The sequence below is a fragment of the Sus scrofa genome, chromosome 12, assembly GCF_054392235.1.
Source record: "Sus scrofa isolate SSC_HxYL_T2T_F1_AM1 chromosome 12, Sscrofa_HxYL_maternal_Yorkshire_Landrace_v2.0, whole genome shotgun sequence".
Lineage (NCBI taxonomy): Eukaryota > Metazoa > Chordata > Mammalia > Artiodactyla > Suidae > Sus > Sus scrofa.
Window position 1 is genome coordinate 26,547,031 of NC_139394.1, and position 67,487 is coordinate 26,614,517.

The 67,487-nt window shown below is 57.6% G+C and overlaps 3 protein-coding genes and 1 long non-coding RNA gene across 8 annotated transcripts; 1 reads left to right on the forward strand and 3 right to left on the reverse strand.

Annotated features, from left to right (window-relative positions):
* Positions 1–636: 636 nt before the first annotated feature.
* LOC146398156 (uncharacterized) lies at positions 637–2,861 on the reverse strand. Its single transcript, XR_014821231.1, has 3 exons — positions 2,786–2,861; positions 2,038–2,177; positions 637–880 (listed from the first exon to the last, which is right to left on the reverse strand). It is a non-coding gene; the product is annotated as an uncharacterized LOC146398156 (long non-coding RNA).
* A 278-nt stretch (positions 2,862–3,139) lies between these two features.
* PDK2 (pyruvate dehydrogenase kinase 2) lies at positions 3,140–24,359 on the forward strand. Of its 4 annotated transcripts, XM_021067151.2 has the most exons (12): positions 3,587–3,630; positions 4,631–4,721; positions 5,209–5,350; positions 15,502–15,573; positions 15,985–16,169; positions 17,751–17,840; positions 18,044–18,121; positions 21,218–21,294; positions 21,385–21,483; positions 21,891–21,998; positions 22,652–22,765; positions 23,324–24,359. In XM_021067151.2, exons 2-12 carry the CDS (start codon positions 4,634–4,636, stop codon positions 23,462–23,464), a joined length of 1,194 nt encoding a protein of 397 aa, XP_020922810.2. In that variant the 5' UTR covers positions 3,587–3,630; positions 4,631–4,633; the 3' UTR covers positions 23,465–24,359. The 4 variants fall into 4 exon arrangements, with proteins under 4 accessions (XP_020922807.2, XP_020922810.2, XP_020922808.2 ...); XM_021067148.2 differs by lacking the exons at positions 3,587–3,630; positions 4,631–4,721 and adding an exon at positions 3,140–3,374; XM_021067149.2 differs by having other exon boundaries at positions 3,587–4,721.
* A 228-nt stretch (positions 24,360–24,587) lies between these two features.
* SAMD14 (sterile alpha motif domain containing 14) lies at positions 24,588–44,128 on the reverse strand. Of its 2 annotated transcripts, XM_021067146.2 has the most exons (10): positions 43,559–44,128; positions 38,988–39,042; positions 31,753–31,919; positions 30,715–31,003; positions 29,614–29,701; positions 29,450–29,524; positions 29,183–29,342; positions 27,487–27,606; positions 27,243–27,398; positions 24,588–26,205 (listed from the first exon to the last, which is right to left on the reverse strand). In XM_021067146.2, the coding sequence occupies exons 2-10, from the start codon at positions 39,028–39,030 to the stop codon at positions 26,050–26,052; spliced, it is 1,254 nt and encodes a 417-aa protein (XP_020922805.1). In that variant the 5' UTR covers positions 39,031–39,042; positions 43,559–44,128; the 3' UTR covers positions 24,588–26,049. The 2 variants fall into 2 exon arrangements, with proteins under 2 accessions (XP_020922805.1, XP_020922806.1); XM_021067147.2 differs by lacking the exon at positions 38,988–39,042.
* Positions 44,129–47,686: 3,558 nt separating this feature from the next.
* Positions 47,687–65,994, reverse strand: PPP1R9B (protein phosphatase 1 regulatory subunit 9B). The gene is made up of 10 exons (XM_003131593.6): positions 64,035–65,994; positions 60,098–60,230; positions 58,808–58,928; positions 56,393–56,497; positions 54,958–55,093; positions 54,107–54,259; positions 53,942–53,995; positions 49,952–50,181; positions 49,539–49,635; positions 47,687–49,324 (listed from the first exon to the last, which is right to left on the reverse strand). The coding sequence occupies exons 1-10, from the start codon at positions 65,406–65,408 to the stop codon at positions 49,271–49,273; spliced, it is 2,457 nt and encodes an 818-aa protein (XP_003131641.4). The 5' UTR covers positions 65,409–65,994; the 3' UTR covers positions 47,687–49,270.
* Positions 65,995–67,487: the final 1,493 nt, after the last annotated feature.

Genomic DNA, 67,487 nt, shown 5'->3' on the forward strand with positions numbered 1-67,487 from the left:
GCCTAGCTCTAAGGGGAGGACCGTGGGAAATCTCATATCTGTCTCTTACACCCAGCCTCAGGGTTTCCTTTTACTTGAAGGTTGACAGTTAATTGTCTTTTTGTTTTCTGGGTTTTTTTTTTTTTCTTTTTGGAGCCACACCCAAGGCATGTGGATGTTCCCAGGCTAAGGGTCGAATTAGAGCTGTAGCTGCCGGCCTACACCACAGCCACAGCAACACGGGATCTGAGCCACATCTGTGACCTACACCCTGGCCACGCTGGACCCATCACCCACTGAGCGGGGCCAGGGATCGAACCCACATCCTCATGGATACTAGTTGGATTCGTTTCCACTGCACCACAACAGGAACTCCAATAATAGTTTTTGATGTGGTGGTGGTTTTTGTTTTTCGGGGTTTTTTTAATGGTCGCACCTGTAGCACATGGAAGTTCCCAGGCTGGGGGTCGACTCCAAGCAGCAGCTGCTGCTGGCCTGTCACAGCCACAGCAACGGCAGGATCGGAGCCGTATCTGCGACCTATGCCATAGCTCAGGGCAAAGCCAGATCCTTAACCCACTGAGCAAGGCCAGGGATTGAACTTGCATCCTCTATATCAGGTTCTTAACCCACTGAGCCACAACAGGAACTCCCAAATTTCACAGTAATAGCCATAGCTGCCGTTTATTGATATTTACAGTGCACCAGGCACAGGGATCCACTTTTTTTACATATAATATTTCATATACTCTTCCAGGCACCTTGAAGACCGCATTCACCAACATCATCCATGGTCTAACTGCTGGTTTGGCGGTCCTCTCTGATACCGCTGTGGCATGTCTTCCCCGGGGACCCCAACTTCTTTTTTCACCTTTTCTCTTCAGTGTGCTGGATGCAGCGCCTGGTGTTGGAGACAGAGCCGTGAATCAGACCGAGATAGCCCTGCCCTCCAGAAGCTTAAAGTCTCTTGGGGAGACAGAGGAACAGATGATGACACTTCGTGTAAAGGAGTTAAAATGGGTGTTAGATCGGGAGATCTAAGGAAACTTTGGAGGGAGCCCATAACCCAGCCGGGCAGGTCAGGGACCTGAAGACTGAGTAAGTGAAAGTGAGAAGAAAGAATGATCCAGGAGTTCCCATCGTGGCTCAGGAGTTAACGAATCCGACTAGGAACCATGAGGTTGTGGGTTTGGTCCGTGCCCTTGCTCAGTGGGTTAAGGATCCGGCGTTGCCATGAGCTGTGGTGTAGGTTGCAGACGCGGCTCGGATCCTGGATTGCTGTGGCTCTGGCATAGGCTGGTGTCTACAGCTCCGATTCGACCCCTAGCCTGGGAACCTCCATATGCCACCAGAGCGGCCCAAGAAATGGCAAAAAAAAAAAAAAAAAAAAAAAAAAAAAAAAAAAAAAAGAAGAAGAAGAAGAAGAAGAAGAAGAAAGAATGATCCATACATAAGAGACAGCATTTGCAACAGCACGGAGATTGGAGACTGGTTCAAGGCAGTGGATCAGTGTGGCTGGGAGTTGAGCAGGGGAAATGTGGAGAGATGAGGCTGGAGAGTTAAGCCAAAGCAGACCATGTGAGAACTGGAAAGGCTGCAGGAAGAAGTGGCGAGCCAGCAACAGGCTATGAGCAAGAGAAGTAACACGGTCAGAGCTGCAGTTGAGAATGACCTCTGAACCTGTTTCCTCATCTACAAAATAGAGATAATAATAGCACAATAGAGCTGTCCTGAGAAGTAAATGAGATAATGAATGCAAACAGTGCTTGGCACATAGGTTATTATTCATTCAGCTAAGAGAGTCCCCTTCATTGTGAGGCCTTGCTCATAGCTCTGCATAGGCTATAATCATATTCTGTTATAACTATTTATTTATTTATGCAGCTCTCTCCCAGACTGAGAAATGAAACGATCGAAGGAAAAGGCAGTGTCCCAATCTTGTCTCTTTCCCTGTCCCAGCACAAAGCCTAAAATTTATTATGCCATTGGTGAATGTGAGCCCACGACTGAACAGCGAAAAACACCTCAAGGGGGTGGGGGGAGAAGCGAGGGACTTACCGCTCTCGACCACAAGAGGGCGCGCGCTGGGTTCCCACGAGAGAGCCGGTTGGCTGAGGAAGGGCGGGCTCTCCGCCTCCAGCACCAATCATCTCCCAGGACCTTTCTCTAAGAACGCTCAGAGCGAAAAAGGTTGCTTTCTTAGGTCCAAAGAGAAGAGAATAAAAAAATAAAAGTGTTTTGGGAGTTTCCCTCGTGGCTCAGCGGAAACGAATCTTACTAGCATCCATGAGGATGCAGGTTCGATCCCTGGCCTCGTTCAGTGGGTTAAGGGTCCGGCGTTGCCATGAGCTGTGGTGTAGGTCGCAGACGCGGCTCGGATCCCGAGTTGCTGTGGCTCTGGCGTAGGCCGGCAGCTACAGCTCCGATTTGACCCCTAGCCTGGGAATCTCCATGTGCCGCTAGTGCGGCCCTAAAAAGACAAAAAAAAAAAAAAAAAGTTTTTTGAAAACTTCATTGTAGCACTGATGGTAAGGGTTGCCTCTGCCGCCTCCAGGTGTTAATTAGGAGGTTGACTGACTTTTTTAACTGGAAAAGCAACATGCCGCCTTTTCATGAGCTGCTTGGATCTTTGTGATACGAGGGACTGACGTGGGCTCGCATCCAGATCCCGAAGTTAGCAAACATTCAATCTGAGTCACTGTCATCTGAATTGGGAACCCACTAGACCCCCTAAGGGAGAGCAGATGGGAATCAAGATAGGTGAATCGGGACACTTTGGGAGGAAATGGGGTGCGCTGACAGCTACCGGAACAATCTCAGAGACGAGACGTGAAGGAGTCTGAGGAGGGAGCGGGGAAAGGAAGGAGTAGAATAGGTATGGGAATAACGAGCCTCTGGGAAGGGAGGGGTTAACCCCTATGGGCGGGGAGGAGGAAGGGCGGGGTGACACCCGGGAGGCGGGCTCTCCGCCCGGCCTCCCGAAAACAACAGGCCGCTCCGGGCAAACACGGAGTTAAGGGGGCGGGCCCAGGGGGCAGCCACGTGCCGGGGCGAGAGGCAATTGGCTCTCCGGAAGTTGTTTGTGAGCGGCCATTGGCGACGTCGGGGCGCCGCGACGAGCCGATTGGCCGGACTCGGAGCCCCGCCAGGGCGGTGGTGGGGAGGAGGCGGCCTGGGCGGCGCGGGACCCGAGTGGGCCAAGCCGAGCGCCAACGCTGCCCGCGCGGGGTGCGGAGCCCGAGCCCGAGCCCGAGCCCGAGGCGCGGCCGCCGCTGCCATGCGCTGGGTCCGCGCGCTACTGAAGAATGCGTCCCTGGCAGGGGCGCCCAAGTACATCGAGCACTTCAGCAAGTTCTCCCCGTCCCCGTTGTCCATGAAGCAGTTTCTGGACTTCGGTACGAGGGGGCGGGAGGCGGCTGGCCACCGGGACCTGCGGGGGAGGGGGGGGCTGGGGGGGAGGAAGGCGTCCTGGCCGTGAAGGGTTAACACGGAGGTTGAGAGAGACCGAGTGACGGGAAGGGTTGGCTTGCAGGGGTCCAGGCAGGAGAGGGTTAACGGAGAGGCCGGAGGCAGCCGGCCTTAAAAGGGTTAGGGCACCCCGGCTGGAGAGACTAGGCAGTGGGAAGTGGGGGCGCTGAGGAGGGATCGGAGGTATCTTCTCGGGCTTTGTGAGGGGTCTTGGTGAGGAAGGGGCAGTGAGGCGGTGATGTTAGGGCTGGAAGGCACGAAAGGGTTCCTGGGGTTGTTCTGGCGATTCTAAGAGTGAGGGTCAGAGAAGAAATGGGCCGGGATGCTGGTGGCTGTAAGGAGGCAGGGCTGGGAGGCACAGCCATCTGGAAGGAGACCTGTGCAGGGCAGACGTGGAGGGGTCAGTTGGGGGCAGGGGCTCTCTCAGATGAGTCAACAGGAGGGACACCCTGACCAGTACACCTCCGCCCACTGAAGGAGCTGCCCTCCAGCTGTCCCAGTGGGCAAGGACACTTGAAGATCAAATCTGCTGTGGCCTGGCCATCTGTCTCCAGCTGGGCAGGGGTCTGGGGCGCTGTGAGGTGCAGTCGGGTGCCTTGTACCCACCCTTGGCTGCCCCTGGGTTCTTGTGCCAGGGTGGCCTAACACCCCCCACCACCACCACCATTCTGGGGGTGGCTCTGGAGCCAGAGCAAGGCTGTGCCAACGTGGTGACTGAAACAGGCATTGTGTGGTCCCTGTCTGTTCCCACCGTGTTTCCATGGTGCCAGCTGGGGATTAGAAGGGGGGGTGCCCCTTCTCTCAAGAGTTGAGGAGAGACAGTGCCTGGCTCAGGTTACAGCTGCGTCACTGATGGCAGGCGGGGGAAGGTGGCAGTCAGGACACGGGGCACCTGTTCCCCAAGACCTGTCTGCCTGAGCTCCTCCCGTGTAGGAAAGCCTCCAGAGCCCCCTCTCAACCCCCTGCAGCTGCCCAGCCCGGCCTGGACCCCAGTTACAGAACTGTCACAGCTGGGAAGGGCTCAGGGTAGAGTCTGGTTCCCTCGGGGTACAGCGGGGGAAGCAGACCTTCAGAAGGATGGGGTACAGCAGGGGAAGCAGACCTTCAGAAGCATGGTGACGTGCCTTGGGTGACAGAGTTGGAAGCAGAAGCTGGACTTAGAACCCAGGTCTCCTGACTCTAGGCCATGGCCCCATCCAGTCCTCCACCACCTCTTCATCTTGAAGCCAGACCAAAGTATTGGGCCCTGGTTCTCAACCTTGTCCACCTCACAGGTGGGTGGGCATTAATGTAGGGGCAGCCCTACAATGGGCATAAAGAGGTGACACCAGGACCCTGCAGCTGCTGTGGTCCCAGCATAGCTCCCCTTAGCCAGGGGCGGGAGGGTGCTCATCTCAAGGTAGGGATAGATTTTCCAGGCTCCTCTGCCCACTTGGATCCACCCCCCTCAAAGTGGGTTGTGTGTCTGCTGGGAGGGAAAGAAAGAGAAGAAGCTGGGATGGAGGTCACAGTGAGCCCAGATGGCCCTGTCCCCCGGGGTTGGGTTCAGCTGCAGGTGGAGAGAGCATGCAGCCTCCCTAAGGATGAGGCTGGGTGGTGTGGCGGTCACTGCAGAGGTCAGGAGGGGCTCCTTGTCCTGTGCCTTGGCTTCTTCTGAACCCTCAGGAAATGAAGGCTTTAGAGATCTGACCCCCAAGAAACCCCCTGGCTCCTGTGCATGGTTCATGACTCTATGGGGCTCACCCTTCCCTCTCCCACCAGGATCCAGCAATGCCTGTGAGAAAACCTCGTTCACCTTCCTCAGGCAGGAGCTGCCAGTGCGCCTGGCCAACATCATGAAAGAGATCAACCTGCTTCCCGACCGGGTGCTGAGCACACCCTCGGTGCAGCTGGTGCAGAGCTGGTGAGACCCCTGGCTAGGTCCCTGCACCTCCCGCTCCATTGCCAGATGCCCTCTGCCCACCGCAGCCTTGAGAGAGATGGGGACCGAGGGGAGGCACCAGGGCTCCAAGAGGGCAGGAGTTCCCTAGGCCAGAGCAGGGACTAGGACCAAGCTCCTAGCCTCCATGTCTAGGGAACAGCCCTCCACCTTCCGCCCTACAGTCTCTGGAAGCATGGGATCCACGTAGGAAATGATCCTTTTCACAGCCCCAAACCCCAAAGCAGGCTAATGTCAGCATTTGGCCCCCAACCCGGTTCTGAAAACATAGCACCTGTTGGGTAATACCCATCTGGGGCACCTTGGTGGGAAACAGAAATAGGGAGAAGCAGATCTTCAAATTATGTAATCCGCACAAGTCAGCCTATTTGGGAGGATGGAAAACATGCAAATAGACACAGGGATGGCACCATACCAACCCCAGAGAGCTTCGGACGGGCAAAGACCAAAGTTTATTGCAGAGCAGCCATAGCAGAGAGAAATCCTCAGTAAAGTTCAGGCGAAACCTCTGTCCAGGAGTTCCCGTTGTGGCTCAGCGGGTTAAGAATCCGACTAGTATCTATAAGGATGCGGGGTCGATCCCTGGCCTCCATCAGCGGGTTAAAGAGCCAGCATTGCCACCAGCTGTGGTGTAGGTCACAGAAGCAGCTCGGACCTGGCGCTGCTGTGGCTGTGGCCTAGGTCGGCACCTGCAGCTCCGATTGGATCCCTAGCCTGGGAACCTCCATGTACTGAGGGTGCAGCCCTAAAAAATAAAAAAAGATCAAACCAAAAAACTCTGTCCAGGGATAGGTAGCTAAATGGTATTAGCCAAAGGCCAGTCATAGGAAGAATAAACAAGAATTTGCTCTGGAGTTCCTGTTGTGGCTCAGCAGGTTAAGAACCGGACATAGTGTCTGGGAGGATGTGGGTTTGATCCCTGACCTCATTCAGTGAGTTAAGGATCTGGCATTGCTGCAAGCTGTGGCGGCTGGGATCCTGCATGGCTGTGGCTGTGGCTGTGACGTAGCTCGGATTTGACTAGCCCGTCTAGCTTCTACTTGATTCCAGTTTGAGCTGCAGCTCCAATTTGACCCCGAGCCCAGGAACTTCCATATACTATAGGTGTGGCTGTAAAAAAAAAAAAAAAAAAAAAATTTGCTCTGGAACTGGGCATGTTAATGGCTGATCATGGTTGGTTTCAGCAGCACAAGTTCAGCAATCTTTTACGTTCTTCTGGCTTGTGTGGCTGTCGTTTCCTCTTAGATTCGGGGCATCCACACCTACTTCGAGCCCAGCGTGACACTAGGTGTAGGAAAGCAGCACCTCTTGGGGAGCCCATGATTTCACAGGGAGAATAAAAGAGGCCAAACTTGTTAATTGAGAAATAAAAAAATAGGAGTGCCCACCACGGTGCAGTGGAAACGAATCCAACTAGGAACCATGAGGTTGTGGGTTCGGTCCCTGGGCTCGCTGAGTGGGTTAAGGATCCAGCGTTGCCGTGAGCTGTGGTGTAGGTCGCAGATTCGGCTTGGATCTGGCATGGCTGTGGCTGTGGTGTAGGCCAGCAGCTGCAGCTCCGATTCGACCCCTAGCCTGGGAACCTGCATATGCTGTGGGTGCAGCCCTAAAAAGACAAAAAGACAAAACGAAAAAAAGAAATAAAAACAAATAAAACAATTTTAAAAGGCCAAACTAAGAGCGACACGGGTATAAACAGTGAACTGCCGCAGAGTTAGTTTTATTTAAATTAGAAGCAAAGTATGATTGGAGTTCCCTGATGGCCCAGCAGGTTAAGGACCTGGCATTGTCACTGCTGTCCCGAGGGTTATTGCTGTGGCAAGGGTTGGATCCCTGGCCCAGGAATTTCTGCGTGCCAGAGGCATGGCGGTGTGGGGGGAAGGCAAAATATAATTTAAGAGTCACACTGGTGGGGTTTGCCCTTGTTGCAGGAGTATGACATGTCCACTTTGACATTTGGAGAATACAGAAAAGTAGACGAAAGAGCCTGCCAACCACCACCGTCCACCCCTTAACCAAACACTGCTGAGGTTTCATAAGGTTTTATTGGTGCCCTTCCAGCTTTTTTCTATGTGTAGGTGTGCACGTGTCCGACTCATTCTAATTGAATAAGGATAAGGTGAGGCAAAGCCAGGCACGTGGTCCTCGCACAGTGAATTTCGGTTGAATCAGCAAGTTGGGGGGAAGTTGAAACGGATGCATAGGGGAGTTCCCGTCATGGTGCAGTGGAAATAAATCCGACTAGGAACCATGAGGTTGCAGGTTCAATCCCTGGCCTTGCTCAGTGGGTTAAGGATCCAGTGCTGCCGTGAGCTGTGGTGTAGGGCACAGATGGGGCTCGGATCTGATCTTGCTGTGGTTGTGGTGTAGGCCGGCCGCTATAGCTCCGATTCGACCCCTAGCCTGGGAACCTCCATATGCAGCCCTAAAAGGACAAAAGGCAAAAAAATTAAAGAAAGAAAGAAAGAAATGGACGCATAGAGGAGGTGCCTAGGTGAGCCTTGACCTAGAAAGGAGGGCAGGGCAAAGGAGGCCAAGCCAAAGGAAGTGCTTGTACAAAGGTGTGGAGGTAGGAGCGGCCCAGCCAGGGCATCTGAGCACTCACTTTGCAGATACGGTGCTATTAGTGCAACCTGTGAAGGTAAGTGGGGGGACACAGGGCTGAGCCTGATGTTCATGTAGCCCAATGAGGCCACCCCACGCTGGGCCCTGTCCCTTAGAGGGCCATGGCCTCTGAGCCAAGTGGCATTTCCCGCCATGGGGCAGCATGGAAGGCACAGGGAGGGGACAGAAGGTGCCATCTGTTCTCTGCAGCCCTCCTCCAGCTCTGTCCAGCTGAGTGACCTGGCTACCGCTCCAGCTGGTCCCCGACTCCAGGACCGGGCTTCTCAGGCCCCTCCCTGGACACCGTGTTCCTGGAAGAGTCCGGGGCGGTAGGGAGGGAGGGTAGAGATCCACCAAACTGCCCCCTGAAGCCCCTCAGAGGCCCTTCCCGAAAAATCAGTCATGCACGTGAGATCTTGGCCTGACTTTATTCTTCCCTCAGAGCTGGGAAGCAGGGAGTTCCCATTGTGGCTCAGCAGGTTCAGAACCTGACTAGTATCCATGAGAACACAGGTTCGATCCCTGGCCTCGCTCAGGGGGTTAAGGGTTCAGCATTACTGCAAGCTGCAGCATAGGTCGCAGATGTGGTTTGGAACTGGAGTGGCTATGGCTGTGGCGTAGGCCAGTGGCTGTAGCTCCAATTCAACCCCTAGCCTGGGAACTTCCATATGCCATGGGTATGGCCCTAAAAAAAGAAAAAGAAAGAAAAAGAAAAGCTGGAAGTTCCCATCATGGCTCAGTGGTAACAAACCTGACTAGTATCCATGAGGACACATGTTCAATCTCTGGCCTCCCTCAGTGGGTTAAGGATCCAGCATTGCCATGAGCGGTGGTGTAGGTTGCAGAGGCGGTTTGAATCCAGCATTGCTGTGGCTGCTGTGTAGGCTGGCGGCTGCGGCTCTGATTCAACACCTAGCCTGGGAACTTCCATATGCCGCAGGTGTGGCCCTCAAAAGACCAAAAAAAAAAAAAAAAAAAAAAAAAAAAAAAGCTGGGAAGTAATGTCCATCAACAGCAGGAGGGAGTGAGGTTAGACAAGAGGAAACACTTCCCAGTGGATGATTCTGCCTCGAGGAGACCAGGACAAGGTATTGCTAGGGTGTGCAGACACACTCAAGAGACAGCCTGCTGAGACTCTTTCCAGAGACTGGGCATCGGCTGCAGCAAGAGAGACTGTGGTCTGAGGGAAGGAAGGACTTCCTGACAGGTGTGAGGTGGCTGCCTGTGAAACAGGGCAGACCTCCCTCTCCAGGAGAACCCCTGGCAGCTGGGATGATGGAGGCGGTGGGGGCCAGGCAGAGTTTGCACGAGAGGAAGGGCACACAACCTATCCAGGAGCCTGGCAAGAGGGGCTGCTGGCCTCAGAGTCTGATGAGTGAGGAGCAAAACCTCCCTTTTGGAAATGGACAGGTCCTGTGCAAATGCTCTTACTGGTGGTGGTGCTAATAGTTAATATGTGGTAACAGCTACTGGAGTTTCTGTTCAGCTGGGGAGAGGTTCTAGGCAGGAATCACTGTGGGCAAGTGGAGAATCCCTGGTCCTAACCAAACCTGATAACGTGATTTCAACTGAACAGGCTCGGTGTCATGGGATCCTGTTTCGGAAGTGACTGGAAGGTAGAGGAAGGCCCTGGATGTGGCACCGGCATGCCTGACTCCGAGGCTGGGCTTTGCTGCTTGCAGGATACTTAACATTTGGCCACACACAAGGTCCCTGTGAGCCTTGGCTTCCTCATCTGTAAAATGGGCGTCCAGGAGTTCCCATCATGGCGCGGCGGAAGCAAATCTGATTAGGATCCATGTGGTTGCGGGTTCGATCCTTGGCCTCGCTCAGTGAGTTAAGGATCTGGCGTTGCCGTGAGCTGTGGTGTAGGTCACAGATGCAGCTCGGATCTGGCATGGCTGTGGCTGTGGTGTAGGCAGGCAGCTGTAGCTCCGATTCGACCCCTAGCCTGGGAACCTCCATATGCCATGGGTGTGGCCCTAAAAAAAATGGGGATCCATTCTGTTTCTAAGAGTCAAATGCCACTGCTTGCTATAAAAATACATAGAACTCTCTAAATACGAATGATGTCTGCGAGCTGCTGCAGCAGAGGTTCCCTTAGACAGTGTAGCGGTGCTAACGGTGACAGGGACGGGAACGGACTTAGCTGGAGGAGAGCTGCTGGCCATCAGGAGAAGTTCTACATTCTGTGTCCACGTATGAACTTGTTTAGGCTTCCGAGCAGCCTTGTAAAGTAGTCCTGGTTACTCTCCCCATTTTATAGATGAGGAAACTGAGGTTCAGAGAGATTAACCTTGTCTGAGCCCTTGCAGGTAGTAAGTGGTAGAGCCAGAATTCCAACCCAGGCCCTGAGATCCGGAAGGGAAAGGAGAGAGCGCATTCTGGGGCGGGAGTCAGGGACTTCTAGGCTCACAGAGCCCGTCAGATCGTCTGATGGCTGGTATCGCCGGGGTAAGCTTGACCCCCGCCCCCAGCCTCAGGGATGCTGTGGAGTCGGTGGGCTCGCGCCTCCAGGACACAGAGGCTCCCATGAGAGTCGCAGAGTCGAATCAGAGGACCGTGAGTCCCTCGTGTCGCTCATAGGGCCTTCACAGGACTTGTAGGGAACGGGTGGGGATGGGGTCTCGCCGGCCCCTGCTCATGAACCGCCTTGCCTGTCAGCAGGTGCGTGGGCCCCAAACCCAGTTCTTTCCCTTGAAAAGACTGAGCACTTCACAGACTCCTGGCCCCCAGGACCTGCTCAGGACCAGGCCCAGGCGCTGGGGCCGTAGCCAAACCCTGCCATTGAATCCCTCAGCCACTGCTTATGTAATCAAGAGTGGAGGCTCTAATCCGCGCCTGCTGCTGCTGCTGCTGCTGCTGCTGCAAAGCCCACTTTACACAGTTACACACAGGGACCCGAGCGGCACCACTGGCAATGGGACCCGAGTCAGCCTGGCTCAGGGCTGCGCCACCACCCCTCCATAAGTGGCTTCCAGAGGTGGGATGAGACAGGCGCCTCTTCCCCCCCTACCCCCCTTACACACAGCCTTCACCTTGTTCACTGCCCCCTCCTCCTGCATCCCCAACAGCTTGTGGACACTAGGCCGTGGTGCACACACACCCACAGGCTCCCAGGCTCATCCTCGTGCCCCCCTCCCCCCCGGCTGAGTGCTTCCTCGGCTCCCCCACAAGCCTGTGCTCCTCCTCCCCCGCCTCTGCACGCTCATCCCCACATCCCTACACCTACACTCACACGCACACTGTCTCACACACACTGTCACACACACACACACTCATGCTCCCTCCTCCTCTCCCCAAATTCCACCCCTCCTGCCTCCCAAATCCAGGCCTCTAGACTGGCTGGAAAGCCCCAGAAAGCAGGGTTTGGGGCTTCCTCATTATCAAGGGAGGAGGAAGCTCCAGATCTCACCCAGGAAGTCCTGAGTGGCCTTGCTTACTGCTGAGGTCCTCAGGTCAGGCCGTCCCTGGGGCATCACCTGGGGCCTTACCACCTACTCGGCCTGCCGGAGGGCAGGTGACGCATCTGTCATTGCCCCACTGGTCCAGATCGCCCACATCTAAGCCCAGCTCTTTCTCTGACCGTCAGTGGAGCCGACATCACTCCCTCCCCAGCGTCTTTCCCTTTTTGGGGACCCAGATCTGGCCCAAGGGTGAGGTCTGGTCTGCCAGGCCCATGGGGGGCTTCAGGCCAGGGTCAAGGTTTCCCCCAGGAGAATCCTTGTCATCCTCTTCTCTCCCGTCCAAGGGTACACCCAGGATCCCTAAAAGAACAACTCTGAGAGGGAGACAGTCAGCGATTCTAAACCCTGCTTCACAGTCCAGGAGACTGAGGCCTGAGGCTGGCAGCTCTCCTCCTAGCTGTGCCGGCAGGCGCTGCCCATTGCCAATCCCTCCTGGTGCCCTTTGTTCTGCTTCACTGGCCATGTGACCGGCCCCATTCTGCCCTCTGTGGTTCACTAGGCAGCCACGGAGGGTGGTGCCAGCAGCTAGAGCCCTCACCCTACCCCTGCCCCCACCCCAGGCCAGGCTGCTCAGGGCCCCCCAGCTCCCACGTCATCCCCCTCTGCTTGCCCCCTGGGTCTTGGGAAGGGGTTCCAGGGCCCCCTCCCCCAAGCTGGTCCCCTCCCTCTCCCCTCTCTTCCGACCCCCACCATTGCATTGCAGGTCCTCCTCCCCAACCCCTTCTCCCCCTTAAGAATCACATGAGGGGCCTGTCGTGGCGCAGCAGAAATGAATCCGACTAGGAACCATGAGGTTGCAGGTTCGATCCCTGGCCTCGCTCAGTGGGTTAAGGATGTGGCGTGGCTATGAGGTGTGGCATAGATCGCAGATGCGGCTCAGATCTGGCGTTGCTGTGGCTGTGGTGTAGGCTGGCAGCTGTAGCTCCAATTAGACCCTTATCGTGGGAACCTCCATATGCTGCGGGTGCGGCCCTCAAAAAAAAAAAAAAAAAGAGTCACATGAGCATGAGGCTTTATTTGTTCCTGGGCATGGTCAGGGGATAGGGGATTTGGTTAACAGAGGCCTGTGAGAGAGAATCCCAGCTCTGCACGTCAACTTCCTCATCCGTAAAATGGGTCTAGCAGTAGCATCCACCTCACAGGGTCATTGTAGAGGGTAAGGAGGGGGAGCACAAGGCCAGTGCCAGTAAATGCCATCTGCCTTCCCCATGGACAGTGGCCGCATCACCATTGGGACCGGTATAGGTGGTGAGCACTTGGCCGGGTGGGTTAGACTTGGCATCAGACAGACCTGGGTTGGAATCCCAGTGCAACCGCGTATTGTGTGACTTGAGGCATATTACCTGCCCTCTCTGAGCTGGTGTCCTTGTCTGCAAAAGGGGGAAATACTGCCTGTTCATGAAGGCTTCTGGGAGGTGGGAGCCCCTGTGTAGTCTCTGAGCACAGGAGGGCACTTTTGGTCACTGGATGAGTGTCAGCTATTATTCTCCAGGGAGCCCAAGGTGAGGCCGTGGGAGAGCCACTCTGACTTCGGGGACAGTGCCAGGGCTTCAGGGCCAGTGAGGGGGTCCTGGGGAAAGCTGGTCTTCTCTGCTCCCTGGGCTCCCCCTCCTGCCAAGAGCTGGGCTGGGCCCCGGGTGGGGAAGGCTGGCGGGAACAGCGGGGCTGCTGTCAGTGGCTATTCTCAGAACAGGGAGGACTCAAACAGGCTGTGATTCAGAGCCTGTGCCCACTTCAGCCAGGACAAGTGTGTCACATGCCACCTGGGGACTCAGAGGGCACACTCAGCTGTTGACAGTGTTTGAACCCCTGTTCATAATGAGCAGACATTTAGAGAGCGCTCCCTCTGTGCTAGGCACTGTGTTAATCACTACAGGTAACTCTCACCAAAAAGCAGAAATAGCAATAGGTACAAACCCCTCCCTTCTTCCCATGAGACAACTCAGGCCCAGAGAGGTTCCAAGACTCCTTCAGAGCCACACAGCTCCAAGTGGACAAGCCCAGCCTGGGACTCGCCAGCGCCAGCGCCAGCTCCAAAGCTACTCCTTCACCCTCTCTCTCCTCTACTGTCTTAAGCAAGAGAGGGGAGGGGAGCAGTTAGTAGGTGAAGGGAGCAGGGCATTCCAGGCAGGCGGACCACAGGACCAGTCGGGCTGAGCATTTTGAGCACCCAGTGCCAGGTAGTGGCAGGAGCGCAGGAGGTGGAGTCTTTTTAAATTTATTTATTTATTTATTTATTGTCTTCTTAGGGCTGCCCTCTGGGCATATGGAGGCTCCCAGGCTAGGGGTCAAATCGGAGCTGTGGCAACCGGCCTACACCACAGCCACAGCCACGCAGGATCCAAGCTGCATCTGCCACCTACACCACAGCTCACAGCAACGCTGGATCGTTCACCCACTGAGCAAAGTCAGGGATCAAACCTGTGTCCTCATGGGTATGAGTCAGATTCATTTTCACTGAGCCACGACGGGAACTCCAGGAGGTGGAATCTTCACTAGACCACTTCCTGGCTGTGGGACGGCTTCAGGCCTCAGTTGAGGAGACTGTGAAATGGGGTTAATTCTTGCCCTTCTTACCTGTTGAGGTCAAAGCACTGTGTACTTGAGAATGCTTCCGACTGGGGGGATGGGGAGCCCTTCTGGAGAGACTGATCAGCCCCAGGTGCCCTGCCCCCTCAGGGCTCTGGGCTGGCAGCCCCGTCTTCCTACTGCTGGAAGTGCAGAAAGAGGCTGGCTCTCCACCTTCCCCCAGAGAATGAATGAGCTGCAGGCCTACTTCAGGCCAAGCGTATTACAGGGAAGCAGTGGTGTCCTGCCTCACAGTGAGGAATGGGGGACAGTGGCTCCAGGTTGGCACCATCTGACCAGCCCAGGCCCCTTGGGGCTCTCTGTGGGCCTCAGTCCCACCCAGTGTCAGAGCTGGGCATGCTCACCCCACCCGCTGTCCTTCCCACCTACCATTTAAAATCCAGTTCTCTGAGCAGGTTGCACAGCTCCTGATGCCCAGAGTCAGGGTGTGAAGCTCTCATCTTCCTCACTGAAGCCCTGTTCTGTGAGCACTCTGAGCTGGCCACTCTGCCACCTGTGCCCAGGGAGATGCAGCGACAACCAAGACAGACATTAAGATCTGTTTCCAGGAGTTCCTGTTTTGGCTCAGTGGAAACGAATCTGACTAGCATCCATGAGGCCACAGGTTTGATCCCTAGCGCTGCTCAGTGGTTTAAGGATCTGGCGTTGCTGTGGGCTGTGGTGAAGGTCGCAGATGCAGCTCAGATCCCGAGTTGATGTGGCCGTGGTGTAGGCAATTGGCTATAGCTCCCATTCAACCCCATTCAACCCCTCATCTGGGAACCTCCATATGCTGCAGGTGTGGTCCTAAAAAGACCAAAAAAAAATTTGTTTCCATGGAGTTCCTGTTGTGGTGCAGTGGAAATGAACCCAACTAGTATCCATGAGGACTTGGGTTCAATCCCTGGCCTCACCCAGTAGGTCAAGGATACGGCGTTGCCATGAACCGTGGTATAGTTCGCAGACACAGATCAGATCTGGCGTGGCTGTGGCAGAGCCCCTCAGCTGCAGCTCCAATTCCCACCCGTATCCTGGGAACCTCCATAGGCTGTGGGTGTGGCCCTAAAAACTGAAAGAACACAAACAAACAAAAGATCTGTATCCATGACAGGCTCAGGGGGGTTGAGTGCCTTGGCCAGCCTTCTCTCACTGCTGGCCTTGGCCAAGGCCCCCTCCCCAGTCTGCTAGACCTCAGTCTCCTAATCCTGGAGACATGCGGGTGGGGTGGGGGCCAAGCCCCTTGGAAGACTCCCATCAAGGCGAAAGTGGGCTAAGAACAGACAAATTAGAAGTGTTCTTGCATAACTTACTGTGTTGTTGGGGAGACTCATGGAGCAGAGGGAGAAAATCTGTGACCTGGCTCATCAAGCTGGGCGTGGTGCCCACCGGAGGCACAGAACACAAGTGGGGTCAGCCACGTGGGGTGGGAAGGGGCCTGGCCTGGAGCTGAGGAGACATTCCCCTCCCCCCCCCCAGGTATGTCCAGAGTCTCCTGGACATCATGGAGTTCCTGGACAAGGACCCTGAGGACCATCGGACCCTGAGCCAGTGAGTGAGGCCCTGGCTGGGGGCAGGAGGGCAGGTGCAGGTCACAGCCACAGGGAGCAGCAGTGGCTGCAGGGTGAAGGAAATACCCTGTCCTCAGGACTACCCAATCTTGGGGGGCGAGGGGGTGGGGTGGGGGGGAGACACTGCCCCCATCCTTGCTGTCCCCTGAGTCTGATGGTGGGGGACCAGGCACTGCCCCTTCGGAGCTCCTAGGCTGTCAGGCAGGCAGTGGGATGTGGGGGCGGGGGCGGGGGGCTTTGGGAGGAGTGGGCTGAGAAGGGTCCCGTAGGTGAAGATCCCGTGGCGAGGCAATCAGGGCGGGGAGAGGCTGAGGTTGTCCCAGGGCTGGGGGTGGGTAGGAGCCAACATTCCCTCCCCCGCCCCCCGCCCCCCGCCCCGCGCCTGCTGCAGGTTCACCAACGCCCTGGTCACCATCCGGAACCGCCACAATGACGTGGTACCCACCATGGCGCAGGGCGTGCTGGAGTACAAGGACGCCTACGGCGACGACCCGGTCTCCAACCAGAACATCCAGTACTTCCTGGACCGCTTCTACCTCAGCCGCATCTCCATCCGCATGCTCATCAACCAGCACAGTGAGCAGGCACGGGGGCCGTTCCCTGCTCAGGTGTTCACGGCGGCCCAGTCCCATTGTCTCTTTTTTTTTAATTTTTTTATCTTTTCTTGAGCTGCTCCCTCGGCATATGGAGGTTCCCAAGCTAGGGGTCCAATCGGAGCCATAGCCACCGGCCTAGGTCAGAGCCACAGCAACGTGGGATCCGAGCCGCGTCTGCTACCCACACCACAGCTCACAGCAACGCCGGATCCTTAACCCACTGAGCATGGCCAGGGGTGGAACCCGAAACCACATGGTTTCTAGTCGGATTCGTTAACCACTGCGCCACGACGGGAACTCCCATGTTGTCTCTTTATGCGGCTTATTCATACAAGCTCCCGTTAACATTTGGAAACAGGTCGTCGTCTAGAGTCTCTTATTCCAGGAGTATAAACTCTGATTGTTGAGACGTCGTAGCCAATCATTGATTACACAAGATGATACAAATTATTTTTATTTATTTATTTATTTTTTGTCTGTTTAGGACGGCACTGGTGGCATATGGAGGTTCCCAGGCTAGGGGTCAAACAGGAGCTGTAGCCACTGGCCTACGCCCCAGCCACAGCAACGCCGGATCTGAGCTGCATCTGCGACCTACAGCACAGCTCCATGAGGAGGCAGGGTTGCCTCCTCATGGATACTAGTCAGATTTGTTTCCACTGAGCCACGACAGGAACTCCTATTTTTATTTTTATTTTAGAGACGTTATTTATTTTATAATGAGTTTTATTTTTTCCATTATAATTAGTTTACAGTGGGTAAAAATTATTTTTAAACATACAGCAAAAGAGAAGACTAAATGTAGCGTTCTCGGTGTGGCTCAGCGGGTAAGGACCCAACTTCGTCTCGGTGAGGATGTGGGTTCGATCCCTGGCTTTGCTCAGTGGCTTAGGGATCCGGCGTTGCCACAAGCTGCAGCACAGGTTACAGATCTGGTGTTGCTGTGGCTACGGCGTAGGTTGCAGCTGCAGCTCGGATTCAACCCTGGCCCAGGAACTTCCATATGCCCCAGGTGGGGCCATGAAAAGGTAAAAAAAGAGAGAGAAGGAGAAATGTAACATAGGATGTGTGGGGGTTTCTGAGACTGCTTCAGGCTTACAAAGGCCCAAAAATGGCCTGAGCCAGGGTTGGAGGGGGTCAGGGGAGGGAAGGAAGAAAGGTGGGGAAGAGGGTGTGGTGTTAGGATCAGAAGCATTAGAAATGGAGGCAGAGGGAGTTCCCATCGTGGCTCAGCGGTTAATGAACCCGACTAGCATCCACGAAGACGTGGGTTCGATCCCTGGCCTCGATCAGTGGGTTAAGGATCCGGCGTTGCCGTGAGCCGTAGTGTAGGTTGCAGACGCCACTCAGATCCCACGTGGCTGTGGCTGTGGCTGTGGTGCAGGCCAGCAGCTGTAGCTCCAATTAGACCCCTAGCCTGGGAACCTCCATATGCCACAGGCGTGGCCCTAAAAAGACAAAAAGACTAAAAAAGAAAAAAGAAAAGAAATGGAGGCTGGAAGCAGAGCGCCATGGCAGGCTCTGCAGCCCCACCCACAGCACCCTCCCTTCCTGCCCACAGCCCTGATCTTTGATGGCAGCACGAACCCAGCCCACCCTAAACACATTGGCAGCATTGACCCCAACTGCAACGTCTCTGAGGTGGTGAAAGGTAAGCCATCCCCAAGGTGCCTGGTCCGCAGAGGAGCCCCGGAGACCCCTGCCAGCTCACCTGGCCAGAGGGTGACCCATCCCCCAGGGGGTGGAGGCCACATCCCCATGGGTTTAATGATGGTGATGCCGGGTGTTGGTGCCAAGAGGACTGCCTGGTGGGGGAGGCCACCCCATTCCCTAAATGCCCCTGTCTTCTCGCAGATGCCTACGACATGGCCAAGCTTCTGTGTGACAAGTATTACATGGCCTCACCTGACCTGGAGATCCAGGAGATCAATGGTGAGGGAGCAAGGCTGTGTGTGTGTGTGTGTGTGTGTGTCTGTCTGTCTGTCTGTCTGTCTGTCTAAGGGCTGGGGACATTGGAGAGGAAGGTGAGCTGGGAGTCAGGAAACTTATCTGAATGAGGGAGAGGCAGAGCTATTATTGTGTCATTATTATTATTATTATTATTATTATTATTATTATTTTGTCTTTTTGCCTTTTCTAGGGCCGCTTCCCACAACATATGAAGGTTCCCAGGCTAGGGGTCGAATCAGAGCTGTAGCCACGGGCCTACACCAGAGCCACAGCAACACGGGATCCCAGCTGCATCTGCGACCTACACCACAGCTCATGGCAACGCCAGATCCTTCACCCACTGAGCGAGGGCAAGGATCGAACCCACAACCTCACGGTTCCTAGTCGGATTCGTAACCACTGCACCACGACGGGAACTCCATCTCATTATTCTTATTATTTTATCTGGTAAATGTTAAGCAGTAACCACAACAGGCGAGGTCCCCGTTGCCAAGGAGCTTATGTTTTTGGCTCTGGGGAGGCTGGGGAATGGGACCTTTAAGCAGAAGCAATAAGAAACAGGATCATTTCAGATCACGGTAAGTGACGGGAAGGAAGGAAGTGACGGGAAGGAAGTAACATGACGGGGATGGGTGGGAGCGGGTATTAGATGGGATAGCAGTTGAACTGCCTTCCTAGAATCAAGAGAGAGGCTTCCTAGGAGTTCCCCTGGGGGCTCAGAAAAAACTAACCCCACCAGTATCCATGAGGACGCCGGTTCGATCCCTGGCCCTGCTCAGTGGGTGAAGGACCCGGCGTTGCCCCAAGCTGGGATGTAAAGCGCAGGTGCAGCTTGCACCCCACGTGGCTGTGGTTGTGGTATAGGCTGGCAGCTGCAGCTCCGATTTGACCCCTAGCCTGGGAATTTCCATATGCTGCAGATGCAGCCCTAAAAAGAAAAAAAAAGAGAGAGAGAGAGAGGTTTCCCTCTTCCCAGCCCCTGGGGCGGAATGGTCAAAGCTGGCCACCACCCTCCTGTCTCAGTTCCAGCCTGGAGAACAGAAAGACGATGTGGAAGATGAGGCCTCATAAGTGAACACATCACTTCTGTCAGCCTCTTGGCTGTTCCCAGCTGCAAGGGAGGCTGGGAATGTAGTCTCTGGCTGGCAGTCCTGTGCCAGTTAAAGCTTTGCAGGAGGGAGGTGTCTATTACTGAAAGAAGAAAGGAAATAAGCCACAGGAGGAAGACCACAGGTTGGGGTGGTGGTGGACCAGAAGGACCCACGTAGTGGGGTCGGGAGGCTGAAGGTGGGAGAGAGAGGCTGGGATGGGCGGGGCTGTGGGCCACAGACAGGAGCTGGGACTTCAAGAGCAGCGGGAGGAAGAAGCCTCTGAAAGGTTTAGAGCACAGCAATGGCAGGATCTAACGTCCATTCTAAAGAGATTTAGAGGAGTTCCCGTTGTGGCGCAGCGGTTAACGAATCCGACTAGGAACCATGAGGTTTCGGGTTCAATCCGTGGCCTTGCTCAGTGGGTGAAGGATCCGGCGTTGCCGTGAGCTGTGGTGTAGGTTGCAGACGTGGCTCGGATTCCATGTTGCTATGGCTCTGGTGTAGGCCGGCGGCTACAGCTCCAATTAGACCCCTAGCCTAGGAATCTCCATGTGCCGCGGGAGCAGCCCTAGAAAAGGCAAAAAAAAAAAAAAAAAAAAAAAAGAAAAAAGAAAAAGTTAAGAAATAAATGCATAAAGATTTAGAGGTTGCAGGAGAGAAGAGAGAACAGGAAGGCCAGTTAGGAGGTCACTGCAGGATTCAGGCAAGAGAGGGGAAGGCAGCAGAGATGAAAGGAGCCGGCGAACTGAATATATATCTTGAAGGCGGAGGGGCCAGGAGCATAGGGGTGAGGAGGACCAGGGACCTAGAAGTTACCTCTGCCCCCCTCTCCTCCCACCTGCTCCTCAGCACCCCCCACCCCTGGCCCAGCCCGTGTGCCAGAAACCTGAGGTATTTACGCCTCTGTACCTGCAAATCACGCTGCCCGCATCCTAACCTTCCCTTAAGGCCCACTTCAGTCCAGGACCTCCGAAAAGCCCTCCATCCTCCCAGAGGAAAGCTAGGCACCGCCTGCCCGCCAGCCGTACCGCTGTACTGCACTGTGTGAATTACGTGGGGGCAGAGACCGAAGGGCAGAGACAGGCCACTTCAGGATGCCCAGGGTCAAGCCCGGGGCCTAGCCCCAGCTCTGGGTACAGCAGCTAACGTGAAAGTCAGTTGTGCGTTCCTCTGTCTAGACCTGAATTTCTAAGAGGGGAGAGCCGAATTTTATTCAACGTTATGTCTCCCCTGCCCAGAACAGGGCCTGAAATTCCTTCCTTCATTGATCCATTGCACATTTATTGAGCATCTGCTACATACAAAGCTCTGTGCCAGGCACCCGAAAAAGACACTCAGCCCCTGAACCCAAGAAACTCTCGAGGATAGAATGATTCCTGGGAAATAATGGCGCCTTCACCTCCAAGATACTTACCCAGTTCACCTGCCTCATCTCTGCTGCCTTCCCCTTCCCTTGCTGGTGTCAGAATCATCTGGGCAGCCCCTTCCCCTCTCCCTGGGGGTAAAAAAATTCTCCAGGGGATTTTGATACACGGGTGAATGCTAGTAGGCTAGAGATAGATGGATGGATGGATGGATAGATAGATAGATACTATTTGAGTGGACGGAAGATAGATGGGTAGATAAACAGTGGCTGAATGGAAGGATGGATGGATGAATGGATAGATGGAAAAGATAATGTTTGAACAGATGCACAGACTGAAGGACAGTTGGATGGTTGGGTGGACACTGGATGGGTAGATAGAAGAATGGATATTGAATGAATATGATGGAAGAATGGATGGATACTGGATGGACGGATAGATGGATGGGTGGACAGACGTTGTGTAATGGATGGGTATCATATGGATAGTAGATGGTTGAATGGACACTGAATGAATGGATAGCTGGATGGTGGGTGAGTGCTGGGTGCTAAATGCTGGTGAATGACTGCTGGGTGGTGGCCTCTTGACAATTTCCTGATCTTTGGTCTTGACTTCTCTGGCAGCATCCAACGCCAAACAGCCAATTCACATGGTCTATGTCCCCTCCCACCTCTACCACATGCTGTTTGAACTCTTCAAGGTGAGGAGGCTGGGGTTGGTCCTTTGTGGGGGGTGGGAGCAGTTAGGGCAGGGCTGCCATCACTCGTCTGTTACCCCTTTCCTTCCACAGAACGCCATGCGAGCAACTGTGGAAAGCCATGAATCCAGCCTCACTCTCCCATCTATCAAGGTCATGGTGGCCTTGGGCGAGGAAGATCTTTCCATCAAAGTATGTGACTCTTAGAGTTCCCTTCATGGCCCAGCCCAATGAACGGGACTAGTAGCCTTGAGGATGCGGGTTCGATCCCTGGCCTCGCTCAGTGGGTTAAGGATCCAGCATTGCTGTGAGCTGTGGTGTAGGTCGCAGACACAGCTCAGATCCCACGCTGCTGTGGCTGTGGCATAGGCTGGCAGCTCTAGCTCCGATTGGACCCCTAGCCTGGGCACCTCCATGTGCTGTGGGTGTGGCTCTTAGAAAAAAAAAAAAGCAAAGTAGGTGACCTCTGGACTTTGGGGGCCAGAGAGCAGTGGCGTTGGAGGTGTCCATCCTGCTAGGAGATGGGCTTAGGGAAGACCCTGGGGGTATAGAGAAAATCGGGGGCTGGAGAACCTCTGACATGTCCCATCTCCCCCCAGATGAGTGATCGAGGTGGAGGTGTCCCCTTGAGGAAGATCGAGCGACTCTTTAGCTACATGTACTCCACAGCCCCCACGCCCCAGCTTGGCACTGGGGGCACCCCACTGGTGAGATGGCTTCACCCTGGTTCCCCCGCAACCTCCCGAAGCATGGCTTCTCGTCTCTTCTTAGCACATTGTCACTCTCTTCCCCCTTCTCTCGTCGTCCTGCCTCCCCTGGTCCCTCCCTTCTTGTGTGGCCTTGTGCGACATCAGTCACCTCCCTCCTTTGCTGTGGCTGTGTGTCTGTCACCTTGCTTCAACTGTCCCCTGCCCGCCCACCGGTTCTGCACAAGCAACCGTCTCTCTCAGTTGCGGTGTTCAACTCACCAGCACCTCCCTGTCCCTTCCCAGCAGAGCAGGCCGGGCTGGGTGTGGGAAACTGAGACTAAGAGGGGCCCCCGGGGACCTGCCCAGACGCCCTGGCTACCAGGGCCGAGCTCCTCCCGGAGCCCTGCTTCCTGCTCCGCAGCGTCCTTCCCACCACAGCCTGCCTCCCTCCCTCCGCTGGACCAATCTCCCTCGTCCCACAGTCCCCGCCTTGCCGCAGAGCCATCGCTTCGTGTCCCCTCCCGGTTCTGGGTGTCCCCTTGCAAGGCCCCAGCTCATGCAGTCCCCATCCTCACTTGCCGCCACCCACCCCCCCGCCCCCCGCCGCCCCGGGTTCCTGCAGCTCCAGGAAGCCTAGCACCCAGCAGCATTCCCTTCTGGCCCCCTTGCAGGCTGGCTTTGGGTATGGACTCCCCATTTCGCGCCTCTATGCCAAGTACTTCCAGGGGGACCTGCAGCTCTTCTCCATGGAGGGCTTTGGGACTGATGCTGTCATCTATCTCAAGGTGAGAGCCCCCGCCTGCAGAGCCTGGCTGGGACGGTGGGGGCCGGGGAGGGGGGTTTGCCGACAGGTGGAGCAGGGTTGGCGCATGGTTAGGTTTCTTTGCGCAATTCCAGATGGAGAATCCAACCAAAGCTGTATTCCCCCAACTGCCAGACACCCTCTGAAGTTGACAGGCAGTTTCAGGGAGTTCCTGGTGCCTGAGTAAGACCCCTGTTCTGGGAAGGCTCGAGGTGTTAGACTCAGAAGGAAAAAGGGGGAACCATAGAGAAATTGTCATTCAGCTCAGGGGACTCTTGTTCAAGGTCACACAGCCCAGCCTCCTCCCTCTCCCTCCCTGGCATTTCGAGTGAGCTGCTCCTTTGAACGGGCAGGAGCGAGCCATGGAAGGGACAGACCCTTGCATGGCTCTTTCTGGGCTAGTTGTCCCAGCCAGTGTCAGGCACCTGGCTGAGCTGACATGCGGCCCACAGTCGGTGGCCCCCGGAGTCCACCCTGGGACAAGGGTGGTCTGCCGAGGCACGGGGCAGGGAAGGGAGAGGCTGACCTTGGTGCCCTCCAGGCCTTGTCCACGGACTCAGTGGAGCGCCTGCCCGTCTACAACAAGTCAGCCTGGCGCCACTACCAGACCATCCAGGAGGCCGGCGACTGGTGTGTGCCCAGCACGGAGCCCAAGAACACGTCCACGTACCGTGTCAGCTAAGGGGCCACCCCGCTCATCCGCACCCAAGAAGAGGGACTGCTGTCTCTGGGTCCGGCCACCACGGTGACCCTCCCCATCTCCCCGCCAGATGAGGGGGAGGCTCCCCTGATGACCAGCTTCTGTCTCTATGGAAATCACTGCAGTGACCAGTCTGTGGTGGCCCCAAAGTGCCAATCTCTGTCTCCATGGAGACCCTTAGGTAGTCTCCCTGGGTCCAAGCTCTGTGGGCAATGCCTGAGGATCGGGGGATGTCTCCACCCTGATGGAATATCCCAGAAATAAGTTTCCATGGCAGTCCTCCTCTCTGAGCCCAGAGCTGCCACTTTCTCTGCCAAGGGTCCTAGGACCCCCTCACTGCCACTCACAGCCCTGGCTTTCCAAGTAGACACCCCCTGCTCGCCTTATTCCTCCGGCCTGTGCCAGTACCCTGGGCCTGGTCTGGTGTCCGTGTTAGGAGGGGGCCAGGTGTCCGCCAGATGTGGGGTAGTGGGAGGGGACCCCCCTGGTCAGGGACCTAGTCCTGCAGTCTGGCCTTCCACTCTTGAGTTTAAGGTCAAAGTTAAAAGGGAGGGGCTTCTCACCTGGGGCTTACTCCCAAAGCCCAGGAACCCCGGGAGGCCCCAGCTCTTCCCTGCATGTCCTCACATGCACACACCTGCCTGCCACACACGGTCCCCACCTGACCTCCAGACCCCGACTCCCACTGTGCCCAGACACGCGTGTGCTTGGGCCACCTTTCTCCCTAGAATGTTCTGTGTACATAGCTAGTTTTTTAGCCCTGAATGCCCACCCCCCCACCCAACCCTTCCCCTGAGCACACAGGGGGTTAAAGTCGTGTGCTCCTCCCAGTGGCTGTGACAGTGGTGACATCCACAGTAAAGAGGACATCAAATGAGTCTGTGGCCCAGCTGCTTTCCGGCGGGAGGGAGCCTCACACATAGAAACACACAAAGACCGCAGTCCCTGTGACCCACACAGGACGCGCTCAGACACCCAGCCCAGGATGTGACTGGGTGCTCGCCCCGAGTACAGCAGTGGCCGCAGCCATCCAAGTGACCGGCCAGGCCACCCACCACCCTCGGGGCCCAGCCCCACCCTGCCCCGGGGCAGATAGAAAGGTCACTGGCACGTCATCCATGTTTATTGAAATAAACAGCACCGCCTCCCCCTTCACATGCAGGTGGGCACCCGGATAGCTCCTGATGGCTTCAAGGACCTGGAGCTTTCCACCTTCCCCGAGATGGTGCTGCTGCCCCCCTAGCTCAGTCCCCTCTGAAGCCCCTCTCCCAGAACAGACAGCAGAAGAAGAAAGGACTGAGACCGGGGGACAGGGATGGCCCCACAGGCCACAGCCCCTAAGCTGGAATGAGAGGAGTGGGGGTGCACTGGGCCCTGCCCACTGCTCCAGGCGGATGGGAGGAGGTCAGGGGAGATCTGATCAGAAGCCCCCCACCCCATCAGTACCTCCAGCCAGTGTTCCAGAAGCTAGCCAGCTGCTGGACAGTACCCCTGCCGACAGAGAGACTCCACTCCCACCCAGGGAGCTGGCACCACCCCTTTTTCTGGCCCCCAGAGAACCAGAGCCTGTACCATCTGCCAGTTGTGGAGCCCACTGAGGCCCCGCGGGGGACCAGGACAGATGGGAGAGGGCTGATGGGCCTTTTCCAATTGAGCCGCTTCCAGGGGACTTCCCAGATTCTGCCCCGGCCTGGCTGGGTGAGGATTCACCAGTTCAGGACTCCCTAGGCATGGTAGGGGCTGTCCTCTGTCCCCGCCAACTCCCAAGTTTGCTCTGTCCTCACTGGGGGGCCAGGTGGCCTCTGAGGGAGCAGCAGAGGTGGGCCTAGCTTGGGGCATGGGTCAAAGACCAGGCTTTGAATGGGCCTTGGGAGGGGCAGACCCGCAAGGGCATCATGCCCACTGAGACCCGCAGGGCAGGGCAGGGCAAAAGGAGCTGTCCTGCCTCCTCCCGTCCTTCTCCTAAAGTCCTTGCAAAGATGACGTCAGCTGGTCACACTGCCTTCTCGGCTCTGTCTCCCGTTGAGGACCGCAGACTGGGGCTCTACCCTGAGCACAACCTGTCACCTCGCCTGCCAGCCTCCCCGCGGAGCAGAAGAGAGCCCGCCCGACACACAGGCCTCTTGGCGAGCTGGAAGGGAACTGCTCTGTCTGCCTGCTCCTGCAGAGATGCTCAGCCTGCCTCTCTGAGCCCAGGGCCTCTGGAAAGCCCCAGGACCACCGAGGGCTGAGGGCAGAGGGTGAGGAGAAGGACTTGGGGCCTCTGGGCTCCCAGACTCCCTTACAGCCCTGGCCTCTCTGCCCATAATCTGCCACCTCCCCCAGGAACGCTCTGCCACAAACAGGTCCTTGAAGTGAGATTTACTATGGGGCCTTCTCCCTGGGGGTCTCCCTTTCTGGGGGACCTGGGTCCAGACAGACGACAGGGTGACAGGGCGTGTTCCTCCTGAGAGCATATGGGGCCAGGCCAGCCCAAGCCTGGTGCCCGGGCCCCGCCTCCCGGGGCGGCCTGTGCCCGCTGAGCCCAGCAGCCGCCCGGGCCAGGTGCCAGTGCCTGCCCAGCCTCCCTAGCTCCTCTTGGCCTCCTGCTCCCTGCGCCGGAGCTTCTCCTGCTGCCGCGCAGCCTTCTCCTGGGCCTTGCGCTCCTTCTCAGCGGCCGCCGCCAGCTCCTTCAGCTTCCGCTTCACCAGTGCCCGGTCGTGCGAGTTGCTGAGCCCCAGGCTCTGGAGGAGGAATCCAAGGGTGAGGGGCAGAGCCCCAGAGGGCCCCCTACCCCCCACGGGCCTGGCCATCCCAAGCCCTGGGTTTCTCTGCCCCAGGTGGACTCTCTGGAGCTCTGCCAGCCCTCAGCCTGCACCTCCCAGACCTGCTGCCAGATCAGAACCCTCAGGGCAAGAATTTGGAATGGGAGTGGTTTGGAGAGATGAGGGTGGCGGGTTCCGGCCCTTTGCCCTTTGCCCGTTGCCCTGGGCTCCCCCTCCGACACTCAGGATTTCAGCTTTGGCATGACCCTGCCTGCCTGACCCCCTGAGGCCCAGAGAGGGTGTGAACTGCCCAGGGTCACACAGCTAGACAATAGCTAGGACCCCTCCCCACTCCAGGGGCTTCCTGGGGTACTCTCCTCACCATTGCTTCCCCAAGCAACTCAGCAGAGGATGCAAAACAGGCCAGAAAACCGCCCCCCCCAGTACAAAGACCAGAGTGCCACCGCCTCCCCTCACCCCCTCACTCCTTGCTGATTTCCCTCCCAAAATCGCCAGCCTCCAAGACTAAAAATCAGATGAGACACTCAGGGGAGACGCTACTAATTAAGAGTCAAGATGGGAGTTCCCGTCCTGGCTCAGTGGTTAAGGAACCCGACTAGTATCCATGAGGACACAGGTTTGATCCCTGACCTCGCTCAGTGGGTTAAGGATCCGGCATTGCCTAGAGCTGTGGTGTAGGTGGCAGACATGGCTCAGATCTGGCGCTGCTGTGGCTGTGGTGTAGGCTGGTGGCTATAGCTCTGATTTGACCCTTAGCCTGGGAACTTCCATATGCCTTTGGTGTGGCCCTAAAAAGAAAAAAAAAAAAAAAAAGAGTCAAGAGTCAGACAATACCATGGAGCCTGGGAACCCATGCTAGAGAGCAGAGATCAGGCCAAGGACCTTGCCCAGCGGTCAGGGGCTTAAAGGGAGTGGAAAGGTCAAGTCGAGGGGATCCCAATCTATGGAGGGTGCCCAGGCTCCAGCTGGGTTGTGGCCCTTCCACTCGGACCCACCTTCAGTTTGCTTCCATCCAGCTGCAGCAGCTGCGGCCCATCCACCCGCCGTGCAGCAAACTCCGCGGCATACTGCTCCAGGTTGAGGCTGTGCAGCCACTGGCCCACCTGCTGACTGGTCCAGTGGGAGACAGTGGGGAGAGGTTCATCCAGAAACTGCGGCAGAGACCAAGGAGAGTTGAAGGGGAAGACACAGCCTGTGGCCCGCACCCCGGGGCAGTGTCAGAGGTCAGAGCTGGCTTACCTCATCCGAAGACTGGGACAGGGTGTGGTAGGGGTAGGAACACTTGGCCCCCTGCCGGGGACCACTCGGGATCTTGGGGCTGCTGCTCGGGGGTGTGGAGTCATCACTCAGGGTGGATTCCTAGACAGGAAGGGGCATGCCACTGAGAAGGAAGCTCACCTCCACGCCCAAGGGAGTCACCCCCAGTCCACCACCCCCAAACTTGATGGGGTTGGCGTCCAGGACCGGGCACCCGGAGTTGCTCAGGGCTGCAGTTGCAGGAACCAGGAACTGGGCGGGCACACAGGGCGTGGTGACTCATGCAAGGCATCAGGATCTGAGGCCTCCTGGGAGGATGTGGGGCTAGAACGAGCAAGGCTGGGTGGTTCGCAGGAGTGGAGGCGGTCAGACCAGTGTCGCTGCCTAGACAGCTGACCGGGATTCTTCCAGGCTGAGTCCGATGTTCTGTCCAGGCTGTGTCTTCCCCTTCAACTCTCCTTGGTCTCTGCCGCAGTTTCTGGATGAACCTCTCCCCACTGTCTCCCACTGGACCAGTCAGCAGGTGGGCCCTCTAGCACCCTGGCTCATAAATGCCTCATTACATGTCCTCATCCTCACTGGACCGTGAGCTCCCCGAGAGCCTAGACTGTGTCCGTTCACCATGCTGTCCCCGGGGCCCAGCACAAGGGAAGGAAGAAAGGGAGGGACCGCTGGTCCCCTGAATTCCCAGTTTTCTGATCTCCTCTACCCCAGCTGCACATAAGGAACAGAATCACAGAAGCAGCACAGGGCTGGGGGTCAGAGAGCCTGGCACCCACGTTCAGTTGAGTCTGCAGGCAAATCCCTGAGTCTGGGCTCGCATCTGCTCATTTGTACAGAGGAGGAGGGCACGCCTGCCCTCCCTCCGTAACTGAGCCTTTGCGAGAGGAAAGCAAAAACATGCATTGGGAGCTTCATAGACTGTAGAGTCCTGGAGAACCCAAGCAGATGCTCATTGCTGCTCTGTGACTGGCTCCCACTTCTCCCGCAGGGTTGTGAGCTTTCAGAGCACTGGCTAGTTGGGGTCCTGTCTGTCTGTTTCCCCCAAGCCTCAGCGCACTGCATACGTAGCCCAGCTTTTGGGGCAGGACGTGGGGCCAGAACTGAGCCAGGCAGAAGAGTTCGCAGGAATGGAGGAGCCCTCAGGCTGGGTGTGTGCTAGGGAATCCTAGCACTCAGTGTGTTGAATGGAGGCAGCGGTGAATGAATCAATGAAGGACCCACTCAGAGTTCCCGTGGTGGCGCAGTGGAAACGAATCCGTCTAGTATCCACAAGGATGGGGGGTCAATCCCTGGCCGCACTCAGTGCATGAAGGATCCGGCATTGCTGTGAGCTGTGATGTAGGTCACAGACGCGGCTCGGATCCCGAGTTGCTATGGCTGTGGTGTAGGCCGGCAGCTGTAGCCCCAATTCAACCCCTAGCCTGGGCACTTCCATATGCCACGGTGTGGCCCTAAAAGACAAAAAATAATAATAATAAATAAAAATGAAGGACCCATTCAGCATGTGAATGGGTGAACTCAGAGACTGGATGGATTCATGGATTCCTGAATGGTTCCATGGATGGACAAATGGACTCCAGGAATGCCTGGCTGCCAGCCCTAGCCAGGGAGAAGTGTGTCCTCACGTCACCTGAGTCTGGGGGCCAGTCTGGGGGCCAGATGGCCATGGACTCACCTGAGAAGCTGACTTTTTAGGGCTGAAGCCCTCATGTTTGGGGGAACAGCCTGGGGAGGTGGTGCTGCCGGAGGACGCGGAGGCCTTGCCACTGTCTGTGAACCAGGAAAAGGGCAGGAACGGCGAGCCCCCCGACCTGCTGGAGCCCTCCACCGACTCCCTGTGGAGAGAGCACCCCGCATGGGTGTGGGCACCAAGGCTGGGGCAGGAGGCCCACAGGGAGTCAAAAGCAGAAGCTGTGGCTGAGGGGCTGTGGGTACGTCTTACCTGCTGCCCATGGACAGGCGATTGCTGCCCTTCTCCTTCCGGCTCTTGCTCGTGGATGCTCGGCGTAAGGTGACCCTGTGGGGAGGGCAAGGAGGAGTGGGACCATGCTACCCACGTGCTAACCCTCCCCCAAGCCTTCAGGTCTGGCCCCCTTCTCCACTCACCCCAGGTCCAGGAACTTGCGGCGCGTCTTCTTATCCAGGCCGATGGTAGGGCTGGCGGGCTCAGGTGGGCTGGCATCCCGGCTGTCATCTTTTGAGGAAGAGAAGGAAGGAAAGAGCCTTTGACTGCCTCCTCCAGCTGCCGGTGAGGTGGTAGAAATTCTCTTGACTTAGCATCACGCAGCCTGGCTCTGGTGCCCTTCACTGGCTGTGTGACCTAGGACGAGTCACTACCTCTCTGAGCTTCCTGCATCTTAACGATGGGAATAATAACCCTGCCTATTTCATGGGACCTAACTGGATGTTTATGGGAGCCTTACACAAACCATAAACCACTCTGGAAACGTAGGAACCACCACTCTTTACTGTTAATTTTATCAGAGCCCACTTGTAACCGGCCTTCCAATCTCGGCTCACATGTCACTTCCTCAGAGAAGCCTTCCAGGATGCTTTTACCCCGATATGTGCTCTCCTGCCCTGTGTACCATTTCTCAATAGCATTCACTACTTTTTTTTTCTTTTTCTTTTTCTTTTTTCTGTTTGGCTTTTTAGGGCTGCACCCTCGCATATGGAAGTTCCCAGGCTGGGGGTCAATCAGAGCTGTAGCTGCTGGCCTACACCACAGCCATAGCAACTGCCAGATCCAAGCCACTCTGCAACCTACATCGCAGCTCAGGGCAACGCTAGGTCCTTAACCCACTGAGCGAAGTCAGGGATCAAACCCCCGTCTTCATGGATACTAAGCTGGATTCGATACCGCTGAGCCACAACAGGAACTCCAGCACTTATTACATCTTGTAACTATGCGTTTAATTAAGGGATGGTTTGATTGCTTCCTCCTTAAAGTGTAAGAAATTATTTGATTACTTCTCCTCGAAACTGCTAGCCCCAAGAGGACGGAAGCTGCGTCTGCGTGCTCTTTTGTGTGCCCGGGTGCCCCCCAGTGTCTGGCACATCTTAAGACGCTCGGGAAAGGAGGGAATGAACCGTGGTCTTTCCTCTCTACCGTCCCGTCCAGCCACCCTGTCCCTCCGATCCCGCCGCCACGCGCTTGGCCCACGGGACTGATTGCCGGCAGGGGGCGCTGCGCGGGCTGCCGCTCACCTTCGCTGTGCGGCTCGGCTCGGGGGTGGCGGCGCACGAAGCTGGGCGAGCTGTCGGACGAGGGCGCTGAGCGGGGCGGCGAGCCCGAGGCGGCGGCCAGGCCCTCGTGCGAGGCGGCGTTGTGCAGGGGCCGGTAGCGTGCGAGCGGCGAGGGCGGCGGCTCGTCCTCGTCCAGGCTGCGCCGCAACCCTGGGGGCTCCAGGCAGAAGGAGCCCCCGGCCGGGGACCCGGGGCCCGAGTGCAGAGGCGAGCGCAACCTGTGCAAGGGGCTCCCGCAGCCGTCGGTCACCTGGGGGAGGGGCAGCTGCTCACCAACAACCCTCCTCCTCTCCTCTTGGGGGGGTGGCGGGACCCCTAAGTCCTTCCCGGGCCTGGAGGGAGGGTTTCCTCGTGCCCATGGGCCGAGGGGCGTCTGAGCAGCGAGAGGTGGGAGATGGGTCTTCCAGTCACACAGGCTGGAGCTGGATCCCACCTCCTTCGTTTACTAACCGTGGTTTTGTTAGTGAACCTCTCAGCCTCAGTTTCCTCATCTGGAAGATGGGGATAATTGCCTTCCTTGAAAGGATGAAATGGGGGAGGTCCCGTCGTGGCTCAGTGGTTAACGAATCTAACCAGGAACCATGAGGTTGTGGGTTCGATCCCTGGCCTTGCTCAGGGGGTGAAGGATCCGGCATTGCCGTGAGCTGTGGTGTAGGTTGCAGACACGGCTAGGATCCTGCGTTGCTGTGGCTTTGGCATAGGCCAGCGGCTTCAGCTCCGATTTGACCCCTAGCCTGGGAACCTCCATATGCTGCAGGAGCAGCCCAAGAAATGGCAAAAAGACAAAAAAAAAAAATATATATATATATATAGATATATATATCTATATATATATATATATATAGAATGAAATGAGCCAGAATTGAACTGCAGCTAATTATTTGTTAGCCTGATTATGTCAGAAGTCAGGGAGTGTGATTTCCCCTGGAAGAGTAGTTTGGAGGGATTCTCCAGGGGCAAGAAGGGGGTGCTGTGTATGATTGAGGGGATTGCCCCAACCTTGCCTCCGGGCCCATCGGAGCCTTCACCGTCCTCTGTGGAGCTGGCACTGTCCCGAAGTCTGGAGCGGGAGGGCCGGTGTCTCCGGCCCTTGGCCAGCAGTTGGGCCCGGGCTTTGTGTAAACTGCTGTCCAGTCTGACGGTCTCTGGCACGGCCAAGTCCAAGTCTGCAAACCAGCGAAGGGAGACAGACACCAGACACATGAGGACCCCAGGCCCAGAGGACCACCTTAAGTGGCCACCTGCCCTCACACCCAGACATTCAGCAAACGTCTCTGAGTGCCGGGCACTGGGCGTCCAGATGAGACGGAAAATCATATCTCTCACAGTCTCCCTGGGAGCTGGACATGTCATCTTGGACACGCTGCAGCGCGATGCAACCTGCCACGGGCCCAGAGGAGGACTTGGATGGGTTGGAGGAGGAAACCCAAAGCGGTCTTAAGCTCTGGGTGGGAGTTTAATGAGAAAGGAGGTTTGCAAAACCAAACCGGTCTATGCAAGGCTGGGAGGAAGGGAAGCCGGAGCCAGGAGGTGGAGGAGGGGGGGGACAGGATCAGGCAGCTCCAGGGCCATGGGAGGGCGGGTTTGTGGAGGACAGAACTGGAGGATGAAGCCAAAGAGAGCATGATGGTAATGGCTCCCATTGAAGAAGTGCCAACTACACACCAGGAAGGTACCGACATCACCTCCCCGACTCAAAACCACCCATGGGCTGGGGACTGCCATTAGGGACATTTCACAGCTGAGCAAACGGAGGATCAGAGAGGTTACGTCTCCTCACTGAGGCCAGCAGCTGGGCACTGGTCCAGGATTTGAGCCTAGCTCACCTAGCTGCAGAAACGAGCCCTACTGGGGACACTGGCTGGCTGTGCCGTGCTCAGGGTCTCACTCTGAGACAGCACTGCTGAGCATCTAGAGGGCTCACGGTTGAACCGGAACAGAGGGGACTCCCCCCGCCCCACAACTCAAGCCAGTGGCAGTGGCAGAGAGGAAGGCCCACAGACCCCCGAGGCCTGTCTCTCCCATCCTGGGGACCATGCTCCAGGGCTAGGTACTGGATAAGGACGTGGAGGAAGAGGAGGCAAACCCAGCGGATCATGCATGAACCCTGCTGCTCCAAATTTCACTTTCCATTTGCTCCACCTGAGAGTGCAACCTTTGCTCTGCATTCTCCAGGCAGAGAAAGTTCTTTGCAGACCTCAGCATGGATTAAAGCCTTTCTTCACCCCTCCAGGCTCCCTGGATCCCAGGGACCCCTGTCCCACCACTCACACCCACCCTGCCTTGCCTGCTCCTCTTTCTCTTGCCTGCAGACACCCCTAAGCCACCCCAGCGGCCGAACTACCATAGCCTATTTCCAGCCCTGAGCCTCCCCCTGAATTCCAAACCTGGGCACCTCAACACCTGCCAGGGAACCTGCCACATCAAAAGTACCTAGGCATCTCAAACTCAACCTATCAAAAGAACCCACCAGAGTTCCCGTCGTGGCTCAGCGGAAATGAATCCGACTAGGAACCATGAAGTTGTGGGTTCGATCCCTGGCCTCGCTCAGTGGGTTAAGGATCAGGCGTTGCCATGAGCTGTCGAAGACTCGGCTCAGATCCCGCATTGCTATGGCTCTGGGGTAGGCCAGTGGCTACAGCTCTGATTTGACCCTTAGCCTGGGAACCTCCATATGCCACAGGTGTAGCCCTAAAAAGCAAAAAAAAAAAAACCCACCTCGATGCCTCCAACTAGTTCTCTGTCCCCTGGCTCGGTGAAAGACTCCATTGTCCACTCAATCACCCCTCTCAGACACCTCTGAGCTCCCTTCCCCTCAGATCCAGACCCAGTTGGTAATTGATGTGTCCAGCTGCCTTCCTGACACCTCCACTCGGATGTCCAATCCAACCGGCATTTTCAATGTACATGTCAAACTTGGACTCCTGAACTCCCACCCACAAGCTGCTCCTCCCCAGATGCCCATCTCGGTGTATGGCAGCCCCATCCTTCCAGCTGCTCAGGCCAAACCCTGGAGTCACCCTTGACTGACTCCTCCCTCTCCCTCCCACCCTGGAAACTGATCCACCCACAATTCCTCTTAACTCTTCTTAGGAACTGCATGTAGACATACATAGTGAAATATTTATGGTGAAATGACATGAGGTTTTGGACTAGGTTCAAAATAATCCAGGAGACTAGGAGTGGAGAGTGGAAGACGATGTAGATGAAACCAGATGGTTCATAAGGGAGTTCCCTTCATGGCTCAGCGGTTAACGAACCCGACTAGGATCCATGAGGATACAAGGTCAAGCCCTGGCCTCGCTCAGTAGGTTAAGGATCCAGTGTTGCCATGAGCTGTGGTGTAGGTTGCAGACATGGCTTGGATCCAGAGTTGCTGTGGCTGTGGCGTAGGACAACAGCTACAGCTCTGATTCACCCCCTAGCCTGGGAACCTCCATATGCCACAAGTGTGGCTCTAAAAACCAAAAAAAAAAAAAAAAAAAAAAAAGGTCCGTGAGTTGATGGTCACTGGGGTTGAGTGAACGATGGAGTACATTGTACTGGTCTCTCTATATTTGATTTCTCACAATAAAGTATTTTTTGGGAGTTCCCACTGTGGTGTAATGGGATCAGTGGCGTCTCTGCAGCGCCAGGAGGAAGGCTCAATTCCAGGCACAGTGGGTGAAAGGATCTGGCATTGCTGCAGCTGTGGTGCAGGTTGCAGCTGCCCATCTGGGATTTGATCCCTGGCTGGGGAACTTCCATATGCCATGGGCCAGCCGAAAATAAAAATTGTTTAAAAATTAAGTATTGTTTACATGTGTCTGTGTACACACACTTACATACGTGTGTCCATGTGGGAAGAAAGAGGAGGAGAGAGGAGAGAGAAGGGGAGGAGGAGCTCACAGCATCCCCGCTCTAGGTCACCGTCACCTCTTGCCTCAGTTCGTACAGATTCTCCCAGCTGGTCCTCCCTCTGCCTCCCTTTCTCACTTACAGCCTATTTTCAACACAGCAGCCAGAGTGATCCTGATAAAACATGTCAGCTCGTGTCTCTCCTCCGCGCAAAACTTCCATCTGACACAGGGTAAGAGGCCTCCAGACTCCGGCCTGGCACAGTGGGTTAAAGATCTGGCGTTGCCTGCAGCTGCGGTCGAGGTCAAAGCTGCGGCTCGGATCCGACCCCTGGCTCCAGAGCTCCATGTGCCGGAGGGCGGACAGAGATTGAAAAAAAAAAATGTTTTTCCTATATCATTTATCATTCTCTGGCATACCATATATTTTACTTAGTTTATTGTCTCTCTCCACCCATGCAAATGTCAGCTCCACGAAGGCAGATGTTTCTCTATTTTCTTTTTTTTTTTTTTTTTTTTAAGGCTGCACCCGTGGCACATGGAGGGTTCCCAGGCTAGGGGTCCAATCAGAGCTACAGCTGTCAGCCTACGCCACAGTCACGCCAGATCCTTAACCCACTGAGCAAGGCCAGGGATCGAACCTGCAACCTCATGGTTCCTAGTCAGATTCATTCCTGCTGTGCCACAACGGGAACTCCAGATGTTTCTCTCTTTTGCTCATTGCTCTAACAGGCATAGACTGGTGTGTGAGTGTGTGTGTGTGTGTGTGTGTGTGTGTGTGTGTGTGTCTGAGGGAGTGTGCATGTGTGTGAGTGTTCTAAGTGCTATAGCTCATTCAAACCTCCCACAACCACAACCCAAGGAGGAAGAGACTCAAGGAATCCCCAGGGCAGCCTCAATTCGCCTAAGGCTGTGCAGCTGGCAAAGAGCAGGGTGGGGTTATAGACAGTCTAGCTCCAGAGGCTCAGTATCTAACTACCAACCCTGCTCTACCTCCTCTGCAGCAGAGGTGGGAGTGACTTGTGAGTCCACATGTGTACTTTACAGGTGGGAAAATTGAGATTTGGAGAGGAAGGTTTGGCCCAGGTGCAGAGGGAGTTAAAGACAGCAGGCAGGGCTCCAGGAGGGGGGAGCTGAGACCCACCCCCTACCTGTCAAGTGCTCAGCTGGTGCCAGGGAGAAAGGCCCTTTGCCCCTGAATCTGGGCCACATCAAGACCATGGTCATTTTGGAGTTCCCATCGTGGTTCAGCGGAAACAAATCTGACTAGCATCCATGAGGATGCGGGTTCAATCCCTGGCCTCACTCAGTGGGTTAAGGATCCGGCATTGCCGTGAGCTGTGGTGTAGGTCGAAGATGCAGCTTGGATCCCGCGTTGCTGTGGCTCTGGCGTAGGGTGGCAGCTGCAGCTCCGGTTAGACCCCTAGCCTGGGAACCTCCATATGCCATGGGAGCAGCCCTAGAAAAGGCAAAACGACAAAAAAAAAAAAAAAAAAAAAAAAAGACCATGGTCATTTTGGATTTCCCGTCGTGCATCAGCAGAAACAAATCTGACTAGCATCCATGAGGATGCGGGTTTGATCCCTGACCTCGCTCAGTGGGTTAAGGATCCAGCGTTGCCGTGAGCTGTGGTGTAGGTCCAAGATGCGGCTCGGATCCAGCACTGATGTGGCTTGGCAGTGGTGTAGGCCAGTGGCTACAGCTCTGATTCGCCCCCTAGCCTGGGAACCTGTGGCCCTAAAAAAAAGACCAAAAAAAAAAAAAAAAAGAAAGAAAGAAAAGACCATAGTCATTTTACTATGGAGGATCTAGGGAGCAAAGGCACCCCCAAGGGGCTTGTTTGTTTTTGCTTTTGGGGGCCACACCCCCGGCATATGGAAGTTCCTGGACTAGGGATCTAATCGAAGCTACAGCTGCTGGCCTACACCACAGCCACAGCAATGCGGGATCCGAACCGAGTCTACAACCTACACCACAGCTCATGGCAACGCTGGATCCTTAACCCACTGAGCGAGGCCAGGGATCGAACCAACATCCTGATAGATACTAGTCGGATTCATCTCCACTGCGCCACAACAGGAATTCTGGGCCTGGAGGGTTTTGAGGCAAGGCGGGGCCAGCCTCCCCTTCAGTCCCTTGCTCTACTGCAACCCATTTCCCACTTGTTCCATCCCTCCCTCCATCTCTCTTTCCCTCTTCCTCTCACCTAGTCTCTCCCTGGGCCTCAGCCCAGCCCTTAGCAGTGGGAAGTCATGAATATTTCATTGCCTTTCTCTTCAGAAAGCTGGCCAGGCAGGCCGGCTACCTCCGCAGGTCAGGGAGAAGGAAAACAGGAAGGGCTGGGAGCAGGCCAAGAGGGGAGGCTGAAAAGCCCTAAGAAGAGGGAGCTCATCTCCATCAGACCAGAGGTCAGGCTGAGCCTGGGTGTGGATGCAGAGACTCAGAGTCTGAGGCCCAGAGGCAGTTCAAGGCTGGAAGAGTTCCCAAGGCAAAGGCTCCACGCCCGGGCCCCAGGGAGCCCCGGATGGGAAGCAGTGTTCCCCCAGGAGCTGGGAGGCGGCAGTTCCTGGCATGGCTAGGGCTCTTGGCAGCAGCAGGGGCAGGGGATGAAGTGAGCAGGGGAGGGGGGCAGAGGGCAGGGAGGTTAGAGAGGAGGCAGAGGAAGACAAGCTGAAGGCCCTGGGGCACTCCCCACCTGGAGGCCCCTCCTGGCTTCAGAGTCCTGAAGGCTACACACACACCTTACTGGCTTTCTGCCACCACCTGTTCTGCTCTATGTTCTGTTGCTCACTGACTCCTCCACTGAATCCAGCTGGGAAACAGCCTTGCCACTGCAGTGCATGATGGGAGCTCTGCCCTACTGGTGGTCTTTCTCTGATCCACACAATAGAAAGACCGCAGCGGTAAAGAACCCGACTAATATCCATGAGGATGCAGGTTCGATCCCTGGCCTCGCTCATGGGCTCAGTGGGTTCAGGATCAGGCATTGCCATGAGCTACACAGGGTAGGTCACAGATTCGGCCTGGATCTGGCGTTGCTGTGGCTGTGGCATAGGCTGGCAGCGGCAGCTCTGATTCAACCCCTAGCCTGGGAACTTCCATATATGGAGGGTGTGGCCCTAAAAAGCCAACAATGACAACAGAAAAGAAAGACTGCAGGGGTAAGTGGGGTGGGGGGGCGGTGTCCATGAACCCCAGTGTGTACAGAGGGGCTGGCCTGGGGGAGTTAAGCTGAGCGTGTGTTCTGCATTGATTTCCATGTACATCCATGCAGGTGAGGTCCTGTATTTATGAGACTTGGTGAAGTGTGTCACCTGGGCTGAGGGATTTGGGTGTACCGCACAGTGATGGCCAGCAGGGACTTAGGCAGTCTGTGGTTCGAGTCCCAGCCCTGCCACTCATCTGCCATGGGATCCTTATTTGTTTTAATTTTTTTATTATTTTTAAACCTGTATCGAAGTCTAGTTGATTTCCTATGTTGTGTTAGTTTCTGCTGTACAGCTAAGTGGCTCAGTTAGACACGTATGTATCCTTTCTCACTTTCTTTTCCATTCTGTTTGTCTCAGGATAGGGAATATAGTCGGCTGTGCTGTACAGTAGGATCTTACTGTTTATCCACCCTAGATAGGCTAGTTTCACGTGATTTTTTTTTTTAATCTGTCTTTTTCTAGGGCCGCACCCAAGGCATATGGAGGTTCCCAGGTCGAATCAGAGCTACAGCTGCCTGCCTACGCCACAACCACAGCAACACCAGATCCGAGCCACATCTGCGACCTACAGCACAGCTCACGGCAACGCCAGATCCTTAACCCACTAAGCAGGGCCAGGGATTGAACCTGCAACCCCATGGTTCCTAGTCGGATTCATCAACCACTGAGCCACGACGGGAAGTCCTCCGTGTGATTTTTAAAGCCAGCCACTTCAGTGCTCTGCATCCTAGGCTCATTGTCTGCAAAAGGGGCACACTTCTTAGCATTACTGTGGGGGTGAAACGATCCAGTACATGTGAGATGGGGATGCTAGCCTCGTACCTGGCATAAAGCAAGCACTTAATAAGTGGGAACACTTTTTTTTTTCTTTTTAGCCCTGCTCCTGCAGCATACGGAGGTTCCCAGGCTAGGGGTTGAATTGGAGCTGCAGCCGCCGGCCTACGCCACAGCCTCAGCAACGCAGGATCTGAGCTGCGTCTGCAATCGACACCAGTATAAGTGGGAACACTTATATTATTGTTTTTGTTGTTGTAATTGTTGCTCAGAGAGAGGAGACAAAGAATCAGCTTGGAAGGTCAGTGCACGCGCACGCGCACACACACACACACACAAAATGAAGTCCCCAAGGGACTCCCCCTCCCTCAATGCCCAGTAGCCTTGGCTAGAGATAGAGCCAAATAGATCTTACCAAAAACCTCATCCACAGGTTCTCGGAGCTTTGAAGAAGCCATGACTCAAGAAAGCTGGAGAGGCCAAGGGGAGAGAGAGAGATAAAAAGACCATGAATGAGAAGTTCAGCTTAGTGGACAGAGTTCCCGTCGTGGCGCAGTGGTTAACGAATTCAACTAGGAACCATGAGGTTGCGGGTTCGATCCCTGGCCTTGCTCAGTGGGTTAAAGATCTGGCATTGCTGTGAGCTGTGATGTAAGTCGAAGATGCGGTTCGGACCAAAAAAAAAAAAAAAAAAAAAAGAGGTTCAGCTTAGTGGAGGCCAGGCTGCTTGCTCCTGGCCTTCCGGCCCCTTCCCTTCCAACTCTTCCTGCGGGTCCTGGAAGAGAAGTTGTCTGAACCACTCCCCAGACTGTGGGGTCAGGGCAGGAGGCAGAAGCAGAAGGGCAGGGATAGAAGCAAGTCCAGGGTGTAGACACAGGCTGAGTGCTGCGGTCCTGGTCTGAGCTGATGGGCTGAGTGCCCCCACACATGTCACCGAACTTCCCCCCTTCACTGTCTAGGGCCTTTCCATCATTAGCATTCCCTAAAAACTTTTTTTTTTTTTTTGTCTTTTTGCCTTTTCTTGAGCCGCTCCCGTGGCATATGGAGGTTCCCAGGCTAGGGGTCTAATTGGAGCTGTAGCCACTCGCCTACACCAGAGCCACAGCAACACAGGATCCGAGCCAAGTCTGCGACCCACACCACAGCTCACGGCGACACCAAATCCTCAACCCACTGAGCAAGGCCAGGGATCGAACCCGCAACCTCATGGTTCCTAGTCGGATTCGTTAACCACCGCGCCATGACGGGAACTCCTCTCTAAAAGCTTTTACTGACCATAAATTGTCTGACATCAAATCTGGGAGCTTATTAAATCCAATCTTCTCATTTTATAAAGAAATAGATGGGAGAATGACTGACTTAAGATCACATAACGAGTTAATGGCAAAACCCAAAGTAGAACCCAGTTCTCCCATCCACCCTCTACCTGCTTCCCTACTTGTCCATGTCTCTACTTGTCTAGTCACCCATCCATTCATTCACCCATCCATCATCCATCCAACCATCTATCTCTCCAACCACCCATCCAGCATCCACCCCCATCCAACCACTCACCCATTTTTACATCCATCAATTTCTACCATCCACCCATCCATCAGTCAGTCCTGCCTCCCCCCACCCCCATCACTGGTGCGCTCACCACCTGCCTTCCTGAACATGAGCTGTTCAGGAAGCTGGCATCAGCAGCAGGGCCACGGTTCTTGACAAACTCACAGTTCTCACAGTTCTAGACAGACTCACAGATGCACAAGGGTATAAGGCGTACTCGCAGCGGAACAGTGGACAGCCAGATCTCTATGATGCATCAAGTATGTTCTGGGGAGAAGTACTGCTGGGTAGGGGTTTGGTTGTGTTTTATTTGTGGGAAGCAAAGAAGGAAGGGCAGGTGGGGAAGTGGGATAGATGCCGCTGCTTCCTAGCAGATGAAGGATTGCGGCATCTCTAAGCCACAGCCTAGGTGTTAGAGAGGCAGGGGAATACCAGATGAGGGTGCGGGGAGGGAGGATGCTTAGAGGCAGGGACACAGTTCTCAGGGCTGGGAACATGATCTCCAGTTACTTCCGACACTCGGGTCCCCATGAGAAGGGCTGGGCACTGGATTAGACTGTACATTTGACAGGTGTAAGAAAGCTAAGCCACATACCCGCTGGGTTCATGTCCAACCCTCCCTTCTGTTCGTACACAGGTATCATCTCACTGCGGTCTGGCCAGGCTTGGGATTCTGAATATCCCCACTTTACAGATGGGAAAACTGAGAAGCAGGGGATAAGAGGCAGGACTCAACCTTGACCCCGGTCTCCTGCCCTTCAGCTCTATCCTGGGTGATGACCCTCCAAGAGCTGTGAAGGCTGCTCTTGAGGAAAGGATGCTGCTGGGAGAAGGGACAGGAGTAAAGGCAGGGGAGCTGATCCATACACGCTAGGACCAGATAAGCTTCAAAACCACCTCCACCTCAGGCTCCATGGATGCTTGAGGCTGAAAGCAGGAAGTGAGGTATTAGAAGGGGCCAGGGGAGTTCCTATCGTGGCTCAGTGGTTAACAAATCCGACTAGGAGCCATGAGGTTGCAGGTTCATTCCCTGGCCTTGCTCAGTGGGTTAAGGATCCGGTGTAGCTGTGAGCTGTGGTGTAGATTGCAGACTTGGCTTGGATCTGGCATTGCTGTGGCTCTGGTGTAGGCCGGCGGCTTCAGCTCCAATTAGACCCCTAGCCTGGGAACCTCCATATGCCATGGATGTGGCCCTAGAAAAATACAAAAAAAGAAAAAAGAGAAAAAATAGAAGGGGCCAGGGATATGGACTCTTCGAGTACCCTCCTGCCTTTTTTTTTTTTTCTTCTTGGGGGCTCTGGTGTGGCATATGGAAGTTACCAGGCTAGGGGTCGAATCAGAGCTACAGCTGCCAGCCTATACCACAGCCACAGTAACACCAGATCCAAGCTGAGTCTGCAAACTTCACCCCGGCTCATGGCAATGTAGGATCCTTTAACCCACTGAGCGAGGTCAGGGATGGAACCCACATCCTCATGGATACTAGTTCGGTTTGTTACCTCTGAGCCACAATGGGAATGCCCTGTCTACATAATTTCTAAATTTACCCTTCCCCACCACTAGGAAATTAATCATTTTTCCTACTTCATTAATTCCCTACCTGGGTCATATCTCCCCCACATCAGACAGAGGTTCCTGAAGAGAGGGGCCAGTATTCCTGCATCACACTAGGGACTCTCTGAAGATAAAGACTGCCTCTCCCATCAGCGTGGAGGCTCCCTGAGGGCCACAGTGGTGCTTCTTCTCTTACACTACCTGAGAATGGAGATCCCATGTGCTCTTTTTCTTTTTTCCTTTTTTTCTTTTTTGGCTGCCCTGGAGCATATAAAGTTCCCCGGTCAGGAATCAGTTCCAAGCCGCAGTTGCGACCTACACCGCGGCTCTGGCAACTCCAGATCCTTAACCCACTGTGCTGGGTCGGGGATCCACCCTGCATCCTCATGCTCCAGAGATGCCACTCTTCCCGATTCCACTGCACCACAGCGGGAACTCCCCCACTGGCCCCACAAGGTCCCTGTCCAGAGTGGAGACCCTTTTGTGGGTGCCCTCCTCTCTCAGGTACCCTCTGGGCTGCAGCTTCGAGGTCACACCAGTGCCCAATCCATTCTGATGGATTGACAGATGGACAAACTGCTGTGGTTCCTTCTCTTCAACAGCTAACTCCCTGGGGGTGTGTATGGGAGGCCCTCCCTGCACTGTCTCATGGGGAACTCTGGGGAGCGTGACATTAGGATGTCACTAGCCCCTCACACCCAAGCCCCCCTTCTTCCAAAACTGAACCTTGGAAAATTAGACACTCCCCCCCCCATTTACGCTCCCCCATCACTGCACTTCCACACACACACACACGCACACACACTCAAACCAAGTAAATGCTACAGGGTGAAAATGAACCTGTTCTCTGGACACCGAGTCCACCAGGCCACCCCTTCCTCCCCAAACTTCCCAATTCCAGGAGGAGGATCAAGGACAAGCTTGCACCTGTCTAGGAGAAAGGGAGGCAGGGGAACTCTAAGCTTCCCAGGACCCAGGGGAAGGAGAAAGAGAAAGAAAGGGTGCACAAGCCCTGGAGAGGGAGTGGGGAGCAGGAAAGAGACAGGTTGGTGGGGAGTCAGTCCACAGAGCTGCAGGGAGGAGGAGGAAAGAGCAAGAAAGGGAGAAGCTGGAGGGCAGCCCAGCCGCCTGAGGGGCCACGGAAAGCAGTAGTAGAGACGGGGCTCCAGCAGCCCTCAGTGAAGCCCAGCGGAGGGGTGGATAAGAATAGAATCAGCTAGCAGGAGACAGCCAGCTCCTAGGGGGACAAGAAAGAGGAAAGGAGCCCCTGGAAGAGAAGAAGGAGCCCAAGAGAGAAGTGCAATTGGGAAAGCCCAGGGACAGCTGGATGGATGGCCGGAAGAGGAGGCTGGGGCAGGGGGAGGCATGTGGAGCTAGAAAAGGCGGCGACCCCCTCCCGTCCAGCCCACTGGGGGCATTGGACAAGAGTGAGATTCCCTGTACCAAGCACCGCTGGTGCTAGGGTGCGGGTGGAGGACAGGGCCCCCTCTGCACTTCCAGCCCCCTGTTCCTCCCGTCAGGGCCAAGAGGCTAGTTTCTGTCCACTCCATCTGTCCAATTCCCGCCAGGCAAGAAGGAGTTAAGCTCTCCCCCCTCCCCCAACACCAGGTTGTTGTTGGTTTTTCTTTAATTAATTTCTCCAGGCGGCGGGCAGAGGGAGAGGATTAGGGACACAAATCCAATCTCCGCCCCCTCCCCTGACAGCTCAGCACCCTAGTTCCCGTGAGGGGGGGGCCCTAGGGAAAGGGGAAGAAAGGCCCTTGTCGACCTCCCCCGCCCCCCCCCCCGTCCAACCGCACTCGGGGTCCCACCGCGAGCCCTAGAGACCCCCAGTTCCGCATCCCCGTCGTCCACCTCGGGGTCCTTGGGGTCCCGGTCCCTCACCTCCAGCATCTTTCATCTTCAGCGTCCGGCGCATCGGGAACCCCTTAGGCCCATGGTGCTTGGGGCGGGGGCCAGGCGGGAGCGAGGCGGGGGACTGTCACCCTGGCCGCGGGGGGCTCCGGGCTGGCTGCATCCTCTCCATCCCGGGAGTAGGGGTAGGGGTCGGCGAAGAGGCTCCTGGAGCCGGAGGGAATGTGTGTGTGGGGTGGGGGGAGTTCCGACAGAGGAGAAGGTTTGCAGGAAGCAGGAGATGCGGCGGGCGGGGCTGGACCAGAAGACCTGACAGGAGGATGCTCCGTGCGTGTGTGTGCGTGTGTGTGTGTGTGTGTGTGTGTGTGTGTGCGTGTGTGAGTGAGTGAGTGAGTGAGTGAGAGAGAGAGAGAGAGAGAGAGAGAAAGAGAGAGAGAGAGAGAAACCTCCCCGCCCCGCCAGGCCCTGCTGGACGCGGGGTTCCCCGCCTGGCAGGCGGATGCTCGTAGCGCTGCGACCGCGGGGATCTGCGGGGGTCCCCAGGGAAGGGGCGATGCGGGGGCGCGTGGCGGGGAGGCCGGGAGCCTGGGAGACAAAGAACGGGAGAGAGGGTGGGAGGGACAGAGGGGCGGAGGCGGCGGGAGCACGAGGGAGGGAGGAGGCGGCCCAGCGCCGCGGCCGTGGCCCGGGCGAGGGGATTCTAGTTGCTGCCACTCCTCCGACAGCGGGAGTCGGGGGCCCGGTGGAAGCAACCGGAGAGGCGGCCCCGCCGGGCTTCTGCCTCCTCTGCAAGGCCTGTAAGGGTTCCTGATGGATCCATTCCCCAGACATCCACAGAACAGTCGGGGGCGCCGAAGCCCGAGGGGATCATGGGGAAACAGAACCCACCCAGTCCGGACCGTCGGGGCTCGCAGCCTCGTCAGGGGTTCAGACGAGTGGGGAGGCTCTCAGGAGCCTGCCGTCAGCCGCGGGTCACAGAGGACACTTCGCGTGGGGAGAACACACTGGAGGCAGCCTGGCTGAGATGGTGGGGGTGGGGGTGCTGTATGTGGAAGTGATCAAGGAAGGAGGTGATGTGTTTGTTGGCTACGTCTGCAGGCCAGGGCAGGGTAGAAGTGCTAGCAGGGCTTGGAGGGGGAGAGGGAAGGAGCGAAAGATGAGAGGGGCCCCTCGGAGGTGGGGGGGCGGGGCTTGCCTTTTACCCACCAGCCAGAGGGGGGAAAGTTGCCGAGGAGCTAAGGACTCTGGATTGCATGGTAGGAAGAACCCCCTTGGCTCCTTTGGAGAAGGCAACCTGGAGGCTGGGGCACCCCCGTGAGGCCATTGGGAGGGGATGGCAGTGGGCATGAAAATCAAAGACCACCATGAGAAGGAGGAAGGATGTAGAGTTGAAGAAATTGACAGGATTTGGGGACTGGCTGGCCACTGAAGGAGGAGGAGGGGTCTAGATGACTGCAGGTCTTGGCTTGAAGTCTTGGCTTGGTGGAGGGGGGGATGGGGGGATGAGATCAGACTTGGACCCAGTGAGCTGGAGGTGGTGGCGGGCCAGCCAGGGGAGACGATGCAATCGTCAACAACCAGTGACCAACCTGAGAGGGTTCAGGAGGGGCCAGGCCCTGCACTAGGCACTTTTCTCAGATTTATTAATGTCACCCTCCAGGTAAACCCAGGAGGTAGCTGTTTCTACTACCCCCTTTGTTTGTTCAAGATTACGTGGTGAGGATGGATAAGGGGGTTCAGAGTTTGGGGGGAACACGTGCAGTCTGTAGGGATAGAGTTCCCTGGTGGCCTGCCGGAGTCTCTGCAGGCCCAGGTCTCTGAGGGGCTGTGGAAGTGGCATGTTGAGCCCCGATGGTCTTGGGACCATGGATGGGGACAGAATAACCTTTAGGGACTGAAGATTTCCAAGGAGATCTGTAAGTGTTTTGGCATCGCTGGGTGTTTTCAGAATCAGATTCTGGGTTGCTGGCTAGACTGTGGAGATCTGGGGAGGGAGTGGTGATGCTGGATGGAGGTCTCAGTGGGGCTGTGTCTGGGGTCTTTAAAGAGAACATGGGGAGTTCCCGTCGTGGCGCGGTGGTTAACGAATCCAACTAGGAACCATGAGGTTGTGGGTTCGATCCCTGGCCTTGCTCAGGGGGTTAATGATCCAGCGTTGCCGTGAGCTGTGGTGTAGGTTGCAGACGCGGCTCGGATCCTGTGTTGCTGTGGCTCTGGCATAGGCTGGAGGCTACAGCTCTGATTCAACCCCTAGCCTGGGAACCTCCATGTGCCATGGGAGCGGCCCAAGAAATGCCAAAAAGACAAAAAAAAAAAAAAAAAAAGAGAGAGAGAGAGAGAGAGAACATGATTTGCAGGCATTTGGTGAGATATGGGTGGTAGGCTGGAGAGGGGTGATTGATCATACAGCCCCGTAGGGAGTGGGGAGATGGGCATGTGGTGTCAGTGCTGGGGGAAGGTTCCATGGGAGGGTGTCTGTAGCCATCGGACCCAGGAGGACCCCCTGTTCCCAGTGATGCTTAAGCTTCTGAGAACCTTGCCCCATCTGGTTTCCCTTCCTTGTGGCAAATGCTGGGGGTGGTGGGAAAACTTGCTCAAGGTCCTAAGAACTGGAGAGGTGGCAGGGCAGGGCTGGGGTCACGCAAGCTTGCCCATGGCCACCTGACACAGCCCCAAACATGGACGTGTCCCAAGAGAATCACATCTCAGGCCCGAGGAACTCACAGCAAAGCTACACACACCGTCCTCAGCCATACACACCACACTCAGGCTTAGGCTTGGCAGGGGGGCAGCTTCCCAAAGGGGTCCACCTTTTGGAATATATATGTGCAAACCCCACACCTAATACATGGGACACACAGGAGCAGGACCCCACCCTGGATGCTTAGCCACCGTCAGAACAGCACGAGTCCTCCTCGCAACTCTCATGTCTGCCTCCCCACCCAGGAAGGTCCAGTCTTGGGAGTTCTTGGCTAGCTTGTCTGAGCAGGGCCCAAGTCACCTCTGACTCCAGGTATGACCTGTGATCCTGTGGTCTGGTTCCCTGATCCTGGGATTCAGCCACCTGGATTTGTCTTTCTTTGCAGAAGTGTTCCAAAGGAGAGCCCCTTGTAAGAGAAAATGCCTTGAGAGGCATGGCCATCATCTCCAGATGATTCTCAAGTGGGTGGCAGGACTGGACTGGTCATATATGGCCCTGAGGTGTAGAACTAGGATTTTCGAGAGGAAGCTATGGGAAACCAGAATATGGCTTGATAGGAATGATACTGGTGCGGCAGACCCATCCAGAAGGGAGTGGCCACCACGGGAGCTGACTGCTGCTGGGCGTTCTGGTGGAGGCCACTCATCTCAGATTTGTTAGGGACCCACCAAGGGGCCCTTGAAAGGCCCTGATGTTGGGACTTCTATTTTTTAGGGCAAAGGGGATTGTGAGAATTGTCTTGGGGGCCAGCCCACTGAACACAAGCCTTATGCTTCAGTTTTCTCACACTTGGCACACAGCACTCACAGCAAAGAAGGGCTGGGGATGGGGATGATCCTGTTGCCTCCTGCACTCATCTCTCTCTAGAAATTTACTGGTGTGTCCCTGGAACCCCAGCATCTGGAGTCCTGGACCCACTGGTATTAGAGCTGGTGAGTTAGCAAACCAGACCTGCTGGCACAGAGGGTGGGGGGTGGGGATAGCTAGGGCTATTTAAGAACTCTCTGGCCACCCCCAAAGGGATTATCTAGGACCCTGGGGACAAAACTGCTCTAACCAATCACCTCCCACCCCCAGTAAGTCATTCCCCTAAGTACCTTCTCCCTCATGAGAGCAGGGACTGGGTATTCTCATTAGGTTAGAGGACTTCTCAGGAGAGGGATTCCTTACCATGGCTAACCCATCCTCTAAATTCCATCAGAGACCCGAAGGCTGGGAGCCCTAGGAAGCTCTAGAAACCCCAGCCCTGCCCAGGAAGAACAGATAAAAAGGCTTGGGTGCTGATGGGGGCACGGTGGCAGAGAGGGAATTGGCGGAAACACGGGCTTTCTGTATAAAAAGATCCTCAGGGTCAGAGGTAGCACTGGAGGGAGGGGACCCACTGGACTCCGACTGGCATCTCTGCCGCTCCCCCTCACCTGCCCGCCCCCGCGAATCAAAACACCAGGCAGCGAGGCTCTGGGGGCTGCTTTTATGGGGACGACCTGACAGAGGGCATGGTCCGTACAAAACCGGGAACAATACATACATATATATATTATGTACAGAGACGCAGTCCTGCGGGAGGCGGGGCAGGGGTGGCCCCCGGCGGAGAAACCGGAAGCGCCCCGGGGCCCCGCCCACCCAGCCCCGCCCCCTCCCTCTGCCTGGGCGGAGGAGGCGAAGTGCACGGGCGGGGGCGCTGAGACAGCCAGCTCTTTCGTAGGGTGGGCGCACGTCTGGGGGCAGGAAGAGGGTGCCGAGAAATACTGATCGATGGCGTAGTCTATTTACAAGGGGACGAGGAGAAGCCCAAAGGGATGGAACGGGGTTGTCCGTTTTTTTAAAAAAAAGAACAAAAACCCAGGCTGTGGCAGGGGCACGAGGAAGAGGCGAAATGAGAGATGGATTCTGAAAGGGGAGGGGACGTGGGGGGCGGGTCTCACCTCCCTTGGTCCAAGCCCCAATTTGGGGTTCAAGTGGGGAAACGGCGTCGATTTCATTTAGAAAGCAGGCTGCCAGCAGGGCAGCCCTGGTCTCCAAAGAGATGAGGAGGAGGAGGAGTAAAATTTTGCCCTCCGGTCTGAACATTGGAAAACTGGGGTGGGGGGTGAGGCTGAATCTCTGCGATGTTAGTACAAGGCTTCCAGGTGGAGCCCTGGGTAGGGCAGGACAGGGCCTGGCTCTCCAGGTGAGAAATGTTCCCCTTGCCCAAAACCGGGTCCCCCTAAGCTGACCTCCTCTCCTCTCTTGTGTTGCCAGGCTTGGCCAGGAAACCTGGACCCCGGAGAGGCCGCAGAACAGTTCTAGGAGGAGGTTATGGCTATTTGGCACCTGGGGGAGGGGAGGCACAAGGAGCAATTAAGGGCTGTTGCCCCAGGAAAGGGGGGAGCTGGACACCAGGTGTCCAGGATGCTCCCCTTTCCACGAAGGATGCGTGAGAAATCAGTGCAGGGCCAGGCCCAGCCTCCAGCCTCTGGGTGGACTCTGGCCCTCCTGGGAGGGCAGAGGGATGGGGGTGGGAGGAGGTGTGGAGGCAGCCCCTCCCAGCAGGAGGGTCAGAATGCAACAGAACAGCACAATGATGAGGGAGGGGGGAAGGGCCAAGAAGGTAGAAGCTCAAGTCAAGAGGCCCAGGGGCCACCCAGGAGCCCCGTGAGCAGGGAGCAGCCTCCAGATGGTGAGATGCTGGAAGAGCCCCCAGCCCCAGTCCGGTCCAGAGACAAAGGCTGGAGGTTGTAAAGTCTGGCAGTTTGGTCTGCAGGTCCTTGTGTCCGTCCACCACCCAGGCCAGCCCTTTAGCATCCCATGGCCCATGCCTCAGCCCCATGGGCAAGGAGGAGGCCATCCTTCCTGCCGCCACCTGTGTTGCCCGGGCCACCTAAAGGGGGCCTTGTGATTCGGGCCCTCTGGTCCCTGAAGCTGGGGAAAGTGGGGTGGAGGGGTGGGGAAGTCGGGGCACCTGTCCCCAGGCTGGTAGGGGGTGGGGTGAAGTATTGAGGACAGGGGAGGGAGGACAATGGGAGGGGATTCATTATTGTCCGCTCAAGGAATGATTCCTGTTAAGTAGAGTTGGAATTCCTCAGTGTCTGCAGGTTGCCTTCCAGTTCTGAGATCTGAAAAGCAAAGAGGAGAGGGGGTCAGGCCTGGGGGACCTGGGCGTGGGCCCTGCCCCTTCTGCCGCCCCCCTCCCCTGGGAGGGGAGATGACCCTGAGCTCTCAGAAGCCAGCAGCATGACTCCCCTCTCTCCCTCCAGGATCCACAGGGCGGCTGCTAGAGGGGGGCCTACCTGCTGCTCCCTCCTGCCCCCAGGGCACCTCGGGGCCTACCTTGTCCAGGAGCTTGTCCATCTCTTCCTTCCTCGCCAGCTCCGACTCCTCCAGAACCCGGCGCTGTGCCGTCTCCTTTTTCAGGAACTCGATCTCCCTGGGGGACAGGAGGGGTGGGGACAGACGGTCGGTAAGGGTGTGGGGTCTGGCTTCCATCCGGAGAGTCTTGGGGGTCCTCCGCCCGGCCTGGACAGCTTGGCCCCTCTCTCATCGTTCCCAGGCTGGGAGGTCCCAGGCCTTCCCAAAGCCTCTGGGGCCTGGCTGGTTGGCTCTGACAAACCCAGGCACCCCCCTGCCTCCGAGCCTCCTTACTCGGTGGGGGGTGGGGGTGGGGCAGGACTGCCACCACAGACAGGCCTCTCCGTCCTCCCCAGGCCCAGGCCACCCCCGGCACCCAGCCCCCGGCCACGTACTTCTGCTGGTAGTCCTTGATGAGGCGCTTGGCCTTGCTGTACTTGCGCTCCAGGGCCTGGTATTGGGCCTGGGTCTCCCGCAGGTGCTCGTCCACGGCCTGGCACAGGCTCTGGGCCTCGCCCCAGTAGCCCTCCAGCTTCTCCATGCGCTCCTTGTTCTCCTCCACACTCTGCTCCAGCTGGGCCTTCTCCACTCGCCACCGCCCCTTCTCCTGCTCCAGGCTCTGCAGCTGAGAGAGGCAGGAACAGCTCTGGGTTGGTGGGGGCCAGAGTCTCTGGATGACTCCTACAGATGACAGAGCCCACTGCCCCCCAACGCTCCTTGGCTGAGCCAGAGAACCCTGGAGAGAGAAGAGGCGGGACCTTGGCCTCAGGATTCCCAGCCAGGGCCCCTGACACCATGCCACACTCCTAGAAGACAGGAGGCCATGGGTGTCAGTGACTGGCTGGTGCCTTGGGGTAAGGCCACTTCATTTTGTCTTTTTAAGGGCCGCAGCCACGGCACATGGAGGTTCCCAGGCTAGGGGTCCCATCGGAGCTATAGCCACCGGCCCAAGCCACAGCCACCGCAACTCAGGATCCAAGCCGCATCTGCGACCTACACCACAGCTCACGGCAATGCCGGATCCTTAACCCACTGAGCGAGGCCAGGGATCGAACCTGTGTCCTTATGGATACTAGTCAGTTTCACTGCTGAGCCACGACAGGAACTCCCGTAAGGCCACTTCTGTCTTAAACCTTAGTCCTCCCATCTGTAAAGTTCTGCCTCCCCAGGCTCACAAAGGCTGCAGTGGGATGTTAGATGCGAAAGAACAGGGCAAATGAGGGTCACCATTGCCCTCTGTCCCCTCTCTGCAGCCCTGGCTTCCCAAACAGTCCTGGCTCCTCTGCCAGTTCCTCAGCCGCCGCCCCCCCCAGTGCAGACCTTCCACCCCCACGGCCCAGTCCTGGGGCCTGCGTTCTCTCTATTCTTACCTCCTTCACCCCCTCTGTGCACTGAGCCCCGAATCGCCAGCCCAACTTCACCCCCAGCTCGCCCTGCCCCAAACCTTGGCCCCACCAGCACAAACCTCTTCCTCCTTTCCTGAGCAGCCCACCTCTGTCCCGGGTGCCATCATCTCACTGCCACCCCGGCGCTCAGCCTCCAGCCCTGCCTGACCCTCCAACCTTGGTGGCTGCAAACCCTCCTTGCCCTCCCAGCTACCCAGGCCATTCCCTCCTGCCGCAGGGCCTTCCCCTTTCTGTTCCCTGCGCCTGGAACGCACCCACCTACCCTCCCTTGGCTGGATCATGTCCCCCAGCTCACTCTCTAGCTCTCTGCTCAGCGAATCCCTTCCCCCAAAGTCTCCCGTGCCTCCCTCGGACAGCACAGCCCACACATGCTGCTGGCTGCTTCAGGCCCCGCCAGCTCTCGGAGCTCAGCGGCCCTGTCCTCTCCTATGGAGCTCGTGTCAGCTTCTAGGATACAGCCACGGGCATGCAGACTCTAGGCCACACAGGGGCAATCCGATCGGCTTTTGGCCATCACAGGGACTGGACAGTGCTGGCGCCTAGAAGGCACCCGATAGATGCTTATAAATGGAAGACCTTTGGAGTTCCCGTCGTGGCTCAGCAGTTAACGAACCCGACTAGGATCCATGCGGCCGCAGCTTCGACCCCTGGCCTCGCTCAGTGGGTTAAGGATCCGGCGTTGCCATGAGCTGTGGTGTAGGTCACAGACGCGGCTTGGATCAGGCGTTGCTGCGGCTGTGGCCTAGGCCAGCAACTACAGCTCCAATTTGACTCCTAGCCTGGGAACTTCCATAAGCCGCGGGTGTGGCTCTAAAAAGCAGAAAAAAAAAAACAAACAAACAAAAAAAAAAACAAAAAAAAAGGGAGTTCCCATCGTGGCGCAGCAGAAATGAATCTGACTAGGTAAACCACGAGGTGGTGGGCTCGATCCCTGACCTCACTCAGTGGGTTAAAGATCCGGCGTTGCCGTGAGCTGTGGTGTAGGTCGCAGACGTGGCTCGGATCTGGTGTTGCTGTGGCTGTGGCGTAGGCCAGCAGCTGTAGCTCCGATGGGACCCCTAGCCTGGGAACCTCCATATGCCGAGGGTGTGGCCCTAAAAAAAAAAAAGACCAAAAAAAAAAAAAAAAAATCGAAAGACCTCTGACTTGCTCCTCCCCTTCACACTCTGCATCTGGACCTGGGAAATGCATCTCAAATCCACCCTTCCCAGCCATACGCTCTGCCTGGGCTGGTGGGCAGCCCTGCCCACCCCTGCCAGGACACCACCCAGGCTTCTGACTGGTTCACTTGCCTCCAAGCCGTGCCCAACCCTCAGGCCTCCCAGTTTGTCAGCAGTGACCTTCCCCCCTTAAGGTCCCCACACAGCCACAGGACCAAGGCTGGAGGCCTCAGTGGGGGGTCGGGACCCTGCAAGCCACAGCCCACCCTGGCAGCCCAGCTCTGCCTCCCACTTCTGCCCCACTGGGAACGACTGCCACAGCCTGAGGGCCTCCCTCCAAGCCCGGGCTTGTCTCCCTGCCAAGAATGCCCTTGCTCTGCCTCAGTCATCTGAGCCCTGCCCTCCCCCAGGGCTCGGCTTTACACTCTCCTCTCTCCATGCATGCCGGTCGAAGCCCACGTATGGCAGTGCACACGCATGTACCTGGGTGCACCATGTCTGCACGGCCCCGTGTACCCCTGCCTTTCCCCGCCACACTGGAAGCCCCGCAGGAGTCAGGACTCCTATGTCCAGGCCCAGCAGGGGCCCAGTATAGACTCTGGGTTTTGCAGCACATGGAGGTTCCTAGGCTAGGGGTTGTATCGGAGCTACAGCTGCCAGCCTGCATCACAGCCACAGCAACGAGGGATCTGAGCCGCGTCTGTGACCTACACTGCAGCCCATAGCTGCTGGATCCTTAACCCACTGAGCGAGGCCAGGGATCGAACCCACATCCTCATGGATACTAGCTGGGTTTGTAACCTGCTGAGCCACAACGGGAACTCCCCCAGTACAGACTTTGAATCTGTGTATCAATGCGTGCGAGTGTGTTGGCACACCGTGTGCTTGTGTGGGTGTCTGTACACGGCACACATGTGTGTTTGTAGATGTCCCGTGTGGCACCATCTGGTAGTATCACCATCAGCATCTCTGTGACAATGTACTTGTCCCATGACGCTCTTCCTGCGTCTCCCAGCAGACAGGCACGGAGGCCTTCCCACGTGAAGCTCTGTGTCCCCGTGGGTCTGTGGGTACCGTGTGCCTGGGGGCTGGCCTGTTGTGTGCCAGTGTATGGATCTCTAGAGGGTGTGCATTTACTGCTGGGCTTGTGGGCACAGGACGCCTGTGGGCCTGTGAACGTGGTGGCATCTACAGTGTTGACAGCTAACAGCTCCCCTTTCTCTCTCAAGCACCTGTTGTTATGTGTCAGGCACTGTACTAAGGACTTGACATGTATTGTACTATTTTTTTTTGTCTTTTTGTTTTGTTTTTTTGTCTTTTTGCCTTTTCTAGGGACGCTCCCACGGCATATGGAGGTTCCCAAGCTAGGGGTCTAATCGGAGCTGGAGCCACCGGCCTACACCAGAGCCACAGCAACACGGGATCCAAGCCACGTCTGCAACCTACACCACAGCTCACGGCAACGCCAGATCCTTAACCCACTGAGCAAGGCCAGGGATCGAACCCGCAGTCTCATGGTTTCTAGTCGGATTCGTTAACCACTGCGCCACAACAGGAACTCCTGTATTGTACTATTTCATCCTCACTATGATCCTATGGTGTTGGCACTGTCGTTACCCCATTGTATAGGTGAGGAGACAGGCACAGGGCCCCCAAGTGAGTGGCGGAGTCAGGTCCAGAGCTTGAGCTCTTAACACGACCTGGCCTCAGAGGAGCTTGTTCTGTGGGCTCCTGTGGTGGGGGTAGGCAAGGCAGCGTGTGTGGGGGTGAGGTGGTGTCCCCCCAGCCCTCAGCGCTGCCCCCCAACCCACATTCTTACCTTTCTTTTCAGCTGCTGGATCTCTGCCTCAGTCACAGCATGCTTGATCTGGAGCTGTGGGGGCAGGAGCACAGACGCTCAGTGGTGGCTGAGGCAGGTGGTGCTGCGGGGCCGCCCACGGGCCTGCCCTTGCCCCCCACCGCCCCAGAGACCCCCTTCGCCCACCTCCTTGAACTTGTGCACTAGCTTCTCGGGCTCCATGTCCACAGGGGACAAGGCATCCTCGTTCTCTGCCAGCTCGAACACCTCGATGGCCATCTCACCGCCCGGGAACGTGGGGCTCAGCTCCTCATCTTCGTCGGTGGCGTATTCCCCCGTCTGGAAAGGGAGAAAGGAGGCCGTGCACCCTGCCCAGCCCAGCCTCCCTCGGCCCTGATGACCAGGGCTTAGACCAGCAGCAGTCTGCTCACTGTCAGTTCATGCCTCCCCCATCAGACTGGGGGCGGCTCCACCAGGGACACGGTTTGTGTCTACCCCCAACAGCCTGGAGAGTAACCCCTGAAGGCAGGGGTAGTTCTTCTGTGAGACTGAGACCCCCTTGGAGTTCCCTGGTGGCCTGGCGATTAAGGATTTGGCCTTGTCCCTGCTGTGGCATGGGTTTAGTCCTTGGCTCAGGAAATTTCACATGCTGCAGGCACAGCCAAAAAAAAAAGGCTGAGACCCCTGAAGAAACAACCTCTGCCTCCCCCCTCGCACAACAGGTCCCCTGAGGTCTGGAGCTGTCCCCTTTCTCAGACTAGGTCCCCTCAGAGCAGGGACTCTTAGGAGGAGCTATGTTTTCCTTGTGAGGCCAGGAAGTCTTTCTGAAGACAGAAGGTGGGACTCCTTCATCAGACTGGAGGTTCTTTGAGGGAAAGGTCCGCATTGCCTCCCTCAGACTGAGGGGCTTCCCCAGGATAGAGAGCGTTTGGGGGGCCTTCACAAGGCCTGGAAGAGCCGCAGAGGCAGAGCATGGATGTAATGCTCCATCAGGCCACCAGGGGGCGATGGCGCTCCCAGCCGGGCAGCGTCCCTACCTCCTCGTCATCTTCGCCGTACTGGGCGTATCTCTGCTCCATCATCTCCCGCTGCCATCGCTCTTGTTCGAGGGTCTGCTGAATTAGCTGGGCCACCTCACTCTGCTCACCCGGCCGCTCCCGGCCAATCATAAACCTGCAGAGGTACCAGCATCATCTCCTTTGTCTCTGTCTTCAGCTGGATAATGCCACCATCCTCCCCGCTGGTGCGCCCCTCTCCGCCCCCAGGTCCTCCCAGGGGACGTCAAATGAGAGGGCTGAGTCCAGAGGCTGCAGAGTGTTAATAATGAATGGGAGAACAGGGGGCCCTTATTGGGTTTCCTTCCCAGGAGAGGCAGAGGCCCCCTGGCCCTGCTGGCCAGTTCTGGGGGAGGGAGCTGTCAGTCAGACGTCCGGCTGGGCTGCAGGGGACGTGAGTTTAGGAGGGGCCAGTGTAGCAGCCACGTTTTTCCATCACGTGGGAGAAAACGAGGCAGGGGCCTGACGAAGCTGACCCTGGGCTTGTAGTGGGGTGTCTTGTGTGTGCTCCCGGGCCCTTGAGCTTCAGGAAGGGGCGGGATGATGGTGACTGGAGATTAGGATGGAGAGGAAACAGTGGAACTTCCAGGCACCAGCCCCTCCTCTCCGTGGCCACCCACATCCTGTTTCTCTCTACCACCCTTTCCTGGGGGCAGTGCCACTCTTGGAGGGGGAGGGAGTGGTCCTTGAATGTTAAGCCGGAGAGGACCATGGGGGGCTTCTAACCCAACTCCCATAAGTGAGCATCCTCCTAGGACTACCCCGGCCTAGAGAGGAGAGAGGGGTGAAGCCCAATTTGGATGCCATTCTCACTGAACATTTTTTTTTGCTTTTGGTCTTTTTAGGGCCACACACCCACAGCACATGGAGATTCCCAGGGGTCTAATTGGAGCTGCAGCCGCTGGCCTATGCCACAGTCACAGCAACACCAGATCTGAGCCGTGTCTGCGTCTGCAACCTACACCACAGCTCACGGAAATGCCCGATCCTTGACCCACTGAGCGAGGCCAGGGATTGAACCCTCAACCTCATGGTTCCTAGTCAGATTCAATTCCACTGTGCCAGGATGGGAACTCCTCGCTACACATCTTGAATCTTCAATAAATAAGTCGGGACCATCAGGGGTAATGGAGAATGAGTCCAAGAGACCAGTTTGGAAGTGTGGTGGATGGCAGGCTTTGAAGCCTGAGCGCTGGTGGCTGGCAGTGGTCAGGGGCTGGAGGCGGGAAGGTGGAGAGAGCAAGGGATATGCAGCCAGCAATTCCTTCTGGCAGGCGAGCAGCGGAACTTTTTCTATGAGTTGGGTCACCCAGAGCCTTAATTGGGTGTGGACAGGTGGGCAAAGGGGCTGGATGAAAGCGGAGCCTCCTGTTGGCTCCCACTCCCCACCACCCCTGGCCACTCGCCCGAGCCTCACCGGACGCGGCCCTTGGTGTTTCGGAGCACGGAGGCTGCAAAGCTCTGGGTCACTCCCACCAGACTTGTTCCATCCACCTCCACCAGGAGATCGTTCACCTGGATCCTGGGAGAGGGCACACGGGTCAGGGGTCATGAGGGGAACCGTGGAGCTGGGGTAGACACAGCCCCCCTCCCATCAGTGACTCAAGGCGCAGTCCCCACGGGGACCCGGTAGTCTGTCTCCCTGCCGAAGATGCACGAGGCCGAGGATCAGATGGCAGCTGGGCCCACCTGTGGGCAGGGACGCCCAAGCAAGCGCGCCAGACACAGACACTGGGACGGGTAAAAGTGACAAGCACGCTTTCTGCAACAATCACACGTTCGTCCCCTCCTCCCTCACACCCGACAGACCACAGACCTGATGACACTCACAGAGCGCATCACGGCCACGCTCATGGGCAAAGGGCCCACAGCACGTGCGTGACACGCAGCCCTCTCACGCTCCCATTTCTGTGCAGACCCGAGTCCGCAGATTTCCTCCAAAGGCCTGAGACCCTGTTCCCGCACAGTCCCGCGGGGTCATCTCCCTCCCATACAGGTGCAAAGTGCCCCCAGATGCTCCAGCGGTGGTGGTGGCGGTGCCGGAGCCCCTATGCTCTACCCGAGGAAAAAGATGCAGGTGGTCCAGCCTGGCCGGCTGAGGGGGGAGGAAGGAGTGGGAGGGACCCTGGGCCGCCTCCTTCCCCAACTTCCACCAGGAGGACCAGGCACTTGGAAATGCAGGAAACAGCCTCCCACAGGCTGTTTACAGCTCGCCCCACAGGCCGCACGGGGGGCATAAGCTGTGGACACTGTCACACACACACACACACTCCCCTGATGGCCTACAGGCGACCATGGGAAAGGCTCTGGGAAGCTCGGATGAGGGGTAAGTGAAACAGCGGGGATGGTCCCCTTCCCTTTCTTGGTTCACCTGGGCTGTCCACATGCTGCTACCCGTGCTCTAGCAAGCAGAAGCTCCCTGGATGAAGCACCCCACCTCTCGAAGCATGATCCTGGTCCTTACAGGGGCACCCCCTCACTTCTGTCACATGGAGGGGTGTTTAGGGGCACCACGAGGTAGCCCTGATATCAACCTTCATTTATTTGCATTTTATTCCCAGGCTAGGGGTCGAATCAGAGCTATAGCTGCCAGCTTACACCACAGCAACTCGGGATCCAAGCCGCATCTGTGATCTATGCTGCAGGTGGCGGCAACACCAGATCCTTAACCCACTGAGCGAGGCCAGGGATCCAACCTGCATCCTTGCGGACACTATGTCAGGTTCTTAACCTGCTCAGCCACAATGGGAGCTCCCTCAGCCTTTAACTAACAACAACCCAGGGGTGCCCTGAAGCGGTTCCCACTTCCCCTTGGCAATGCACACACAGTGGGGTGGCCCACAGAGGGGTCAGTGGGCTGCCCAGGACTCCAGGGGGTCCTCCCTGAGCCCTCTGACCCACAGGACTCACACCCTCCAGCCTCAGATGCCAAACACAGGCACACTGGCAAGAAGCAACCTCCTCCCTGGTTTGCACCCACTGGTTGTCCCAGTCATGCCACACACCTGATCCCTGTGGGTCTCTGGGTCCTGCCATGCCTGTCTGCTTTCGGGCTCCTGCCCGGAATGCCTTGCACCCCTCGCTCCCTCAGCCTAGCTAACTCCTGCTCGTCCTTCAGGTCTCAGCTCCAAAGTCACTTCTTCCAGGAAGGCTCCTGATACCCAGAGAGGTCAAGCCCTCCTACGTAGCTGTACCTTTCCTCCATCTCACCACATTCCGTGTATTCACCTGAAGGTCCACGAAGGTCCACCTGCTTCGCTACAGTCCCTGCTTCCCGCAGGTAAAGCCCTCGTCACCGGCTCCCCAGGGCCTGGCACCAGCCTTACAGCAGGGTCCGGGTCTCAGTATTTTTTTTTTTTTTTGTCTTTTTGCCATTTCTTGGGCTGCTCCCGCAGCATATAGAGGTTCCCAGGCTAGGGGTCAAATCGGAGCTGTAGCCTCCAGCCTATGCCACAGCCACAGCAATGCGAGATCCAAGCCGTGTCTGCAACCTACACCACAGCTCACGGCAACGAGGGATCCTTGAGCTGCTGAGCGAGGCCAGGGATCGAACCCTCAACCTCATGGTTCCTAGTCGGATTCATTAACCACTGCGCCACGACGGGAACTCCAGGGTCTCGGTATTTTCTAAGCTCTCCGCACCACAGCCGGACACACACTTAAAACCAGGACACACCACACCAACACAGCTCTCTAGGTTACGCGCGCCATGAGGGCGAGGGCTCCATCTGTTTTGTTCACTGAACCCTGAGGCCTGGACCAGCACCTGGTACACGAACCTATGAGCCTCACGCAGGGGGGCGGGTATGGGGGTGGGGGTTGGGGGCAGTACCTGCCGTCCCGATGGGCCGCGCCGCCCTCGGTCACCGTCTTGACGAAGATGCCCAGCTTCTCCAGGCCCATGTCCGCCCCGGCCCCCATGCCGATGATGCTGATGCCCAGGCCCTCGGAGTCTGTGGAACAGAGGGTGAGGAGAAGCTGGTGGGGGTTGGTGGGGGGAGGAGCGGCAGCCTGGGGCTTGCGGGGGACAGAGAGAGGGGCGCCCTCGATCCCACCCCTCGCTCTGGGGCATGGCCCCACCTCAAGCCATCTCCATGCTAAGGGCATGTCCCGCACGTGGGCAAGGACATGGGTCTGTCCACCCCCTTTTTGCCAAGCCAACCAGGATGCTCGTGAGTCACTCCCTGCCCTCTGCCCCACCCAAAGAGCTGGTGGGCAGCAGGACGTGGTGAGGCGGGACTCTCTGTATGCAGATGGCATGTGGTGGCCGCAGGGGACCAGTGGGGGAGCCACGGTGGGCTCGGGCTTCCCCCTCCCCAAGCCATCTCGCCCCGGCTCACAGCCTCGATGACCCAAGGGGACCTCCTGATTTCTGTCCCCCAAGGACCAATCCTCTCTCCGCAGCTGCCCCTGCCTCTCTCACAGGCCTCCGACATCCACACTCATGATCTGCCCCCACAAACAGGCTTTTCCCGTCTGCCACTCCTTCACGGGGCCTGGGAGATGCCTGGATTCCCCTCGCCTCCTCAGAGCCTCTGTAAAAGCCAAGTAACCCCCAGATCTTACAGATCCCGCCTCCCAAGGATTGCTCAGGTCCACCCATCTCCTGTATGGCCATCATCTTGTCCACACCACAGTGGTTTCCCCTCCATCCACTTGTGACTCACAGCACAGCCTGGTGGGGTCTCTTTAGAACACCTGGCCCATGCCTCGAAAGGCTTCCAGTCCATCGCAGGAAAAAAAGAGGCCTTGCTTGCACACCCTTCTTCCCCGGCCACCTGAATCCACCAGGTCTCTCCTCTTCCCTGCATCTCCCTTGATCTCTTCAGATCGCAACTCAAGCTGCACCTCCTCAGGGCTCCCCTAGCCTGTGGACCCAGCCCACATGCTCCCCCGGGGACTGAGAACCGCAGGAACGCACAGGGCAGCGCGCGTGCACAGGGCAGCGCGCACGACAGGGGCGGTGGTGGCGGGAGCCTGGGCTGGGCTGGGTCTGTGTGGCTGTGAGACGCGGACAGGGGCCTGCTCCCAGGGAGCAGGAACATCCCGGTGCAAACCCCCGAGGGTCCAGGGCAGAAGCTGCCCCCCCGCCCCGGGAGGGGCCCCAGGGACTCCAGCTCACCCTTCTCCAGCTCCACAGGGAACAGCTCCAACCTCTCCACCCGCTTCTCTAGCTCGTACTCAGCGGAGGCGGCCATGGGATCCACGTCCTCGTTGCGCCGATCGTAGTCCTCGTTGGAGTACGTGCTGAACACCTGCAGGGGGGAGGCCACTTGTCAGAGGGGCCGACGGTGGTGGGGGGGGGCTGACCTGGTGCAAGGAGGCTGCCACAGGGGCAGGCTGCACCCCCCCACCATGCACCCCTCCTGCCACAGGCCTCTCCCCCCGCCAGCCCGCGATGACCCCCCAGCTCAGAGGGAAGGCCCTGCTGGTGCTGGAGCTGTAGGGTGAGAGAGAAAAGGACCCAGCCTTGCCCCCAGCCACAGCCCTGACCACAGGAACGGGGGCCGGCTGGAGTCGGAAAGGCAAGTGGATCCAGGGAGAAACCGTCAGGCTCGGGAACCCAGGTCCCCGGGGTCAGAGAGAGACCAAGAGAGCCCCTGTCCCAGACAGAGGCGAGTGGGGGGACACGGACGGACACAGACAGCAGGAGAGAGAGGATGGAACAGGCTGGGAGGAAGAGGGGAGGAGGAGGAGGGGAGCAAAGAGTGCAGAAGATGCTGGAGGATGCCAGATGGGGAGGGGGGGGAGCGGGTGTGAGACTCCAGGATGGGGGGTGGCGGAAGAGAGGGGTGGGAAGAGGCAGAGGGGCACCCAAGTGACCTGAACTTGAAGTTGAGGCCAGGGGAGAGGAGGGAGGCACGAAGGGCCATCTCTACCCTCCTAGAAAAGAGGGTAGGCTCTTTACCCGAAGTGCCCTCTGGCCTTGCCTGCACGGCCGGGCCTGTCTCCCTCTCTGAGGTACACCCCTCAGTCCCTGGCCCCCAGGAGGCCCGGGCAGAGGTCCTGGGCCCAGTGACCTGGACAAAGCAAGGAGATCAGGGAGGTGGCAGCCTCTGACACCATCCCCAGCGACCCAGTCTAACTGTCCCCTGTACCCCCTCTGCTGTCTCGCAGCAGAAACGGGAATCCCCCAGCCTGACCCACCTCCAAAGAACAGAGAAGGTAGGACAAGGGCCCGGGCAGGAGTGGCTAATTCTGGGTCCAGGCGGGGTGCCCCCAGTGGGAGGTTAATGAGAACCATTTGGGGTACCATGACGTGTTCCTGCTTCATTGCCTGCAGCGACAGGTTGGCACCACTTGGAGCCAAGCGGGGGCGACGCAGGGTGGCAGCAGCTCCTATCAGATGGCTGGGCCTGAGGTGCTGGAGTGGGGCACTGTCTCCCTGAGGCCCCTGCCAGGGCCCCTCTCCTCCAGAAGCAGCCCCCCCACCCCCACCCTCCGGCACTCAGGCCAGCAACAGCACTCGTGTCCCAGCCTTGGTTTGGTGTCACCCCCCCCCCCCAGCCCCACCGCAGAGGCTCACTCCCACAAAGGGGTTCCCAGCTGGGAAGGGCCTGTGTGGTCACTTCACTCCCTGCCCTCAATTTCACAGCATCAGAGAAAGTCCAAGCTCAGACCCTTCCAGCTTCCTGTTGATGGTGCCGCGGTTAGACTGCCCTCCTGACATCTGGCCAGGGGACCCAAGCTCCTGGGAGGAAGAGGCCACTTTGTCTGTACAAAGTGCAAGATGCCAGGTCCACCACTGCCCAAGGTCAGGCGGGTTAGCCCGTGGCAGGGAGAGATGAGACTGTGTCCAGCTGGGCTCTGGTAGGTGGGTCACCGAGACTTTGTCCCCAGTGCACACATGATCCAGGCCCCGGGACGGGCTGGAGTGCGCCTAGACCCGGCAAACCAGCTGTGGCCCACTTCTGCATCTGTGTTCCTTAACCCTCACCTACCACTCCAACAGAGAGTCCCTTCATCCCTCAGTCTAGGTGGTGGCCTGGGTCAGCCAAAGCCCGCCCCCAGGCATGAGCACACGCAATCACACACACGCACACACTGTGACCTCCAAAACACCCTCCCAGCCTGTCTTGCGCTTTGCCCTCCCCTCGCTTCTCAGCCTATCGAATCCTGCCCCCTGCAGGAAACCCAGGCCTCGCCGGGCTCAGAGGCCCCCCGACCACCACTCGCATGGCCCACCACCATAGGGCCAGCCTATCAGAGGGCCCCGGACCCAGTCCAGATGGCAATCCAGATGACAATCGGGACTGGAGCTCCGTCTTCAAGAGCAGCCTCCGTAAAAGGAGCAATTGGGTCATCCGAGGAACACAAGACCCTGGACTTAATGTCAATGCCGGGGTGGGGACAGAGAGGAGGAACTCCCCCAGCAAGGTCAAAAGGCAGACACACAAAGGCGGCCCCACACACCACAGGCTCCCACACTCAGGCGAGCAGCAGTCACCAGGGAGTCAGGGAGCGCTGCTCTAAATCATGCGCTATTTTTTACCCAAGAATCAGGGTAAGGTGTCAAATATAGACAGGCAGAGGCTCGACACTGAAAGACCAAACTCCACCTCCGAGGGGACCGGGCAGCTCAAAGAACTGCTGGCGGTGGTGGGGGATAGGGTGGTCCCTTCCACGGGCCTCAGTGTCCCAAGAAAACACCCCATAAGCTTCGATTCGCTCTCTCCGGGATCCCAGGACCTTCAGGAGGGGAGAGGCGGGGGGGTGGGGGGGTGGGGGTGGAGACAGGGCTTGCAAGGTCACAGTCTGGGGGCAGGGGCTGGCTTGGGAAGGGAGTAGCACTTTTGAAAGATGGGAGAGGAAGAGAGGCTACGACACGGGGGGCAGGTGAGAGGAAACTTGGGCAGCTTCAGGTCTGGGAGTAGTTATGGAAACTTGGATCAAACAGATGGGGCTTCGGCTCGGGAGGGGTAAAGGCTGGACTTGCCTTGGCCTGGACATCCTCTTGAAGCACAGCTGAGCCTGGGTGGTGGGCAAGCGCCTTGAGGCCGCATGTGCCAGCCAAGAAGGGAGGGTAGTAGAAAGTGGGGTGGGAGGCTAGGGTTCTTGGTTCTCCCAGGGGATGTCCCCAGCCCCATCAGCCTTGTCCTGAGGATCTCAGGGCACTGGCACAAACCCACAAACCAGTCACCAATTGTGTGTGTGTGTGTGTGTGTGTGTGTGTGTGTGTTGGGGGAGCAGATGAGACACCCCCCCTCTTCCCGAAAGGGCTGCTCCCATCCCTCTTTCAGGGCACCTGGAGGATGAGGCAAGAGTGCTTGGAGGCTGTCAAGGCCAAGGGCAAAAGCAGGAGGGCAGCTGCCAGGCACCTGAAGGTTTCTCAGCCCCACCCCCCTTTCCGAGCCTCCTCAAAAACTGCGGAAGGTGCCTGCCCCCTGTGGAACCCTGCACCCCCAGCTCCGGTGTGGGCCCCGCACAGACCCCAGGGAACAGGGCCCCCAGTCACATGTCCCCAGCCCAGCTCACCCTCAAAGACTTGCTTCCTCCTTTCACTTCTGCAAAGTTGGGGTGAGGGCTACAGAAGAGTCTGCAGGAAGGGCTTCCGGCCCCTGCCCCTTCCTTTTGGGAAGTTCCCGGCTCCTCCCTCCCCTGTGCAGCTCCAGCGCAGGGAGAAAGCAGGGGGGTGTTTCTAAGCTCCCCTGGCTCCTCCTGCCCAGAGGAGAGTTAAGGACCAAAGTGCGGAGGCGCTCCTGAGGTCAGGCACATCCTCCCGTCACCCAAGCCCCCGCCTCCAGCAGCCTCTGCAGGTGTCCGAGCAGCCGCGCAGGGGCAGGGCGCTGTGCCCCTGCCCCAGCGCCGGGCAGGGCAGCAGGCAGAGGAACCTGCAGGGGCAGGTCGGGGCAGGCCACCCAGCCTCAGGCCAAAAAATCCTCCTGCTCTGACGCACAGCTGGAAGTCCCCCACGCCCCCCTCGGGGAATTACTTCTGGGAAGGGGGCTGGGTGACAGGGCTGACTCAGCCTGCCAAACCAGGCTGGCAGGCTGGCGAGGTGGGGGCGACAGCGTGCACGTGGCAGGGGCGGCGCGGGGGCGGGGAGGGGGCTCACTTACTTGGATGGGCGCCGTGCTGAAATGGATCTTCCGGCTCGGGGCCGGGTCCTCTTCCTCCGAGAGCCCCGGGATCTCCACGCAGCCCGACTCGGGCTCATAGGGGGGCTCCCCCTCCTCATCGTCGTCTTCATCGTCCTCCTCCAGGGCACTGCCCCCAGAGTCCTCCCCCAGCCCACTGTAGGCGCTCACATCCACCAAGTCCGCCTCCGAGAAGTCCTCCTTCTTGGACTCGTCCGCCTCCTCCGGGGCCACGTCCGGGGCCCGACCATTGCCCACCCCTCTCTCAGGCGCCGCCACGGTCGCTGCCTCCTCCTCGGGGGCCGCCTGGGCCTTCTGTTCCTCGGGCGCGGGACTGGCACTGGTTGCCAAGGCGCTGCCATTCTCCAGGGCCGCGTGGACCGTCACCTCCGCTTGGATCACCTCCGCGGGCGCTGCCTCGGCCTCCGACTCCCCGCTCTCCTCCACCTCCACCGGCTTAATCTTGCGCACCTCCCGAGGCTTGGGGGGCGGCCGGGCGGGGGCCACTCGGTGTTGCGGGGGCTGCTGGCCCCCGGGGCCACGCTCCTTCTCGGCCGGGGCATCCCCCGACGGGGCGGGCGGCGGCGGGGGCGGCTGGAACACCCGGGATCGCTTGCTGACCAGCTTCGAGTTGACCTGGGGAGCCCCAGCGCCCGGGGCCCTGGGCAACCCGGGCCCGCGGTGGAGGCCGGTCCTCGAGTCGGCCTTCTCGAAGACAGCGCTGAGCTGGCTGACGGTCGGTGACACGGCGTCGGCGTCGAGCTTGTCCAGCGCCTCGGTGCTGCCGTTGAAGCGCACCACGACGTCCAGCTTCCGGTCCTGCAGGCCCGCGCGCTCCTGCCTCAGCAGCCGCCGCGCCGCGGCCTCCTTATCGCCGCCCGTGGCCGCCGGGACGCTCCGTTCGAACAGCTTCCGCGTCTCCTGCAGCCGGGACGGCGGGTGCGGCGGCGGCGCAGGCTGCGCGGAGGGCGCGGGCTTGGAGTCGAAGCGGCTCACGCGCTCCGACACGCTGGTGCCCAGCTTGAGCAGGGCGCTGTGGTCCACGTTCTCGTTCAGGCTGCTGGCCCGCGGCAGCGACAGGCGCACGCCGCGCTCGGGCGCCCGCAGGGCCTCGGTGGGGCCCGCGCCGCCGCCCGCCTCGCCCGGCGCGCCTGCCGTGGTGCCCATCTGCAGGAACATACTTTTGATGCGGTGGACGTTGGAGCCATATTTCTTGTGGTGGGCCGCCTTGGGTGCCTCGTCGGGCCCGGGCGCGTCGGGCGGCTTCAGAGCCTGGATGCCCGCCTCGTAGGCGCTGCGGTGCGGGGAGGCGCTCCGGAGGGGACCCCCGGGCCCCCGCGGCTCCGTCTTCATCATAGTGGGGGGAGCCGGGTTCGCATCCCCACGCTTCCCGCTCCCCCCTTCCAACAGGCGGCTGGCCAAGTCGGGACCACCGCCCCCTCCCCCAGAATAAAGGAACCCCAAAAGGCCTTTTGTAGGCTTCCCCCAAAAGCAGCTGCCAAAAACAGTAACCTCGCTTTAAAAAAAAAAAAAAAAAAAAAAGGCTAAAAAAAAAAAAATCTCCCAGCTCCCTGTGTGGGTCGCCTCTCCTAATCAAGCTGCCAAAGGCAGCCAGCCCCTCTGCCAAAGGCCGAGCGGCCTGGTACGGTCTCCCCCACCCAAATTAGAAAAGCGGCGGCCGGGGCGGGTGGGACCGCGCTCCCTGCCCGCGAAGCAGCGGCGGAGGCGCCGGCTCACATCGTCCGAGGCGGTGTCAGCGGGGCTGGTAGCCGGGGCGCCCCCCACCCCGGCCGGGGGCCTTGGCTCTCGGGGAGCCCGGCACCTGGGCGCCCATGGCTGCTCGGCCGGCCCGAGCCGCTCCGCCGCCGTGCCACCCACCCTCCCTCCCTCCCCCCCGCGCCCCGAGCCTCGGTCTTTCTCTGGCTCTGCCCGAGCGGCGGCTGCCCGAGACCGAGCGGCTGCCCTTCTCGCCGCCGCCGCTGGGGGACTGGCACCTCTGGGTCCTAAAGGGATCGGATTTCCGGGGCCGGAGCCTGTGAGCCCTCCCCTTCCCCTCCACCCTAATGTATTCCCTCCCCTGCCCGTCCCTCGCCGCAGCCGTGCCCTGACCCCAGAGGCTGGCTAGTCCTCCTGAAGCCTTCCATCCCAACCTCTGTGGCTTTTCACAACCCACGTAACTGTACCCCTACTAAATACTGGGGGGGAGGCGATCCACCATCGTGGTCTCCGGTGCAGCCCTTCTCTACCCCAGACGTGACGGGAGAACGGTGGGGAGGGGCAAACGATCATTTCCTTCAAGGTCCTTGGAGCTCCCTATTATGATCCACTTTGAAATTTTCAAAAATTCCGATTTCTGGATCCTCTCTCCCCCAAGCTTTGTGAGGCGGAATCTCCGAGGCTGGCCCCGGAACCTGCATTTGAACAATCTCCCCTAGGAAAGCTTTTGCACCCTTTAAGGTGTGACACCTTGGCCCCGCGGAGATGGTGGAGAAGGACGGGGAGGGGAGAAACCCCCCTCAGCACCCAGGTGGCAGCCGGAAGCTGGCCTTTGACCTCTGGAAGTCTGCAGATGGTGTCCTCCCCTGCGCCCAGGCTGGAGAGGAGGAGCGGAGTCCCCCATCTTCATGCCCCCGACGAGGGCACTCATGCCTCTCAAACAGGAAGAAAGTGTTTGGGAGGAGGAATTCTGGAGCCTGGGGCCAGAGTTTCACCAGAGAGAGCTCTAGCTGTGTCTCTGATCTGAAGACACACTGTGTGCATGTGTGTGCGGGGAGGGAGGGGGAAGGGTGGCAGGGGCCTTCACATCCCCCACCCTGGCAGCTTGTCTTCAGGGTCCCCCACCCGCCACACACACAGCCAGAGGCCTGGGGTTGCCCTCTCCCCTTTCTCAGCTGCCAGGGCCTGGGAGGGAAGGTCCACTCCCTAGACCATGACAGATCCAGATGTACCGCTTCACCGCCCGGATCCCAGAACCTGATGAACACTGTGGACCCTAGGACCCAGAGAACAACTCAGGCACAAAGCCTCCCCCCACTCCCAGCTGCTTCCTGCATCTCAGGCCTTCCTGCGGGGCCTCTGCCTCCTCCCCCGCCCTCTTCCCTTCCATCCTCTTCCTCTTCTTCCCAATTTCCCACTTCCCCCTCCCCCGCCCTTTGCCTAGAAGGGCTGTCAAAAGGAATCCACTCAGCCCCCCAATGTGCGGGTTTTGTGGGATAGAAACCGGTCAGCACGTGCAAAAGAGCGTGGGGGATGGGGTGTGGGAAGCCGCCTGGGAACCTTGAATATTGGGACGGGGAGGGGCCAGGAACCACAGGATTGGATCTAGAGGCTGGCAATCTTGAGGCTAAGGGAGAAGGAAGATTTGGGTTCTCAGCAGGGGCTTTGGGACTTGGGTTCCCAACGCCCGTCTGGGGCTTGAAGCCCCACCCCTACCTC

Coding starts and splice junctions, on each gene's coding strand:
- PDK2 (XM_021067148.2), top strand. CDS start 3,257: ATGCGCTGGGTCCGCGCGCTACTGAAGAATGCGTCCCTGGCAGGGGCG. Junction 5,351..15,501: donor GTGCAGCTGGTGCAGAGCTG/GTGAGACCCCTG, acceptor CCCCCCCCCCAG/GTATGTCCAGAGTCTCCTGG. Junction 21,999..22,651: donor GCACTGGGGGCACCCCACTG/GTGAGATGGCTT, acceptor GCCCCCTTGCAG/GCTGGCTTTGGGTATGGACT.
- SAMD14 (XM_021067146.2), bottom strand. CDS start 39,030: ATGGCTTCTTCAAAGCTCCGAGAACCTGTGGATGAGGTTTTTG. Junction 31,920..38,987: donor ACCTGTGGATGAGGTTTTTG/GTAAGATCTATT, acceptor GCTGGTTTGCAG/ACTTGGACTTGGCCGTGCCA. Junction 29,343..29,449: donor CGCCTGTCCATGGGCAGCAG/GTAAGACGTACC, acceptor CTCTCTCCACAG/GGAGTCGGTGGAGGGCTCCA.
- PPP1R9B (XM_003131593.6), bottom strand. CDS start 65,408: ATGATGAAGACGGAGCCGCGGGGGCCCGGGGGTCCCCTCCGGAGCGCC. Junction 56,498..58,807: donor GCGGCCCATCGGGACGGCAG/GTACTGCCCCCA, acceptor GCCCTCTCCCAG/GATCCAGGTGAACGATCTCC. Junction 53,996..54,106: donor TAGTGCACAAGTTCAAGGAG/GTGGGCGAAGGG, acceptor CTGCCCCCACAG/CTCCAGATCAAGCATGCTGT.